The sequence below is a fragment of the Leopardus geoffroyi genome, chromosome C2 (genome assembly GCF_018350155.1).
Source record: "Leopardus geoffroyi isolate Oge1 chromosome C2, O.geoffroyi_Oge1_pat1.0, whole genome shotgun sequence".
NCBI classification, from domain to species: domain Eukaryota; kingdom Metazoa; phylum Chordata; class Mammalia; order Carnivora; family Felidae; genus Leopardus; species Leopardus geoffroyi.
In genome coordinates, this window is record NC_059333.1 from 74,443,059 (window position 1) to 74,513,984 (window position 70,926).

Below are 70,926 nucleotides of genomic sequence, written 5' to 3' on the forward strand. Positions count from 1 at the left end.
CAAGATACAGAATTATTCCATCACCCCAAAGATCTCTGTTGTGTTACCTCTTCATAATCACACCCGTCTCCCTCTCCTACCATCCTTGACCTCTGGACACAACCAACCAATTTTCTATCACTATAACCTTACATTTTAAGAATGTTCTATAAAAGGAGTTGACTTTGAGCTTGACTTTTTTCACTAAGCATATGCCCTTAAGATCAATCCAAATGGTTGCATGTATCAATAGTTACAATTTTTTTTTATTGCTAAGCAATATTCTATAGTATGAATATACCACTGTTTGCTTCACCTTTCACTTACTGAGAGACATTTTGTTTGTTTTCAATTTTTAGATGTTACAAATAAAGAGGCTAAGAACAGTCATGTATAGTTTTTTGTGTTGACATACATTTTTATTTCTCTGGGATAAATGCCCCAAAATGCAAATGCTGTGAGATATGGTTAAGTGTGTGTTTAGTTTTTTAAAATTTTTATTAAAAATTTTGTTGTTTTCATTGTTGTTTGTGTGCTTAGTTTTAAAAGAAACTGCCAAGCTGTTTTTTCAGAGTGACTGTATACCGTTTTACATTCCCACCAGCGATGAAGGAGAGATCTGGTTTCTTTGCATCCTTGTAGGTTTTTGGTATTGTGACTATTTTTAAAATTTTAGTTGTTCTAATAGAGGTGTAGTGATTATCTCATTATGGTTTTAATTTGCTTTTCTCTAATAGCCGGTGATGTTTACCATCTTTTCATATGCTTATTTACCATCTGTATCCCCTCTGTGGTGAAATGTCTTCAAGCCTTTTTTCCCATTTCCTAACTGAATTGTTGGTGTTTTTTTTTGTTTTTTTTTACTCTTGAGTTTCCAGAGTTCTTTATATCCTAAATATGAGTTCTTTGTAAAATATGTGGTTTGCAAATATCTTCCCCATTCTGTAACTTGTCTTTTCAACCTCTTAAGAGTCTGTTTTGCAGAGCAAATTTTTTAATGTTCATGAAGTCCAGTTTATCAGTTTTTTTAATTTATGGATGATGATGCTTTTTTGTCTAAGAACTCTTCACCGAGCTCTGGATCCTGAGGATTTTCTCCTATGTTATCTCCTAAAAGTTTTACAATTTTATGTTTTACATTTAAATCCATGATTTGTTTTGAATTAATTTTTTTGTAAAAAATAGGAAGTTTAGGTTCTTTTTTTTCTTTTGTTTTTGGATATCCATTTGCTCCAGCACCATTTATTAAAAAGACTAGCCTTCCTCCTTTGAATTGCTCTGTACCTTAATTAAAAAATCAGTTGGCCCTACTTGTGTGGGCCTATTTCTGGGCTCTGCATTCTGTTCCATTCATCTACATATCTACCTCTCTTGATTACTGTAGTTATGTTGTCTTAAAAATCAGGTACAATGATTTCTCCCAGTTTATTCGTTTTCAAAGTTGTTTGCCTTTCCATGAAAATGTTAGAATAAGCTTGTCCATATCTATAAAAAATTTACTGGGTTTTGGTAGAAATTTTGTGACACCTGTACATCAACTTCAGGAGAATTAACACATTTTCTGTCGCATCTTCCCATCCGTGAGTATCCTTGTCTCTCCATGTACTTAGATTTGCTTTGACCTTTTCTCATCAGCATTTTGAAGTTTTCAGCATATAAGTGTTGTACATGTGTCGTTAGATTTACCCCCAAGTATTTATTTCTTTTGGGTGGTAAGTGGTCATATTTTTAATTTCAGTGTCCTTGTCTTTATTGTTAGTATATAGAAATACAGTTGATTTTTGTATGTTTATCTTGTATCCTACAATTTTGCTGAACTCACCTATTACTTCTAAAGAATGCGTTTTGTAGTGTGTTTTGGATTTTCTAATAGATAGCCATGTGATTTGCAAAAGGGAGACTTTTTTTTTTAATCTGTATATCCTCTTTGATGAAGTGTCTGTGCAGATACTTTGCCAATTTTTAAAAAATGTTTATATTTGAGAGAGAGAGAGAGTGAGCAGGGGAGGGGCAGAGAGAGGCCGGGACAGGATCTGAAGCAGGCTCTGTGCTGATAGCAGAGAGCCTAATACGGGGCTGGAACTCAAGAACCGGTGAGATCATGACCTGAGCCGAAGTAAAACGCTTAACGGACGGAGCCACCCAGGTGCCCCAACAAGAGAGAGACTTTTATTTCTCCTTTTTCAGCTTGTATGTCTTTTATTTCCTTTTCTTACCTTATTACCCTGACGAGACCTTCTAGTATTATGTTGAATAGCACTAATGAGACTTCTAAGATAATTCTTGCATTGTTTCTGATCTTAGGGGGAAAGTGTTCAGTCTCTCACCATTAAGTATGATGTTAGCTGCAGGTTGAAAAAAATATGTTTTTTAGGGTTGCGTGGGTGGCTTAGTCAAGTGTTTGATTCTTGGTTTTGGCTTAGGTCATGATCTCACAGTTCGTGAGTTTGAGCCCCATATTGGGCTCTGTGCTGACAGTGTGGAGCCTGCTTGGAATTCTCTCTCATCTCCTCTCTCTCTCTGCCCCTTCCTTGTTCCCTCACTCTCTCTCTCTCTCTCTCAAAAATAAATAAACTTAAAAATATTTTTTTAATGAAGGTGAGGAAGTTCACTTTTTGGAGAGTTTTTAAAATCATGAATTGATGCTGAATTTTGCACAATACTTTTTCTGTATTTATTGACACATTCAAATGTTTTTCTCGTTTATGCTATTAATATGGTAAATTACATTGATTGACTTTTGAATTTATTTTTAAAATTTTCTTAGATGTTTATTTGTTTATTTTTGAGAGAGAGAGAGATAGAGCAAACATAAGTGGGGGACGGGCAGAGAGAGAGGGAGACACAGAATCTGAAGCAGGCTCCAGGCTCTGAGCTGTCGGTACAGAGCCCGACATGGGGCTCGAACTCATGAACTGTGAGATCATCACCTGAGCCCAAGTCAGATGCTTAACCGAGTGAGCCACCCAGGTGCCTGACTTTTGAATTTAAACCAATCTTGAATTCCTGTGTTAAACCTACCAGCATGATATGTTATCTTTTTTCATAAATTGTTAGATTTTATTATTTAAAATTTTGATTTGGGGGCCTGCTTATGTTCATGAGGGATATTGGTCTGTAGTTTTCTTTTCTTTTGATCTCTTTGTCTGGTTTTGGTGTCAGGGTAATATTGGCCTTCTAAAATAGGCTGAGATGTGGTCCCTCCTCCTTCACTTTTTGAAGTGGCATTATTTTTTCTTTAAATACTCGGTAGCATACACCAGTGAAACCTTTGGGTCTGAAATTTTCTAATAAGCAAGTTTTTAATTTCAAGTTCAATTTCTTTAGTTGATACGAGGTTATTGGTTTTTTTTTACTTCTTGGATCAGTTCAGGCAAATTGTGTCTTACAATGGATTTATCCACTCTATCTAAGTTGTCAAGTACATCGATGTAACATTATTAATAGTGAAAATTATTAGCCTTTTGATGTCTAATGTTATCTTTTACTTTCGATATTGATAACCTGTATCTTCTCTGTTTCTTGATCAGCTTAGCTAGAAATTAATTTTATTGAGGTCTTTAGAAAACCAGTTTTTGTTTCATTGATTTTGTATTTCATTGTGTTTCATTGTGATTTTTTGTGTTTCATTGTATATGTATATGTATGAATATATATATGTATATATGTGTATATATATAAATATATGTATATATGTATATATATAAATATATATATATCAAGTCTTTTGTTGAATTGATCCTTTTTTCATTATAAACTGTTTTTATTTCTTTAATTAAAAATTTTTTTAAATCTTTATTTATTTTTGAGAGAAAGAGAGAGACAGAGTGAAAGTGGGGAGGAGCAGAGAGAAAGGGAGACACAGAATCTGAAGCAGGCTCCGGGCTCTGAGCTATCAATACAGAGTCTGGTGCGGGGCTCGAACTCACAAACTGCGAGATCATGACCTGAGCCGACGTCAGACACTTAACTGACTGAGCCACCCAGGTGCCCCTATTTCTTTAATTTTTTTGTCTTGAAATCTATTTTATCTATATTAATATAACTTCTCATACTTTCTCTTTTTTTCTAAAGACTTTATTTTTCAGTAATCTCCACACCCAGTGTAGGGCTTGAACTCACAACCTCAATATTGAGAGGTGCATACTTTACTGACTGAGCCAGCCAGGTGCCCCTCAAACTTTCTAATGGTTATTGTTTGCAGGGCAAATATATTTTTTTACCATCCATTTACCTTAAGCCTATCTTTGTCTTTATATTTAAACTGTGTGTGTGTGTGTGTGTGTATATGTATGTGTGTGTGTGTGTGTGTGTGTGTGTGTGTATATATATAAACATATACTGGATTGGTTGTTTTTTCCTTTGATTCCTCGTTGCCTGCCTTTTGTTGGATTATTTGGATAGCTTTTAGAATTCCATTTTAACTTACATATTAACTTTTAGAAAACATTTAAAAATTTTTTCAGGGTTTCTCTAAGGACTGCATTTGATGTATCCTTAACTTTTCAGTCTACCTCATGGCTAATATTTCACACAAAATGGAGAAAATTTGCAACCTTATAATTTCGTACCCCTCCATTCCTTATGCCCAAGTTATTATATATGTTGCAATTATATGTGTTATAAACCACTCAAGGCAGTAATATAGTTTTTGTTTTAAACAGTTGTATATATTATAAAGACATTAAAAGGAGATACAGGTTTTGTCTTGTTTTGTATTATAAAGAAATTAAGAGGAAAAAAATAGAGTTTTGTATTTATACAGATATATATATATATTTTAATGTTTATTTATTTTTGAGAAACAGAGAGAGAGAGAGAGAAAGAGAGAATGAGCAGGGGAGGGACAGAGAGAGAGGGAGACAGAATCTGAAGCAGGCTCCAGGCTATGAGCTGTCAGTAAGGAGTCCAATGCAGGGCTGGAGCTCACGAACCACAAGATCATGACCTGAGCCGAAGTCAGATGCTCAACCAACTAAGCCACCCAGGCACCCCCAGATATTTTTTATTTCTAATTGTTCTTTTCTTTCTGAGGATCTGAGTTCCCATTTGGTATCATTTCCTTTCAGTTTGGAAAACCTTTTTTGCATTCTCTGCAGTGCAAGTCTATTGGTGACAGATTTGTTTAGTTTTTCTTTATTTGATAATTTATTTTTCTTTTATTATTGAATATTTTCACTGAATCTAGTGTTCTGGGTTGACAAGATTTTTTTTTTTTTTAATTTGGGAACTTAAAATGTTGTTCTACTCTCTTCTGGCTTTCATAATACCTGATGAGATATCAGCTCTTAATTGGATTATTATTCTCCTGCATATAATGTGTCGTTTCCTCTTTCTTCTTGCAAGATTTTCTCTTTATCGTCGGCTTTCAACATTTGACTATGGTGTTAATGAGATTTTCTTTATGTTTACACTGCTTGCTGTTCATTGAACATCTTGAATCTGTAAATTTATATCTTCATATTTGAGAAAAATTAAAAAAATTTTTTATGTTTATTTATTTTTGAGAGGGGGGAGGGGAGCATAAGCAGGGGAGGGGCAGAGAGAGAGGGAGAATCCAAAGCAGGCTCCAGTCTCCGAGCTGTCAGCACAGAGCCCAAGGCAGGGCTCGAACTCAGGAATCCTGAGATCATGACCTGAGCTGAAGTTGGACACTTAACCGATTGAGCCACCCAGGCACCCTGAGAAAATTTTGCTTTGACTTTCTTCAGGTTTTTTTTCCTGCTTCTTTTTCCTCTCCTCTTCTTTAGAGACTACATGGATGTCTACTTTATACCTTTACTCTTTTTTCTTTAAATTCAATAATTTCTATTGTTGCATGTTCAAGTTCACTTTCGCTTTTCTTCTTTAATTTTCCATCTAGTGATTTAAAGTAAAAATTTGATGTTATGGTTTTCAATTCTAGAATTTCCTTTTTCTTTTTATTTCTGCGATTTCCTTTTCCTGAGATTTCATTGTGAGCACACTTTCATTTGTTTCACTGAAGATAGTTCTAGTGCATACTAGACATTCCTTGTTTGCTAATTGAAACATCTGGGTCATCTGTGATCGTCTCAGGTGGTACTCTTTTATCCTGGGAATGTGTCTTTTTTTCCCAGTTCTATGTATTTCAAATAATTTTGGATTATTTTCTGGACATTATGTTAAATGGTATGGATTCTGGATTTTAGTATTTTTTCCTTGACTGGATATTATTTCTTTTGTTTTATCAGGCAGTTATCTTGCTTGGCTTCCAACTGTGGACTCTGTTTCTTAGGCAACAATGACATTATCAGTTCTCTTTCTTCATTAGTTTAGCTGTCTTCTCTTTGTATGTGTGGTTCAGGGTTCAGACAGAGATGTAGACAGAGAGAATTCTGGGAGCTTCTTTCTTCCTTTTTCCCATTAAGGATCTACCCTCTTTTTCTTCACTATCATAGTTTCTCTGGTTGCCAGACTAGAAAAGATTATTATTAAAAATGAAAAAATATATGTTTGTTTTATTTTTGAGAGAGAGACAGAGTGTAAGTGGGGGGAGGGGCAGAGAGAGGGAGACATAGAATCTGAAGCAGACTCCAGGCTCTGAGCTGTCAGCACAGAGCCCAACATGGGCTCCCAACTCACGAACTCTGAGATCAAGACCTGAGCTGAACTCGGACACTGAACCGACTGAGCCGCCCAGGTGCCCCCAGAAAAGATTATTTTTACCGCCAGTGCCCACCCAGCTCCTCATCACATATTGTACCAATTGATCTGGTGTCACCTAAAAGCTGCAAGTGTGGAAATTTGCTCTTTCCATCGTATTCTACCTGCTTTTTGTTCACTGAGTGTGATATTACCCAACCATTACCAGCAGCGGAAGTGGACTGCATTTAACTTAGAAAATGAACGATCTATTTCTTAATAAGTGCAAAGAATGGAGGAATTTCAGGACTTTCAGAATTACAAAGAGCTTGCTGGGTGTGACAGCCCTAAATTCATGCTCAGGGATAAAGCTTCTTCCCGAATCCCACTCTGCTGGATTGCTCTCGGTGACAGAGGGCTCACTCCCCCACGAAGCAGCTCACACCATTTTAGGCAATCTGACCATTTGAGGCATTTTCTTTCCATGTACTCAAAACGTTGTCACTTCAGCGTTTTCTCTTCAGTTCCAGTCCCAATCCTCAGGGCCACATAGAGGGACCCCAATCCCCTTTTCCCACACAATCACTGCGCCCTCAAGTGCGGGATGCAGCTTTAGCTCCGACAACCAGTGTTTGTGGTGTGGGTTTCTAGACCTTTCTAGATTCGAATCTCCTTCTCCCGAGCTTAGGTTACCCACCGATGTACTTCCAGCCATGTTGCAATTGCTCCTATGAAGCTGGGGGCAGGTAAGCACCCCTGGGTCCTTCTGCTGCCGTCTAAGGAGGGCAAAATCAAGCTTCAGAGGATTTGCCATTGTCAAACGCTGTCTTGCCCGGAGACTTCCCCTCGCCCTCTGAGCACCAGGCCTGGCCAGAGCTTGGAATTGAATGCCTCAGGGCCCTTGAATCTGTTTGCATTTCTGCTCTGTAGTTTTCAGAAGGATCCGTCTGCTCTGCAGCGTGTGATGGTTTACATTCAGGTCAGCATCCGCACAGTCACCACCGGACAAGATACTGTATAGAAACTTATAGTTTGTAAAACAGTTTCTATATCACCTCTTTGGATGCGTGGAATAAGCAGAATGACTGAATGATGTGTGCAGACGTGGGTGTAATATTCTCATTGGACAGATGAAGAAACTGAGGCTGCAAGTAGGCTCCAGGCTGCTGGGAATAGGGAGAAAGGACATCAAAACCGATGGAATGCTCTATTTATCACAAAACCCTTTTCTCAATGTCTCAGAGGCTTCAGGCTTCCATTCAGATGCATCTCTGGGCCATCCTCCGCCTAGAAATTATTTTCTTAAGGACATTTTTGGATTCAGAGGATCTAAACGAGTCCCCTGTCCCCGCACTCCCAGCCCCAAGGGCTGTGGTACAGTTGTGCAAAGTCACAAGAGAGAAGGGAGGCTCTAGGCCGCTTTCCAAGGAATTGCTTCTAGAATCATTTGCTTCCAGCCCCAAACAAAAGCTCAGGTATGGAAGCATGGCGTGCCCCTGACCTTTCACATCCCCAGAGCCAAGCTGTGTGGAGGAGGGAGCTGCAGCACAAAAGGGTCTGAGGAGTGACCCGGCCTGCCTCAGCTACCTGCTGTTCCCCACAATGGGGCCCGAGGCCCCGGTTGCCTCTGGAGGCAAGAGAAAAGGGCCCAGATAATGACAGGCTCAGCTACCGCTGCTCTCTTCAGAGAGAGGAGAAGAGGGAGGTGGCCAAACCTCCCGGATAATAAAGAAGTAACAAATGAGGAATAAAAGCTTATGGAAGACATCTTAACCCAGGGATGAAAAAAATGTCAACATCTGTGAGGCTTTCTGCACCAGCAGACCCAGGGCCTAATGAAAACCCTGGAAAAGCCATTCATTCACGGGCGCAGAGGCAAAAAGGCTACATTTTTCTATGGGGGCGTCGAGGGTTCCATGAGGCCGCCTTTCCCACTGCGCTGCTGCTGAAGCGGGCCCTAATGTTCATCTCCAGCTTTGTTAAGGAACCAGGGGCAGGAGGAGAACGGAGTTCCCGGACCCTCTTTATTGCGCGGGCTGTGGCTGTGGCGAGGGGGGTGGATTTGAGCATGGGGCGAGGTGTCTGCCCGTGAGGCAAGGGAGAAGGCCCGGGGGGAATTAGAAAAAACGCTGTTTAACAAGAGTCCCTTTTGACTGGGGCCTTTAGGAAGGATGCGGCCCCAGGAAAAGTAATCCTCTTAGCACTACTTATGTGTGTGTACAAAACAGGGAAATCGAATCTGAATGCCCTCATTGCATTTGCTAAAATACCTAATGAAAACACAAAGATTTCTCATTCTGATCTTCACCTTTCATTCAGAAGATGGAGAGCGGCAGATGTTTGCTTATAAGACTGATGTAAAAAATTCAAACTGGGAATTTGGGGTGGGGGAGGAGCTGACCCTCCTCTCTCCTTTCAAGGGGTGTGGGTTACAGAACCCTGAGCCTTTGTATCTTCCCCCGGGGAGTTTTCCACACCCTCCTGCCTGGTGCCTTCCAGGTGCTGGTGTGATTTTATTTGGGGGGGGGGGGGTTGTGCTCTATGTTCACCATTGGAATGGCTCTCCAGAGGCCTCAACGGGAGCGATCTCAAATTCTGGCCAACGGATGCAGCGCCGGTTGGCGCGAAAAGAAACGTGCTCCCAGATTTGCGATTGTTTTGCCCTTGTACCCTGGCAAGAGTGCTCTGAGATGGTCCTCACCGCACTCACACGCATACCCCCCCTTCCCCTCGCCCTACACGCAGGAACGCATTCCCCTCCGCACACACATACACTCGCCTACGCTCATATAACAACTCATTCCACGTTCTCCCGCGTAGGGGCATCCTTGCAGTTATAAATACACACACAACATCACCGCCCTGAGCCCCCACAGTCACCCACCCTCTCCCAGTCTGGACTGTTTTAGTTTAGCCTATGGGCAAACGTCTTCCTTACCCATCTCCTTAGCACACAGTTGTTGTTGTTTTTTTTAACCAAATGTTTCAGTTACGATTTGGCTCTAGAATGAAACAAGATGCAAGTGAAGATAAGTAAAATGTTTTGGAGACCGCCAAGGAGACTTTTAGCTAAAGGAGGAGAGTGCACTTTTATTTCTCCCTTGGTAGGTAAGGGGGCTCTTCGAAGTTCAAAACCATCGCTTGCTGTTGGGTTACCGAAAGAATGGAAGTGAAGGGGGCAGATGCAGGAAGGCCGATTATGGCTCCAGGTCTGGTTCAAGCTGTCCATCCGTGGGTCGGTACTATGGTCCTGGGCTGCCAGGGCAGATAGTGAGCTCCCAGGCTCTCAAAGTGTTCAACAAGCAATGGGCTCTGAACCCTCTGTCATGTATCATCGTAAATTGGTTGGGAGTCCCATGCTAGATGTGCAGTAGCACTGAGTGAACTCGACGTCTTTTGTCATCATGATATTAATAATAATATCATTATTTATGAGTACTAACTATGTACTAGGCACTCTTCTAAGGGCCTTAATGGATTACTTCATTTAATTTTCACGGCTGCATTCCATAGAACTCTCTTACGCCTATTTTGTAGCTCAGGAAACAAGACCAGAGAAGCTGGGATCGACAGAGCCAGTATTCAAACCCAGACCCCTCTAACACCAAGCTTTGGCACCTGACCTCGAGTTTCAAGACCTCTTGAGAGAACTGGACTCTGAAACATTTTCTGTTCTTTTCTTTTCTTGGTCAGTAGGAAGGGATTGACCTTGTCCTACCTGGTTGATCCCGTATTGGGGCAGTGTCTCTTCTCGTCATTCTTTTGGAGGAATGAGGGATACCTGGGGGAGCTGGAGGCTGCTGTGGGCTGGGGAGGGTTCCACACCAGCTGCCAGGCCCCAGACATTGAGGTGATTGGACATTGTTCCTCCCCCGAACCAGGAGGGCACCCAAGTCAGGTATTTCGTCCACTGGCCAACAGAACTCTTTCCAGCAGTCGCTTACTCTAAGGCACTGGCCTCACTGATTGGCACACACCTTCTGAGAAGCATACTTTCTCATTCTTCAGGTCCCCTCTAGTGAGTGGAGAATGCCGCCCACTTAGAAAAAGTCAGCAGACACCTGTGATTCTTTTACATCCACCACACCTGACGTTCCAAGGGGTCAGGGAGCCATAGTCACAGACCTGGAACCTGTAGGGATCATTGGATCTAACTTCCTGTGGTGCTTCTAATTTTTTTTTTTTTTACATGTGTTTATTTTAGAGAGACAGAGAGAGAGCACAAGTGGGGGAGGGGCAGAGAGAGAAGGAGACACAGAATCTGAAGCGGGCTCCAGGCTCTGAGCTGTCCACACAGAGCCTGACGTGGGGCTCGAAGTCACAAACCACGACGTCATGACCTGAGGCCAAGTCAGACCCTTAACCCACCGAGCCACCCAGGTGCCCCACCCCATGGTGCTTCTAAAGATGTGTCCATAAATTCTTTGACACTGCTCCCCTCAAGAGGCAGATCTCAGTTACCCTCTTCTTGAGTGTGGACTGGACTTAGTGACTAGCCCACTAGGGAACAGAGCAGACCTGATGGGATATCACTTCCAAGATTGGGTTATAAAAAGACAGTAGTTTCTGTCTTGGATTCTGTCTCTCTCTCTCTCTCCCTCTTTCTCTCTCAATCACTTGCTCTGGAGAAAGCCAGCTGCCATGCTGTGAAGCAGCCTATGGAGAAACCTGCCAGCCACTGCATGAACAAGCCTGGAAATGGTCTTCTGAGCCTGCCGACAACCACGTGAGCGACCTGGAAGCAGATCCCAGCTTCCCCGTGGCCCTGGTGGATTTACTTACTGCAACGTCAGGAGACCCCTTGAACTGAGAAGCAGTCAGGCTGTGGCCAGGTTCCAGGCCCTTGGAAACCTTGAGACCGTAAGGGCTGTTGCCGAAACTGCTACATTTGGGGGGAAGTTGTTTCCAAGCGGTTCCTCATTGATTGCTTGGGAGAATGGAGGCACCGTGGGGGTGGGGAAGTGACTTACCCATTTTCACAAATGACAAGTCAGTTCTTGAAATGAATTCAGATATTTTGACGTCTCGTCGCGTGCTCTTTGCACCATATCAGACCCCCTTTCACCCCCACTTGCCGCTAAGGGAGGAGAAGGATTTAATCCCACAAGCCTCTGCCTGCCTGTGAGCTCAGGTGTTTGGATACGGCAGGGGATGCAGCCATGACACAGGGTCTTGGGGGGAGAGAGGGGATCACGCATGGGGCTGAGAGGGTAACGGCGCCCACATCGCCACCCCCCTCCCCCTTCCCAGGGCTCATGTTTTGGCCCAAGTAGGAAGTTCAACCCACACATATGAATTCTGAATTTAATACAGAACTTACCACCCAGAAATGACCGTGTGAAGTAAGTGTAATTTGCCTGTGTTTATTTTTTTATGATGAACTTAAGCAAAGTTTATGGAAAAAAAAGGAACCTGATGATCATGAAACAGAGCTATTTACATCTCTCCAAATTCTCCCTGGGAGTGCTCTTTGCACAGCTGTAATGGCCTGTGTAGACTGTAAGAGTTTCGCCTTCCTCACTGGGCAAGTGTCTGTTGTCCCCCAGGTCCCACGCGGTTGGGAACTCAGAGCCTGCTGTGTCTGGCACTCTCCCAGACCACCCTCCCGTTGGCCCAGCTCACCCACTTTCCGCTCGTTGTGGGGTGGCCCCAGCTCCCTGACCCGAGGCCTCTCGGCCTGGTGCAGTCGTTGGAACGCACTGTGTGGCATGGCCCGGGGTCTTGGCACTCTCTCTGCCTCCGCTGAGGGCTGGTCTCCTGGCTCCTCATACGGGGGAAGTGGGGACACGGTGCGCACAGCCTGCCTGCCGCTGAGGGGCCCGGCTTGTTGCTGCTAAGGACACCCGCATTTCCCCAGCTCACCAGGCCCGCGTTCTCAGCGCGTAATACCCCTCCACCCGTATCCGAATCACTGGTTGGTGTGGGTTGCTGGGCCCTCACCCACTGTTTTGGTGTCTGGGGAAGGGGCCTAGGAATCTGCATTTTGCAGGGCCCCTACACTCAGCACAATTTGAGACTATGGTTTTGCTCCCTCTTTTTATTTATAATACAGAGCTTTAAAAAAAAAAAAGTTTATTTATTTTTGAAAGAGAAAGAGAGAGAGCAAGTGGGGGAGGGGGAAGGAGGGGGGGCGGACAGAGGATCCGAAGCAGGCTCCTGAACTCATGACCCGTGAGACCATGACCCGAGCTGAGCCAGAAGCTTAACCCACTGAGCCACCTAGGTGGCCCTATAATACAGAGCTTTTAAAACTGCTGGTTGGCCTGGCCAACTTTGGAGAGATAGTCAAAAGCAACCCTCGATTCTCTGACCTGAGCCCTTGGCTGCACTGGGTCTTCCTCCCACCTCAGTTTTCTCTTGCCGTCTATTTTTATCTCCTGCCATGACCCGTTCTCACCTAAGGCAACAGGAGGTCAGAAGAAGCCAGGATGTCATTCTCATTGGTCTGCTGGTTTCCTGTTGGAAGCCTAGGGAATGGCGTCCAAGGAAGGAACTGGCAATTATCGGCACCCCCCCCCCAAAATAAGGGCTAATGCTTCACTCTTGGTCTCTGTGAGTTGGCTTTGTATGCACACTACGTTGGGGGTGGGTCTACAGTGGGAGCCAGCAAGCAGCAGGGACCACGGAGGACTTTGAGGCTGTGCTAGAGGACTGAGCTCCTACCGAATCCTCTCATTGCCCCTCCCACAGTCTCCGGGGGGCCAGTTCCCCAGCACTTCTGTTCACTGCTTCCCCCAAGCTGAGGAAGCTTGGCGTTCACGCAATGTCCCACATTCCTCTGTGAGGGTGACAGCTCCCTGCCCTGGGCTTCAGTGGCCCCAGCTGTGATCTGAGACATTCTGAGTAGACGGTCCGGGAGGCCCTTTCTAGTTCAAGTTCTGTGGTTATCTGCTGTGGACAGGGGTCACTCAGTACCTCCTAGATCTTGCCCCAGACGTGCCTGAACTCTTCCCCTCCCTGAGGAGGCCTGCAGCTTGGTCCATTATTCTGTTGGTGGAGGAAAAAAAGCAAGGGTCCAGACCCCAAATCCTGTGAAATCCAAGCCGACTAACATGTCGGTCCACCTGAGCGAGGTGCAGGCTCAAGGGGTTAGAAGGTGCTGAGGCCTGCAAACACGCCCGCGACCCTTTACTTCCAGCTGCCCTCCGACTGTGGAGGGGGGCAGGGCTCAGTGAGCGGCTGCTGGCTTTGGAGCTCTGCTTGGAGGCCTGGAGTCTGAATTCCCCCCAAGACATTTCTCCAAACTGCCTGCCCTCCTGAGGAAGAGCCCCACCGGTGACGGAAGCCGGGCGGATGCACAGTGGGAGATGCGATTGGAATCTAAACAAAGGCAGCAGAGAGGACCGGAAGTGTGACACAGGCACAGGCACGAACTCACAGCCCCAACAGCTGTTCTCCCCTGCATGTGGACAGACTCGTCTGCAGCCTGGGAACACCAGCCAGGGGGTCGTGTGTATTGCCTGCCACCCTCCTCTCCACCCTTGCTTCCCCGCGCCCTCAGGCTTCCACCGCTGACATCTCAGGTCTTGCGAGATGTAACTCAGGCCAGCAATTATTAACTCCCCACGGTGATCTGTCCTTGGTGTCCCCCATCGCGTGTCCATTCCCTATCTTGCCTGTTGCCAAGACTCCTTGGCTGCCCTCGGCAAGCTGTTGTCTGTCCAGTCCTCCCCACAGGCCCTAGGAAGGAAGTCACTTGGGAATAGGAGCTGCCCACCTTCTGCCCTGGGCCCACACCGAGGACAGATAGGAGGACAGATAGGACCTGTTCCGTTAACTGGATACTGAGTTCCACAGCCGGGGGCTGTCTTGTAAATCCTGACTCAGACACACGGCAGTAGTCAACACGGGAACAGGGTGGTCGCAAGAGGCTGCTGTGAATGGGAGAGAAACACGAGGGCCTGATCTGACCCTGAGGACCAGGGTGGGGGATGGGCTGGGCAAGGTTGACCCTCTTCCCCTCAAAAAAAGAAGACGATCCTAAGATGTGACTATCACAAACATGTGATCAAGGCTGTGATTAATAAGGAGCTTCTAGTCCTGGCTGGGCGACATTGGGGAAGTCACACAGCATTGCTGGGACTCCATTTCCCTATTTGTAAAACATCAGGATACACCGACTGACAGCTAAGAGCCGCCCCAGCATTCGTGTGCTTTGTTTCGTTTCTGTTGTGTAAGTGTGCAGTTCCCAGAAGAATGTGTTTGGGCCAAGGTGTGGCTGAGGAGACCGGAAGAGGGGTCTTGATGGTGGGTGTGCACAGGCAGGCGTTTCCAGGGGCAGAAGACAGTTTCCTCCATTCCGTAGGTGAGGAAGAGATAGCCTCAGAGAAGCTGGGCCAGTCCACCAGCTGGAGTGTGGCTGGGCCACAGCTCGGGCCACGTTTTGCTTTGTTCTTTCTAGAAAACCATCCCTGCCCTTTTCCTTCCAACTCCCCTTGTCAAAACCCCAGCTGCCACGGCAGAGTGGAGCCTTCCCTGAGGTGAGCAGAGCCTATGGCTCCTCCCACCAGAACCCCTGTAACACTTTGTCTACCCTTCTCTTGCCCCCTTCACTTCTCCTTAGACCAGAGACAGACTTCTTGCCCCAGGGGACTGGGAGCCCCTGGAAGGCTGGGGTTTCCTCCTGTTGTCTTTCTCTCCCAGCCCATTATAGCGGAGTGCACGGAAGGCTCCATCGAGTGTGTGAAGTTACTCAGAGGGTCCCCTGCCTCCATATGCGGGTTCCCCAATTCTGCCACATCCCCCCCAGCCTCCGCCAGGGCTCAGAGGTGAGACTGTAGAACCCCCATTCCAGCACGTGGGGTACACGTTCCTGTATGGCGAAGCACCTGCCGCAGAGGACAGGGGCTGAGAAGGATTCCGTGCTGTTAGCACTGCCTCAGAGGGGCCTTGCCTGCAGGCTCCGCCAGATCAGGCAGGGGAGTAGGGTATGGGATCCCCTGTACTTGCCTTTGGAAAGAAGCTTGCTGAGCACACAGAGGACGCCAGCCCTCTGAGTTGTCGAGACTGTATGCAACCCCTCCCTCTTTTCACATCTTGCTTCCACCTTCAACACCGGGGAGCCAGAGGACGCCAGTGGGTCATTCTCACCGTCCACGGTCCATTCACTTCCTGTTAGAAGCCCAGTGAGGACGAGGACTGAGTATGGTTTAAGCCTGTCCTGGCACCTCGCTCTGTGTGAGGGCACATGGAAGGGACTCAGTGAAGGATGTTTGGAGTCGATGGAATCTATTCTTCCAGTTTGTCTCAGGACTGTTGACTTCAAGGATTTCACTGCTGTGATGGGTCCAGCCCCATTTCGGGCTGCCTGACCATCCACGAAGAGATTTGCTCAGAACCACCTGCCCACATTCTTTCGTTAGACTCTGGCTTCTCCCTGCATGGGGTGGGGGGGGGGGTGGGTAGCTCCACAGGGGCATGCAGGAGGTGGGGCACAGGGGCGGTAAGAGAGCATGGGCTTTGGAGTCAACAAGGCCTGGGTTCAGGAGCGCCTGGGTGGCTCAGTTGGTTAAGCGTCTGACTTCGGCTCAGGTCATGATCTCACAGTCCATGGGTTTGAGCCCTGTGTCCAGGTCTGTGCTGACAGCTCAGAGCCTGGAGCCTGCTTCGGATTCTGTGTTTACCTCCCTCTCCCTCTGCCCCTCCCCTGCTCACTCTCTCTCTCTCTCTCAAAAATAAACGATGGGGCACCTGGGTGGCTCGGTCGGTTGAGCGTCTGACTTCAGCTCAGGTCATGATCTCACGGCTCGTGAGTTCAAGCCCTGCGTCAGGCTCTGTGCTGACAGCTCAGAGCCTGAAGCCTGCTTCGGATTCTGTGTTTCCCTCTCTCGCTGCCCTTCTCCTGCTTGCACTCTGTCTCTCTCTTTTTCAAAAATAATAAGTAAACATTAAAAAATAAAATAAATAAAATAAATGTTAAAATTAAAAAAAAAAAAAAAGACCCGAGTTCGAATTCTGACTCCACCTCTCCCTGTGTGTTGCCCTGGAAAGAACTTCACATTTCTGGGCTTTGCTTTTCTTACTTATGGGAGGGCGATAATACCCACCTCACAAGGTTGCTGTCGTGTTTCAAACGAGATAGTGTTGGCAGACGCTGGGCACACAGTAGGTGCTCAAGAAACGTAGCGCCAGTCGCTACCCTTCCCTCTCGGGCGGAGGAAGGAGGTAAGATTCGTCCCTGTGGGGACTGGCGAGCCACTTCCTCAGATCTGATTATATCTGTATGCCACCCCGTTGTCTGGTTGGAGGTTGCCCTGGGCAGAAAGTTCGAGGGAAACGCATCTTGTGGGGAGCTGGGCTTCCTTCCACATTCGTGCTGCGGTGGCCTAGAGAGGCACCAAGGAAACTTGCCCCGGGGTCTTCTCTGGCAGAATCCGGGTACCCTGTGTCCTTACCTGACCAGCCATGGGACCCGGGGCAACGCCTTCTGCCCTGGGCGTGGGTAGGATAGCAGCTGCCTCTACTGTAGCTCAGGGCCGTCCAAGAGTCCTGTAAGTAGCTTATACCCTGTGAAGTAATGCGCAAACACCGGGGTCATCACGTTTTCACTGTGAGCACCATCGGTTTCTTAAAGAAAGTTTAAGAAGCAAAAGACTTGGCACTAGGTCTTGGTTCAAAATTTTTTGTAAGCAGCAGAAAAAAGGAGGGAGCGAGGTTAAAAAGAAAAAAAAAAAAAAAAGGATTCAAGCCAACAGCTCCGACTGCGTTTTCAGCCAAAGAGAGGAAAGAAGTGAGTAGCAAAGATTTGTTTCCAAGGGAGTCTGTCTGAGCCAAGCAGACCGCTGCCAGCTCAGCCGGGGGCTGGGGCCCGTCCCTCCTCAGGGGGGTCCGTGCCCTGCCTGCTCTCCCAGGCCCCATTTCTCCCGCTGAGTGTTAGACGGGGCTCTTTGGTGCTGGGGCAGGATGCCAGGAGCCCTTGGGGCCTGGCTCTCTGGGCTGGGTCTGTTCCTACTCTCCTGGGAAGCTTGAGGGAGGGTAGGAGGAAGACAAACCCAACCCTCGTGCTGGGTGTATGACTCTAAAGCTTAACTAAACACTGTCTGGTGACCGCCCAGCTCTCCTTCGGACTGTGGCGGGGGGTGGGGGGGGGTGGGGGGGTGGGGGGGTGGCGGAGAGGGGTTGCTGGGGGAGGGGCTGCTGGGAGGTTGTGGAAGATGGTGGGAATGGGTCTGGGGGAGAATAGGGACGATGGGGGTGGAGGCAGGAGGGGACCCTTCTCTTGCTTTCCCTGCCTGCCACCAAGCTGGCTCAGTCTCTTTCACTTTAACCTTCTTTTTATCTCTGACCAGGTGACTTGTCTCTCCACAACTCTCTCCTGCCTTTCTCAGCTGTCTTGCAGCTCAGGTCCCACAGCTGTCCCTGGAAACACAGGCAAAGCCCTTGAGGCCGCCTCTGACCTCGCCTTTCCATCTCTAGTGGCTAAGGCTGTGGTCCCGAAGCTGCCCGTGGGCGGCAGACGCTGGCCTCCCCGGCACAGGTCTTCGGCATTTTACTCGGGGGCAGGTTGGGTGGGGGTCTTGGCATGACAGGTTGGGAGGTCCTGAGAGCTGTCAGAGGCCCAGTTAGAAAGGGCTGAGGGAGTGGAATAGGCCAGATCTGTCTGGGAGAGGTTGCTTCTAGCAGTCAGTGAAACCCTGCCTGGGCCCAGCCGGGCAAATCAAGATGCCCCGGAGCAAATCCAGGCGCCCTAATACACCGGTGGACCGAGGGGTTGTAAGTCAGCTGATCAGAGCTGAGGGTGCGCTTTCTCACAGAAAAAAAAGTGTTTCATGATCAACTGTGTCTCCCAGCGCCTAAGGGTCTCCCTTCCCAGGTATAAGTCAGGCCACGCTTTCTCAATGAGGATTTTTGCTCTTCTGGCTCACTTCTAGGTGCTGGAAATGCAGGTAAGTTGAGCGTCAGTGCACGTGCCTGGACACAGGAGGAGTGGGCCTCTTTCGGGTGGGAGAGGCCCTTCGTGGGTGTCTGCTTTCAGGATAGGCTGTGTCGCTTCTGGGCCCCATCTCTCCCCCCATGTCAGAATGTGCATAATCTCTAGGAGTGCTTCTTTTCCAATGCCCGATGCCATCTCCAGTGGGGAGCAGGGAGGCAGGGGAGGGGTGGAGCGAGCGAGGACCTTGGGATGGAGTCTGAGAAGGCACTGACATGGGGACTTCATGTGGTGGTGGGGGTGGAAAGACCACATTATTATTACTGTAGCCGCCGGTGCCCCCACTCCCTGATGCTTTGCCACGACCCTTGTCATCTGTTTCTCCCCTTGGCCATAGCCTCCAGACTGATCTCTCCGCTGCCGTCTCCCCACTTCCACCTTGAGCAATCCTTTCCTGAGCTCCCTATGGCTTCCCCAATAAAGCCTAAACTCCTTCACTGCCCCCTTATGCATTTTCTATCTTTTTGTTGCAATAGACCACTTGCCATTCTGCAAATCTTCTCCTAGGCTCTGTCCTCCATGATTTCCCTGTCTACCTCTGCAACCCCGGCCTCATGCTGTTGGCTGCCTCTGTCCCTCCCTCCGTCCTCCAGCCACAGGAGCCTCCTTTCAGCCTTGGACCCTGCAAGTACATGCCCACCTCTGCACCTGTTGTCCCTCTGCCTGAAGGCTTTCTGTCTAACTACTCCCCACAGCCTCCCCCCCCCCTTGTCAGGTGAACCCTGACCTCTCCTTTAGAGCTTAACTTCCCTGTCTGTTCCCTTAGCACCTGCCACCCTCTCCTCTCCCATCCTCTGCACTTCGTCCTCCACAGAACCTAGAGCAGAGTATTGAAATCATTAGGAATTTCTCCTTCTCTAACGTGCTGATGCAGGGCAGGCCTATCCTTCCTTCTCTGGAGGCTGTCCAGTGGTTAGCATTTAGTAAGCTCTTAGGAAAACATTTATTGAGTCAAAATAATCTCTTTCTTACTGGCCTGACAGTCCCTCAAAGGCAGGACCCGCCTCCACATCACCAGGATGTCCAGCGGGGTACTGGCCTCACAGATTGCCCACAAATGCTTAGTAAATTGAATTTCAGTGACGCTGCTATTGGGAGAGTAATCAATAGTATTTTCTGTCTCTAAACACCCCCTGCTTGCAAAAAACTTCCAGGCTGTTCTTGGTTAACAACCATTCTGGGTTTTCAAAGGTGAAAAGCAATTTGCCACAAGCAGAGAATGACAAATAGTCAGGATGGGAGAGGAAGAAGGGAGGGAAGCAATTATGGGGGGGAGGGGAGGGGAGAAGGGGCTCTCAACCCCATCTCCTGAGCCCTCGTTTTGCAAGTGAGAAGGAAAACTAAGAAGGCTTATTCTCAGAAAATCCCTTTTGCTCCTTAAGAGGCCAGGAAAGTGCCTTGTCCTTCTGTCCTGTTTAGGTATCAGAGTCTGTGAGCCTGAAGGACCCTGATCACATTGGAGGTGTTGGCCAAGGGTGCAAGGACCTTGGGAGTCACCCGAGGGACTCACACGTTATGCAACACGTGAGGTTTAACAACGTCTCCACAAATATTTAACATCTCCACCAACACGGGGCTATCGGCAGTTAAAAATGAAATTCTCTCTTTTGGTCATTCAACCGTATTTGCTCAGCGCCCACATGGTCCCTACTCTCCTGATATTTCCATTTTATTGGAAGAAGAGAGATTAAACACAGATACACATACATACGTGTCAGTAAACAAGAACACATCAGAGGGTTGTACGCTGAGCAGTGACGTATACAGCTCACTGCTGGAGGAGACAACTGTCGAGGGGAGCCCCGGCACGGAAGTCGGGGAAGGACACTCCAGGCTGAGGGTGCTACCAGTGTTGGCTTGCTGGATCCAAGGTCTGGAGGGGGAAGGAGGGAGGGAGAGCACTGCAGAGGCAGCGGGTGTCAGATGATCTTTCCTCCTTCACCCGGCAAATTACCAAATCACGTGGAGCAGGAGTTGGTGGAAAGAGAATGGTAACTCGGGAGATGGGGCTGTACTCGCTCCGTCTCTGACCGAACAGACCTTGGGCGGGATGCTTTTCCGTCTCTTGGACTGCAGCTGTGTTATTCTGCCTCCCTCCTTCTGGGTGATGTCTGGCCACCCCAGCCCCAGAAGGCCATTCCCGTACACGTCCTCTGGGGTGCAGATGAAAACAGGATAAGATGTCCTCTGCTCTGTTGGTTAATTGGCCCGGCAAGCTTCCATTAAGACTTGTACTTTCCGGAGGGTCTGTGCTTAAAAGGGCCTCCTTTTAAGATGATGACTGCTCCTCAACCACGTGACTCTCGGTCGCTGGTGTTGTGCACACCAACAGCTGCTCGACAGCTGGCCGGGCTTCTGGACTCACGGGGTGGCTGGCTGACAGGGAGCTCCATGACGGCCACAGGAGTTCCAGCTCAAGAATCACCAATAGTCTCCTTAGAAATGGGCCACCGCCCAGCACCTGCCTCCCGCCTGACTCAGGGTGACTGCAGTGTGGATTTTGGCCGGTGGATACCAAGCACCAAATTCATGTGTGGCGGCCAGGGGACCACCCAGCCCTGAACCGCTGGCCTGCTACGCTACAGGGTGGGTTATTTTCGTGCGCGGACTTGTTTTTCCTGGCAGGGGGACGGCCACATACTTCATGGCAGCAAGTCGTGGAGCCTCTGTGGGCTCTATTTACACAGCGGGGGGGAGAGAGATGCACTTTTTTGTGTGTGTAAACAGAACGGTTTATAACTGCCTGTCCTGATAGATGCGGGCCCCTCCTGCATGCGGATAATATGTACAATATGTGTAGTGCTTTGGAAGGTACCAGCAACACCTCTGGCCAAGCACTGCTGTTCTGAATAACCCTCCTCGGCAGTGCGGGCTAATGAATGCCAGGAAGAAGCCCACAGCGGTGGTGACCAGGGAATCCTGGGATCCTCAGGAAGTGGGGAAGATCCCTGATGCCCTTCGCTCATGATCTACCTTATACAATGGTCTCCCACCACCACGTCTGTCCAATCTGAGCACGGAATACCTCCAGCCGTCAGACGCTCACAGCCCAGGACCTTGGCTATTCCATGGGGGTTGGCTCAGCTTTTAGAAAGTTCTTTCTTAGTGTAGTCAAAATCTACCCTCTAAGTGTTCACCTTGGGGCTCTTTGGGGTCAGATAAGGTCCAATCCCCCCTTTCCTGGAACTGCTCTGCGCTTCGGGAGGTAGAGCTCTTGATCGGGGTTGAACTGCTTCGGCCTCTTCAGCTGGCTCTCCTACAACCTGGTTTTGACCCCTTTCACCAGCTCTCCAAGCCCCATTCCCTTTTCTAGAAGTGTGGCTCCCAGGTGTGAACTGAGTAGCTGGAGAGAGGGGGCTGACAGTCCCTCGCATCCTCTGAGAGGCAGGAGGCCCCTTCTACCAAATGAGAAGTGGGGTTCCCATCTCCTGGCCTCAGGCTGGCGAGCACCCCACTCTGTTAGCCACAAGGTCTGTGGAATGGGTGCTCCTGGGGCTCTGAGTAGATGGCTCCGTTGCTGGCTAAGAGCTTACGCTCTCCCTGTTCTGCATTTCCCCTCGTGTGGAAAACGGAAATACTAAACCAGGTTAATAACATTTTACTAACAACAAGAAGCCCTCGTTATGAGTGTAGTGCCTTGGGCGCTTTTACAAGCATCTTACACTCTCCAGAGTAGAGCAACCGAGGAGCTGGGTTCCTGCCCCATGGTACAGCTGAGGAAACTGAGGCTCAGGGGAGTGAGATGACGTGACCATGGCCCTGGGTAGATGGCAACACGACCCAGGAATAGAACCGGGGGTTTTTGAGGCCAAATCAAATGTTTTTCCCGTGTCCTCAAACAGCTCTCTTGCGTGCAGGGGAGATAAGACTTTCTCCTAATGAAACAACCAAAATTTGAATCCTGTGTTTGTTCTCTGGCACACCGGGGACAAATGTGAGGCCTCGGGTCATGCCCTTCGTCCCCTTCATGCAGCACTGTTGAGTCCATGAAGCAGAGGCCAAGGGAAAGGGCTGAGTCTAGTGGTCCCCTCTTTGCTGCAATGTCCTGGCCCGGAGACCAGAGCCAGACATGCCCGCCCAGCTGGGGCCTGGTTTGAGCCTCCCCAGGATGGTGGCAGGTGTCTGCTCTGTCACTCTCCTCAGTGCCTGGAAGTCCAAGGCCATGAGGACTGGCTGTCTTCCCGGAAAACACAGGTCACTGTCTGGTCGGCCTGTCCTTGAGCCCAGGCCTAGCTCTGTCCCATGGCAGGATATGGACGGGGAGCGGCGAACTGTCCTCCTCCTCTCTCCCGGGTAGGACAGCAGGCTCCCAGACCTGGGAAAACCTCCAGGTGAGAACCTCTGTTCTGTAGGAGAGGCGTCAGCTCTAAGCCAGGCCTCCGGGGCCGTCACAGGGACTGGGGATCCCAAGGGCCGTGTGTCCAGTGACGTTCCGGGTGGGAGGCCAGCCTCTGGAGAGCTCAAAGGAAGGACTATGTTTTTAGGGAGGCAGACAGGGCAAGAGTCACCTCCCTCTCCTTGATGAGCGAGTGGCTCCAAAATGGCCTCTCTCCAATCTGTCTCTGCCAGGACAGGACACACAGGGTCAACAGGGCTGACGTCAGTCCCTGTCGCCCCCACTCCCCACCATCTGAGCTGCCTGGTCTCAGCACAGCTTGTGTGTGGTTGAGATAGCACGGGGAGGAGACTTCCCGAATCCTAGATTTGACCACAGTGAGCAGAAAGCCTTTTTTTCTCCTGGAGAACGGTGGGGTCAGCCTGCTGGTGGACGGGAAGGCTGACCCTGAGATATGTGGGGTTTGAAGAAGCAGGATGATCTCGCAGGAGGGGGTTGGGTTTAATCAGGCTCCCACTGGGCCCTGAGGCCCTTGTGACAAAGAAAAGAGCCAGTCTTGTTCTCGAGATGGGGTCATGTTTGTGCGAGGCCCGGAGACGGAGGGGGTGGGCGGTGGGCAAGAAGGTGGCCGTTTCCCCCTATTTGCTGGCGTTGAATGTGGTGCACTGAAAAGAAAACCTGTGGGAGGTAGGCTGAAAAGACCTGGTGTCGAGTCCCAGCTCTGCCACAGACTGACCGCCAGAGGTGGACTCCGTGTTCTTATCTGTGAAAGGGGGTGTTGAAAAATGTGCCCCCTGAAAGGTTACCAAGCCATGAGCCCTGGATGTGAGAGGGCGTATTCAGTTGTGATGCGCTAGCGGCCAGGACCTATGTCACCAACAGGCTTGGTGGTGGTGGCTCACCCCTGGGGGGGCGGGGGGGGGGGGAGGGGGAGGAGGGGCAGCCCAGTGGGATTTTGCATCATTCCTTCCCCACTAGGAGGAGCACTTGGCACTTGCAGAGGCTGGATTTTCTGCGTGGCAGGATGAGAGGTTGGAGTGGAACCCGCTGCCCTGCTCCCATCTCCCCCACCCCACCACCTCCTCCCGCCCCTCTCCCCCCTCTCCCCCCTCTCCCAGGCTTCCCTCAGGGCAAACATCCCAGCAAGACCTTCCATCTCCCTCTGACCGCCCTCCCTCGGCCTTGGCAGCCTTTCAGAGACCGAGGAGGAGGCCAGGCTGCCAGGAAGGGTGGGGCTGCCTGGCAAGGCCCAGCCGCAGTGTGACCCCGCCAGTCCCGGAAACGCTCCAAACCTTGGACCTCAGCGGACATCCGGCGACTCAGCGGCAGGGCCTGTCAGGGGCATGGAGCGCGTGTGGGATTCCTCTGAGGTCAGGTTTGCTGGAGACTTCTAAGAGGAGAAAGGAAGAGCCGTATTTTAGCCAATTCTGGAGTCAGAGGGCTCTGGGATGTGTTCACAGTGCGAACAGAAATACTGGGACGGCCTCCAAAAAGGCTTCTCGCAGGGTTGTGCATGTATCCTAGATTTCTTTTTTTTTTATTAATTTTTTTTAATGTTTAGTTATTTATTTTGAGAGACAGAGACAGAGCATGAGCAGGGAAGGAGCAGAGAGAGAGACACAGAATCTGAAACAGGCTCCAGTCTCCGAGCTATCAGCACAGAGCCCGACGCGGGGCTCGAACTCACAAGCCGTGAGATCATGACCTGAGCAGACGCCCGACGCTCAACTGACTGAGCCACCCAGGCGCCCCCTAGATTTCTTAATTAAAAAAAAAAAAACATAAGTCAATAGTGCTTTCTGAAGAGTGCTCGCCACGTACTAGGCGCTTGCTAAACCTGTTACCCACATGAATCCTTCAACAACTCAATGAGACGAGAGTATTGTTATGCCCAATTTATAAATGAAGACACCAAGGGTCAGGGGCAAGTGTCATTTGCTCAAGGTCACAGAAATACTAATTGCTGGAGTCTGGATTGAAACCCAGGCGGGGCTGGCTGATTTCGGACCCCAGGTTCTTCACTTTCTTAGAAGGCAGAAACCACAGTCTCCTTGTCTCTATAGAATGCCTGGTACCTGGAAGACATCCAGGAAAGATAGGCTGATCAGGGCCTGATGTATTTTGGGGGGTCTGATTCTCTCCCATTATAGACTGATGAAATAACATCAGTAAAATATGGGAAAGTACTTAGCTCAGAGGCAGGTGTGCGTGTAGTAGGTCCACATAAATCCGAAGGTGAGGCCTGGCTTTCCTCCTTTCTACGTGATGTATCTGTGCTTGTGAATAGTATTTTCAGAGAACTCAGCACCGCCTGGGGTCCCTGCCCCGGCAAGGCTGTGAAATCACCCTGTTATATCCCCTTGGCCAGAGGGAGTAAAGGGCCATGCTGGTGGGGTGGGGGAGGGAAGGATGAGTCTGTGACTCTCTTCTGCGTCCCACATGCCGCAGGTTTGGGAGAAAAGACACCCGCTCTGTTTGCTGACGTCTCTAAGAGAGCCCTCCTCTTCCAGCTCCACAGAGACGGTGTGGACCCAGAAGCCTGGACCACTCAGAGCCCCGAGAGGCTGAGTCACACCCACATGTGTGAGAAACACCGACAGTGTCACAGCATCGAAGGATGTTGGAGTGGGTGTGGTCTTGTTGGAAGGAAAAGGGTCTGCGGTGGGACAGCTGGGCCAACCCCGGGGTCCCCTGGTTCCCATGCACACCCACGGGGCACTTGGCCTGCCTCCTTATTTCCAGGCAACTGCACACCTGCTTCTCCCTCTGGGAGCCTCCCGGCCCGCCTGCCTTCTTGGCTTTCGTTAAGGTGGTTGAGATAGAACTGTCCCATAATTCCGTGTGTTTAACCCTCTCTGGCCTGGGTCTCAACAGACCCGCACTGACATGAAATTGGTCACAGTCCAGGCAGAAAATGTAACCCATTCCAGAAATCTCCGCGGTTATGGTTATGAAGGCACTGGAGGAGACGAGAGGGCAGACAAGGGTGAAAGGCAGTCTTGAGAGTAGCAACCACTGGAAAATGCTACCATTCTTGGGTGGAAAGTCACAGAGAGGAGATGATGTTTCCAGAACCGGAGAGACTGGAATCCTGGTGAAGGTTTCCTGGCAGGAACTGGGACCGCAGAGGTGACCTGCCAGGGTAGAACGACTCTGGTTTCTACCCTCCTGGCTGTGGCTGTTGGGACCTTGGCAAATGTGGCCTGCAGGGATCAGCCTCCTATGGGAGGGAGCAGGGTGCAGGAGGGGAGGACCCGGATCTGAGGGCAAACAAGCAAACGACCTGCCTAATCTCCAGCTAGTCAGACCTTTGAAAGAGACTGCATCCCTCCAAGGGGCGATCGAGAGGGTTGGCCCTAAACTTGCCTCTGGAAATTGTCCCAGATCCTCTACTGGTTATTGCAATTAGTGGTAATGCCTAAGCATTATCCCTGCTGGGACTGAGGCAGAGAAAGAACCATTTTTTCAAGCAGATCTGCTTCTTGTGTATTTTTCGAAGGCTATCGGAACCTCTGGTTCTTGACCAAGCACCAGGTTTGACGATAAAATCAGTCTCGAGGGACGGAAAGATCTATGGCAGACACTCGGGCAGACTTACATGCGTGTTAGGAGGGACACTGGACTCAGGGTCAGGAGACCTGAGGATATGTCTTGGCTCAGACAAGTTACTTACCATCTTTGAGCCTCAGGCTACACATCTTTCAAATGGGGACTCTGTGTTTGCCAGGGTTTTGTAGAAGTGAGCAACAGAATGCACGCAAGGGGGGTTGTAGACGATAGAATGTTCAGACAGAGAGGCTTGTGCCTGGGAATGCACACGATCACAGGATTGTTGCTCAGCTCTGTTTCGGGGTCGATGTATCCCTTTGGAGTGGACACCTATAACCCTTGTCTTGTAACCACAGAATCGAAGACAGCTGGATTCCAGGCTGCTTGTCCAAACCTTCTCCTGAAGGAGGAACCTGTTCTCCAAAGTTCTCAAAGATGATCCTTCCCACCCTCCCTTCCACAAATATTTGGAGCACCCACACTTTGTCAGGCACTGCGCTGGTCCTGGGGCAGTAATGGAGACAGATATGGGCCTCGTCCTCACCGAGCTGACAGTCTAGCACTTGAAAGTCTCTGCAATTTCTGTTGAATACCTCCAGTAACAGGATGCTCGCCACCTTACAGGACAGCCTCTTTTTTTTTTTTTTTTTTTTTTTCCGGTCAGTTTTTCCTTATTTAAACTGTAATGCTTGTTCTGACCTCTGGGGCTATACAAAACAAGTCTAACCCCATTTCCTATGTCAGTGCCCTTAGAACGTGGAAAAATAAACATGGTACGCTCAGAAAACATTCTCACTCTCCAGTTTCCACTCGTGAAAGGGAAGCTGATTCTCTGTGATGTTAAATTCCCCCAGGCCATGAGGTCAGAGCCAGGGTGGTCTGTCTATACTCTGGGTGCTCGGGCCCTGTCCCCAGGCCACCGGGGGCAGAGGGAAACTGTGTGGCGGAGACCCATGAAGGGATGCGGGGCAGAGGTTTGCAGGTGGCCGGGGAGGCGGGCCCGAGTGAATCGCGGGGGTCTGTCACTCTGGTGTGCGGGGGGGGGGGGGGGGGGGGGGGGGGGGGGGGCGGTATGGGAGGCACTCTCTGGCCGTCTGCCCAGGACAAGCCACAAGCCTGAGCTCCCGGGTTTCTGCTCTGATTCACAGCTTCCTCTCTTCCCAGAGGAATCCCCTTTATAGCTCTCGAGGCCTGACCCCAGCGTCCCCGCGAATGTCGTCTGACTGCTGCACGGAGTGCAGCCGCAGCTCCTGTGCCGGGTGCCAGCTGGACGTGCTTGGCGGCTGGGGCCCTGGGAGCCACCTCTCGGGATGTCAGAGGGGAGCTGCAGCCGCCCTTCCGTCAGCAGGAAGCCCAGCCACAAACACTTGGACAGGAAGCGCAGGCGCTGGCCAGCTGAGCGAGCTCTGGTTTCTCCCGTGTCTGAGGGCCTGGCCCAGTGTAGAGGAAGACCAGCCAGGTGCTGCGGCCTGCACTGACAGGGCTGGGATGTGGGCTCTGGGCGTGAGCGGAAAAGCACCGCTGAGGCTGGACCAGAGGAGGCGCTTCCTGGAGGAGGGTGAGGGAGCAGGGAACACGGCGTCTAGCAGACCTCGGCCAGCTGGCTGGGGACACGCAAAGACCCCTTTGTGATGGTTCCAGACAAAATGTGTTCGCTTGGGCCCAGACCTCCGGCATAAGCCCAGGCCGGCTCCAACCTCCAGGCGGCCTCCGCCTCTATGAAAACACACTGTAGTCCCCTGGGGTGGGATGTCCACACGTTTCCAGCTTGAAGAATGACTCCTCTCAGGGGAAGCCTCTTTCGTAACCTACCGGGTTGTATTGTGAGTGAATTAATACAAAATAGAGCGTGCTGAGCTGGGGACAAAGGCAATTTTGCATTCCGGTTGACGTTGTTGCTTCTAAGTGCTACGCGTGATTATCCTCAGGGCAGTCTGTGTGTGCAGACCATGTGTGTGCCCCAAGGACCCCCAGGATTTACAGAGCGCTTCAAATTTTCACAAGTCGCTCAGGTATTTTTTTCCCCCACTTTTGCTTCTCACGACCTGATACGTCAGTAAGAGATGCCCGGTATCTGGGGACCAGGAGGTAGGCAGATTGGCTCAAGGTCACACGGCTCAGTCATGGCAGATCCAGGGCCACCGCCATGACTTGTCTTGCTCTAAAAAGATAACTTAGATGATTATTACTTTCCAAGTGCCCGAACCTCTCCTACCTTATCCTGGACTGCGTGCTTTCAAGCTCCCGCCCTCGGAGTCTGTAGCTAATAGCCCGTTGTTTGAAGCACATTTTGAAAACCTTCTGGGTGAATCCTGCCTGTGGCTTTATTCCCTCCCCCTGCCATGCCCACGGGTTTTTATTAGTGGCATTTCAATAATCTAGATTTTATCATAGTCTATGACTTCTATGGTTCTGACTCTAGACCAAGGGTTAGCAACTTTTTCTGTAAAGGGATAGACAGTAAATATTTTAAGTTACGGGCCACTTGGTCTCTGTAGCAATTGCCCAACTCTGCCATTGTGGTGCAAAAGCAGCCATAGACAGTGTGTAAACAAATGGCGTGGCTGTGTTCCAATAAAGCTTTATTCACAAAAACCGGCAGTGAGCTAGGTTTTGCACCCAGGCTGTAGTTCACGGATCTCTGCTTTTGAACTCCCTGAAGACAGAGACTCTTGTTCTTACACAACTACAAGCACTCTCCCTACTCCTGGCATCAGTGTTGGGTTGACTGTGTTTATACCTTGTGCTTAACGGAGTTCATTGTTAGTTAATTCAATGAGTGGAATGTCCGAAGGAGTTTGCAAATGAAGCCATTATAGAACCGGTTAGGTTTCGATTCTGATCCTCAGCTGGAAGCTATACAATATGGTTGAGTATAATCTCATTGAGGAGAATTGGTAGGCCTGATTTGAACACCAATTCCGCTACTTCTTAGCCCTGAAAGCTTGGGCACGTAACTTGTGCTGAAGAAATGGTGGCCATTGCTACCTGGAGGGACATGGTGTTCCTGCTGAACGCTCTCTGTGCTCGGGGTCAGGTTCCAGATGGGGCCTCAGTATTGTCTCCTGTCTGACACACAGAGAGGATATCGTGAGAATAAATGGAAAGATATCCTTTAGCCAGGAAAAGGTAGGGTTATGTAAACCCAGGCAGTTTTGCAGAGGTGTCCCTTATGTGGCATCCCAAAGTCACTATCAACAACAGAACTCGTCTCCACCATCCACCTCCCAAGCTGCGCTTTCCTCTCCGTCTCCACAGATGCCAAGGTGGACACCTGAAGGTCATCTGCATCTGGCTGGCTCCCTCCTACCCCAAGACCAGTGTGCACCAAAGCAGTCACCTTCCCCTCTTCTGCATGCCCTTGCCTGTTCAGGGTCTATCACCTGTGTTATAGCTGCTTCCGGTGGCTCCCTACCTCGTCTGTGTAACCACTTTGCTGTTAGATTTACGTTTCAAAATACAAATCTGGCTTCTGAAATCTTCAATGGTCCCCCACTGCTGGTAGGCCAAAGTCCATTGATCTCCTTTGGTCTTTCCAGCCTCATCTCCCAGCATTCTTTGCCACGTGTTCTAGCCTCTTGGGTGGACCTCACTATGGGCAGTCTCATCTGTTGCATTTTTTTTTTTTTTTTTTTTATGTTGTTACCCGCTCCATTCTGCTCACACCCCAGCACTCCGATTCTGTCCAGGATATCACAAATCAATCACTAAATAGTATCCTGTGGCCTCAGAGTTTTTAAACACATTTTTTAAAGGCTTGTCACTCAGTTCTAGTTTGGAACTTAGCTCTGGGCAAATCTGTACCATTGGCATATTTAATTTTTTTTTTTCAGCTGAAATCAGGGAACTTACATATCAGACAATTTCTGTCTAGAAATATCCAGACATTGTGTTTATGGGTCAACTCGGTAACAGCAAACATGAGGCTTCCAGTCCTGGAGAATAGTGTTGTGGGCAGTAAGGATGCCATTTGATTAAATTCTCCTTCCAGAATTCCTCTAGTGTTACAGAACAGAAGGCTCCTTCCAGCAGCTGGAACCTCCAGCAAAACCTGTCCCCGAGTGACCACTCATGAATCCGACATGACCGGCAGCTGATACATGGCCTCCTGACAACTTCAAAGCCTGGTGAGTCTGGAATGAAGAATGGGGCTTCCAGGCGAGGGAATTGGAAGGGCGAAAAAAAATCACATGGGTGTTGTGCTTGCCATCCTGCTGATGGGTAACTGTAACTCATCCTTGTCCTTGGGAAGGGTCCAAGTGCAAACACCAGGCCCAGTCTGTGTTGGTTTTCTTCCCACTCTACTCGCCCCTCTCCTCTCCACCCTAGTCTAACCTGCTACCCACTCAGGGCTTATTGAAATCCTTTCTTCTGAGCATAGGGAACTAGGACATGGGGCCCCATACAGTGTTGATGGAACCTTCGTCCTCACCGGTTTGCATACCAGAATTAAGTACTCTGCTGTCTTGTCCAAAGCTACAGAGACTGTTTTGTTTTGTTTTGTTTTCTTTTCTTTTCTTTTCTTTTGCAGAGCATTGTATAAAGGCTCAGTTCTTCTCAGACATCAGTAGGGCTGAAAACTTGGGCACATGCAAAGAAATGATTTTTTTTCAAAAATAAGAAAGCCATTTGTTTTTGCTTCAAATCTGCTATTACTAACCTCTCTGATGTAAAATTCCTGTTGGGTTTAGAAACAGTGAAGTATAAGGGACAGAGAACGAGATGGAAGATTTTCCCTTAATCTGGAAAGGAAATTAGCTCCTCGTTATCTTACAAAATGCTTCTTTTTGATGCTAACTCACCTGTACTCTAGGGCCGTTAGGAAAAACTATTGCTGTGTTGGATTTCTACAATGCTTTGAATTGTAAGTAAGAAAGAACTGTGAGAGGCATAGCTTAATTTTAGAAACTTGAAATATTGAAACCTCAACTTATTACACAAACAAAAGAATGCATTTTGGCAGTGTAGACTAATCTGCAACACTGAAAAGAAGAACATCACGCAGCATTGAGAATGTGATTCGATTTACTGAGGTTTAGCCTAGCATTTCACGTAAACCTTCCATGGCATAAATCAGTTAAGGATTTTTTCATATTGTATTGATTAGGATTAGGTTTGGGTTTAAACACGGTATAAGTTTGGTTCTCTCGTGTAAAAGTCCAGGTGGGTGGTATGGGGCTGAATCACCTCCCTAGTATATCGGACACCCAAACTTGTCCCTTCATTCATTTCTTTAATCAGTCAGTCAGCAAATATTTATTCAGCATCAATTAGGCACTGGCATTACAGCAGCGGGGGAAATATGGGGAGACACAAAAATCTCTGCCATCATGAAGTTTGCATTTTGATCCACTGTGCATGGCCTTGAACTCAGGGCCCGAGATGGCAATATCTCTGCATTCTGGGCAGCAGGATGGAAGAAGGAATAAAGGAGAAGGAGGAAAGAATGCACCTATGTAATTTCTTTTTAAGTTAATTTATTTATTTTGAGAGAGGGAGCACAAGTGGGGAAGGGGCAGACAGAGAGGGAGAGAGAGAGAGAATCCCAAGCAGGCTCCACCAGCGCTGAGCCCAATGTGGGGCTTGAACTCACAAACCGCGAGATCCTGACCTAAGCCAAAGTTAGACGCTAAACAGATTGAGCCACCCAAGCACCCTGCACCTAGGTAATTTCTTAAGAAAGCTCTTGGAAGCCAGATGATTCTTTCCCATTCATTCTATGTGGTGATTGGTCATGTGGCCCCACCTAGCTGCAAGGGAAACTGGGGAATGTAGTTTTCTTCTTCCTCTCCTCCTCTTCCTCCTCCCCCCCCCCCCCTTCCTTCTTCTTCTTCCTCTTCTTCCTCTCCTTCTTCTTCAGGTGGGAATGTAGTCTTTGTTTCCAGTGACCCCCATGAGCCAGCTGAAAATCTATTATTAAGGAAGAAGAGAAAATGAATAATGGTGGGGGGCAGGGGACTACTGGTATCATCCACAAATAAAACTTGTAATTAAAAAATAATAATACATTTTATTTAATATAGAAAATCCAAAACATTATTTCAACAAACAACCAATAGAAAAATTATTTCACATTCTTTCGTTACTCAGTCTATAAAATCCAGTGTCTATTTCCCACTTACATCACTTCCATTCCATACGCACACCGTATCTGAGTTCCGATCAGTCATAAGGCAAGTGACCCACAGCCACACCAGACTGTGCGACCTCGGAGCCTGGCAACTTGAAGTGTGCCTCACAGGCCAGCAGCACGGGCAGCACTGGGGAGCTGGTTAGAAATGGTGACTCTGGGCCCCACCCCAGACCTACTAAATTAGAATTTGTATTTTATTTTATTAAAAAAAATTTTTTTAATGTTTATTTTTAAGAGAGAGAGAGATAGAGCACGGGCTGGGGAGGGGCAGAGAGAGGGAGACACAGAATCCGAAGCAGGCTCCAGGCTCCGAGCTGTCAGCACAGAGCCCAACGCAGGGCTCAAACTCACAAACTGTGAGATCATGACCTGAGCCGAAGTCGGATGCTTAACCGACTGAGCCACCCAGGTGCCCCTAGAATTTGTATTTTAATAAGATCCCTAGGTGATTGGTGTGCACATTCAAGTATGGTGGGCACTTTTCTGTATTTCTTTTAAAAAAAACATTTTTTTTAATGTTTTTATTTATTTTTGAGACAGAGAGAGCATGAGCAGGGGAGGGCCAGAGAGAGAGGGAGACACAGAATCCAAACCAGGCTCCAGGTTCTGGGCTGTCAGCACAGAGCCCTATGTGGGGCTCGAACCCACAGACCGTGAGGTCATGACCTGAGTTGAAGTCGGACGCCCAACCAACTGAGCCACCCAGGTGCCCCTGTATTTCTTCTTCAGATGAGGATGTGTCAGAGTCTGATAAAAAGTCCGGAGACAAGAGAAGCTACTCCCAGCAAACTCTCTGCACTCAAGTGCAGGAATTTGTCAGACCCCATCCTTCCTTTTTCGGATCCTTTTAGCCTGCTAATTTGACCTTTCGAGAAGGGGCAGCTTTAAAGACGTTACATTCAAACAGACCTATTAATTTTGGCTAATTGACCAAAGGAGAAACCGGAAAAACCAAACAACATAGAATTGTTGGATTATAAATATATTTCATTTTAAATTCAAGATACTGTGTAAGTTTGGAGCGTGGTGCAACCATCACCCTCGTCCGTTTTAGAACATTTTCATCACCCTAAGAAGAAATCCTGTGTCTCTTGTCAGTGAGCACCCCTTCGCTGCTAGCTCTAGGCAACCACTAGTCTACTTCAGGTCCCTGTAAATGTGCCTATTCTGAAAAGCATGCCTTATGTGGTTTTCGGTGATTGGCTCCTTTCTTTTAGCCTAATGTTTTCAAGGTTTGTCTTTACTGGAGCCTGTATCAACTTTATTCTTTTTTACGGCCGAATGATACTCCACGGTATGGATATATCGTATTTTGTTTATCCCTTCAGAAACTTGTAAAGTTTTAGTATCGAAGACAGAAAGAAGTGGAAAAAACAGTAAGGCATTCAGGGTCACAGAGGATCAGAATTGAGAGGAACCTCAAAAATCACTCTCTGCCTTGTTTTCCATGTGGAAAACCTGAGACCCAGCAAAGGGGAGCCATTGGCCCGGGGTCCCTCAACATCAGTGGTCTCGAGCTGTGGTGAGGACCCAGGTTGTCCTGACTCCAAGACCTGTGCTGTTCTCTGCCGCCATACGTCCAGAGCCTCGGGGCTCTCCTCCAAGGTGGCCATGGGAGCAGTCATCCCTGGTGATAGCAGAGAAAGGCACGAGAATTCTCATCTCAAACTTGGCTTCGATTTGGAAAACGGTTTGGAGTTCAGAGCCCCAGGTGGATTTGGAGTGGGGAAATACAGGGAGACACAAAAAGCCCTGCCATGGTGAGGTTTGCATTTTCATCCAGTGTGCATGGCCTTGGACTCAGGCCATGAACTCAGTTACTTCTGGAGAACTGTTTCGAAGAACTGGGAGCGAGGGCTCTGTCTGATATTCTGGACCTCCCTCCATTTCACTTTCGGCCACATCTCTCAACCATCAGGAAGAATGTGCGAAACACTCAGGAATGAAGGGTGCGGCTCAGATGGACCCACTCAAACAGAGGCTGAGGAGGGAAGACGACTTGCCCGAGGCGCAGCCTGTGTTCACAGAGCACCGTCTGTCTGTGGTTCTTTTGCCAATCGGGGCCTTGTTTGCAGGCAACAGAAGTAGGTTCTTGCCCATGATGCCACCATCTCAGGACACTTGTTGCCTCTTCTCGGGACTCTTGACTGCCACCACCATCATAAATAAATCTCAGAAACCTCTGTTTTCAGGCTTCGCTGTCGGATTCAAAAGCTCAGGCATGAACCCGTGATAGACTGGATGCCTTGAAGTGTGGAGGGTGAATGTCTGTTCCCCTTCGGCCTCCGCCACAGCGGGTGGGGCTGTGCCTCTCCCCTATTTTGGGATTCTTCTAAATTAGGCAGATTGGATAGTGGGTAGTCAAAAAACAACAGGTGCCCATGGCAGATATAAATATAGTGTTCTCCAGTGAGGAAAAACCAGAAGCTGTGTCCCACCAAGCAATACCGATGTTGGGCAGTGACTCAGGGAGGCAGGAGCCGGGAAAGAGGGATCTGGGTACTTGAAAGAGGCTGAGGAACTTTCTGGGGGAATGTGACCCATTCTGACTTTCAGAGAGACAGACGTGAGTTCAGTGGCAGACGGGGGTCCAATAGAGGATGAGCCCGTGAGGAGCCAAGAAACGAAGTCGTGTGAGGAAGAACTAAAGTAACAGGGGCCATTTAACCCTGATAAGAGCCAGACGCTGGGGACCAAGGAGGGTGGGTCCACTGTCTTTAAACGCCAGAAGAGCCACCATGGGGGAAAGGTAGTCCAGAAGGCGTGGCTTGTACTGAGATGGGGAATTGTAGGGAGGCAGATTTCAGCATGATATGAAGAGGTTTCTGGCAACCAGAGGCAGCCACCAAGTAACTGGAGTGATTCAGAAGGTGGGGACCTCTCTGCCCCCGGAAATGTTCAAGCCGGAGTCCGGGAGGTGGGTGGGTCAGCCTCTAAGGTTGCACTGGCCAGGACAGTGGCCAGTAGCCACATGTGACGCTTGAGCACATGTTGAAATGATACTTTTTGGATATACTGGCCCAGCCCAGCCCCGGTCTGAGAGGCCGAGGAGTAGGATCCGGCAGGCGTGGGTTCTCCCTGACTTACCAGTCAGGCATATCACCCTCCCCTGGGGAGACGGAAGGTCAGGAGTAACTGTTTCTCCCAGTGCTGCCAGTGGAAGGGGGTGTGAGGCAGAAGGACCCTTACGTGTGCCTCGCCTTAACCTCCAGAAAGAGTCCAGTGTCCAGTGTGGTGGGATGGACAGAGACTGGGGTTGGGGGTTGAACACCCCAGGGGTTGCTTGGGGGGGCTACTGTGCCTTGGGTGTGTTCTGTCTTCTCGTGGGTGCTAGTCATGCCCACATGGGCCGAGTACATGCTAAGTGTTCATCACAGAAAGCCATTGTTGGAGTCCTTGACCACGACACTTGGCGTATTACCCATGACATCGAGCAACCTGGGAGTCGGGGCTGAGCTTTTTCCGATGACATACAACTGGTTTTGAATCTGAGTTACAGAACTGTGGCATTTCAGAGCCGTTAGAGGTCCCAGATACCATCTCCGTGTGGTGCAGATTAGGTAACTGGTCTGTAGGAGGGGAAGCGCGGCGGCAGCTAGGAGGAAGGCTGGGAGGGGGTTTTAGGTGACACGTGTGACTTCTCCCCCGTCTCCCCCCACCCTTGTCAACACCGCTTCCTAGACCTAGTAATTCAGGAAGGCAGCCTGTCCGACCAAAAGGCAGGAAGTCCACCGGTCCCACTCCCATCCCGGTGGCGGCCACCGGCTGGTGGCGGCTGCTTCTATTCTCGGCCAGGCAGGGACCACACACCCTTCGGGCATGCAGCACAGGCCCGACTGCTCACTTCATTCTAGGAGGGGCCACATTTGGTCTATTTCTTAGTTGTTTATATTTTTCTCATATTTTATATCTCTGTGACAACTTCATCATCTCAGGTTCCAGGGGAGATATTCCTGACCTGGCATCTGGGAAGAGAGATTTTTTGTGATTCGTTTTTTCCCATGCTTTTCCCACTGCTTTCACTGTTCAGGAACTGAAAAAATATTAAGTTTCCTATTTTAATACGAATCTATTGCAAACTCCAAGTATTTGATAAGAGAATCTATTTTTCCTCATTTTGAAAAACAAATATTCTGTGTGATGTATTCATTAGAGTATATTTTACAGTATCAGGTTTTATCTTAGAATAAATTCGAGCCAATGTTTCACTATCTGGGAACCAGAAGTATGGTATATTTATTTGATTGAACCCCTGCCTCTGTATATTGGCATTTCTCTAATACCTTTTTTGTTTACACAGCATACATATAATTTACTCTAGAGAAGCCTGCTCCTCAGACAGTGACAGGCATGACAAGAAACAAGATATTTTTCTATTTGAAGAGAAATACAGATGGGGCGCCTGGGTGGCTCAGTCGCTTAAGCGTCCGACTTCGGCTCAGGTCATGATCTCACAGTTTGTGGGTTCGGGCCCCGCGTCGGGCTCTGTGCTGATGGTTCCGATTCTGTGTCTCCCTCTCTGCCCCGCTCCCCAACTCACGTGTGCTCTCTGTCTCAAAAACAAATAAACATTGAAACAATTAAAAATAAATAAAATGTTTCAAAAGAGAAATTAGGCAGATGGGGTGGCGTTCGCTCACAGTTTGCATCCACAGCACAGATGAGGGACAACTTCAGAGGTGGAGTCGGACTCAGCTTTGCCCACGGAGCTGGAGATCTTGGCTCCGAGGCCCTCCCTCTCAGCTGCCTCTTCTGCAGCCCTAGGGGTCCACTGAGCCACGTCACTAAGGGTGGCGCTGGGATTAAAGGAAATGCACTGGCCCTGTGCCCGGGACACTAGTGAATTGCAGGAGCAGCTAGCTGGAAGCTTCGGAGAGGTCACCGCCATGGAGGAGGGGATGCTTTTGAACAGGGCCCTGCTGGCACTGATGATCCGTACCTCAGTCTGGCAATTGCAGTTGGGTGAGGTGCCTCCCAAACTGTGAACGCCCAGCTGCTTTTTAGCTTTTTAGTAGGAAAAAAAAAAAAAATTAGGATCCTGTCACTCCAGGTTTCCACGTTGTCCTTTCTGCTGATTAAACAGTCATCCTTCGGTGCAAACGTTTGAAACTGACCTACTCAAACGAGGCCTGGTCCAAGGGAGGTGAGCTTTCGCACTGAAATGCTCTTCTGATGTCTTGGGTTGGCTGTTTCTTCTCCTTTATTCCAGGTCCTAAATCTCAGTTTGATTTGTGATGTCTGGGTATTTATTTTAAGCAAGCCAGCCTGGACTTCATCAAAGTGGCAGTATTTTAGGGAATCCGATTGCAGGGCTAACGTCTGAGGTTTCAAAGGGTGTCAGTGTCAAGCCTCTGACCTCCGCTCCAGAAGGGTAGAGGTAGGCACTAAAAGCTGCCATCTTTATGGAGGATGATAAGCAAATGGGGCTTTCTCCTAATGTGACCAAAAGACCCCGCAGGGAGGGGCCCGGATGAGGTCAGTGCTGCACTTGTCACTGTGAGACTCTTGCTTTCTGCTACGTGTCTACTTGCTCCTAGCAGAGTATTTATTGAGCACTTACTATCCGCCCAGCTCTGTGCTGAGTGCTGTGGGGAACAGACCTAACACATGAAAGACTGTCCCGTGTGGGTGCCGGCTCCTTCCCCAGCTTCCTAAGCCATGCTGATTGCATCCAGAGAGTTCCTCGACCGGAGGGGGCTGGGGCTTGTTTTGGTAGCACAATTCCAATAGCTGAAGACCTGGAATGAACTGACGTTTTGCCTTTAGCACTCTAGTTCAACTCTGGGACTAGAACACCGTCTGAAACCCTACCCTTCTGAGCTGGGCCCCAGACAACTGGCTAATCTCTTGCCACCTTCTCCAATGCTCCCCGTATGTTCAGCTGGGGCTTTACTCCCGTCTGGGTGGTGACCAGCCCGAGTTAGGTGCTGAGTATTGCCACTGTCTCATTGGCCCTGCAAACGGGCAAGACCAGTGCAGACGCATCATTTCCCCAGTTCCTCAGCTGCTTCCCTGTGTGTGTCCCCTTCCCCCTGCACAGAAGGGCACCTCCCACTCAGCACCGAGCTAGGAACCTGAGAATCACCTTAAATCATTCCTCCTCCCTCTCTGCCACTATCCAAGTAAAGTTGATGGTCAATTTCTCAAAGCTATAGATTCCTCTCCAACCACACTGCTACAACCTCAGCTCAGCCCTCCTGTGCCAGTCTAGCTCCCTATCACAGTCTCGGCACCCAGCATAGGGCCTGACACATGGCTGCTGATAATACTTGTTGAATCAGTGAATGAGAGAGTGAGTGAGCTGCTTAGACCTTCCACGATGATCTCTCTAGTCTCACTCTGCGCTCGCTCCAGCTGGCACCCATCTGAACTCCTTCTGGCCCCCTGTGTGCCCACCCCTCTGGGAGCCTTTTCTCGTCCTCCTGTCTGAATGAGATGGCTCCTCCGTGCCCCAGAGCCCCACACGCCCAGCCCGTTCCTCTAGAGCACATATCCCCCTGCACTGGCATTGCTTGTTTGTGCACTAAGTGTTCTCTTTCTGGACACTGAGCTCCTCGAATCAGGGTCTGTGTCTTACTTATCATTGCGTCCCCAGCAGTTCACGAGTAGGAGGCGCTCCTTAAATATTTATTGACTAAATGAAGGTCTAGAAAAGCCTGCTGCTGTGCCTAACACCTTGCCACCCTTATGTCTCTAGTCCCTCCCCTATCACCACCGCCCAATCCGTCTGGATTTTGGCACTGGGGAAATCTGATGTGCAGTGGGGTCTATGAGTCTTGGGACCAGCTCCTTAAAGAAGTTTGTTTTCAGGAACTGGTGTCACCCATTCTGGTTCTTGCCCTACGTTGGGTCACTTGGTATAGAGTGTCCTGTCCCACACAGTAGGGTGTGCTTTGGTGTTTTTTGATCTCCCAGGGTCTATCTAGTGCCGTGCCCTCTTCTGACATTTGCTGACTGGGTCTCTATTGTGTTCTGTGCTGGGCTGTGAACCCTGTGGGGCAGGGGTGACATCTAATTCATGTCTTACCACCCTCTCCCAGCCCCGCAGCACCCAGAACGGAGACTTGTTGGTACATAGTAGGTTTCTAGGAAAAGGCAGGTGAGGTTGATCAGAACCTGGAGGGACTCAAGGTGGGTGGGGCTCTGGGAATGAGGGTGGCTGGAGAGGAGAACCCCAAGGGTAAGGACGGAGAGGAGAGAAGGGAAGATCTTCCTCACCAAGGGTGTGGATGCAGGACGAGCTGATGTGAAGGACCTTGGTGGGAACAGTAGGCACACGGAGGGAGGGAGATGGGAGAGCAGAGAATTCTGATCCACGAGCCCATGGCCAGGCCTCCCGGGCAGCGGAGAGCCACAGAGAGGTGCATGCCGGGCGCGGGGCATGGTGCATCCTGCCCTCCTCCGGCCACAGGGGCTCTTGGTCTTTCTTTGCCCCATTCCCCACATGATGCAAAGCTCTTCTCACTCTTTTATAACAATGTAAGCATCAAGTCAGTGAGCTCTTTATGCTCCCTCTAGAGAGGATGTGGACCAAGGGCTTGTTCTCTTCATCACTGTCACCACCACCCCGGTCCTCACCATGTTTCACACCTGAATGCCACTGCATGGTTTACCTGGGTGTTCACCTTTATGATCTCACTCCAACGGTCACGGCTGCCTTCTTTCACTTTATAGTCAAAGATACAGAAGCTCAGAGAGGTTGAAGGGCTAAGCCAACGTCACACAGACATTCTGGGGAGGGGCAAGGGGGCGTGGATTAATAAACCTGCTCTGGGATTCCTCTTAGGAGGTGTCGGCAGGGGCACAGCCCAAGTCTGTTCGCACACACGTCAGTGTGTGTGTCTGTCCTGATTCTCTTCGCGTGCACCTGCATCTGTCTGTCGTGTCGGGAGTGCGTGGACAACTCAGCGTGAACCTTTGTAGGTGTGCGTGTGTGGGACTGTGCTGGGAGTGTCCTCGGGGCCGTGCGTGTGTGTGTGTGTGTGAGAGTGTGGCCTGGGCGCGTACACACGTGTGCACACAGGCACTCCGCCTCCTTCTCAGATGTCTTGGCTGTGGATTTGACAACTGAAACCCAGCTGCGCTCTGGCCGGGACACATCCGCTGTGGAAACCTAGGAGGAGCTGACAGTCCCTAAAGAGGGGTTACACATGCTGCCAGCAAGCACTCCTGGCCCACTGCCTAATTCCCTGCAAATGCTCTTTAAATCTGTTTCTAATTTGGACTCTGCCTGTCCCTGCCCCCTCCCAGCCCTCCCCACTCCCCCAACTTGCCTCCAACCAGTCAAATTATGCTGAATAATGGCTGCGGAGGGGGGAGTGTGCTAAAGGTCACCAGTGGGCTGTTGGAGGGTGTAATAATGTCACATTTTAATTTACACAGGGAACCGGGCGGGCATCAAAGCCAATAAATTTGGACTGTACTTGCGACGGCGGCCAACGGCAACTCCTGGAGGTCATGCCACTTGCAAGGAAGAAATCACTGTCACACCCCACGGTCCACTGGGCTTGAGCAAACCCATGTTCTTGCGAACAGATGCAAAATCCAGCATTTTCTGCCTGCAAGGGAACTTGCACTTGGAGACTTGCAGCATCAGCAAGAATCTCTCCAGTTGTCTGAGCATCATCACCCAGATGTTCTGGGTATTAAGAGTCTCAAGCAAAATACGTCGTCCATATTTTTTTGCAGCCCTGTGAGATACTCAACACCACGATGACCCAGATCCATGGGAAAGTGTATACAAAGCAGAGCGGGAAGAGCCGAAAGCAGAGTTGTGTGTATATACGGATGGCAGCTTGAGAAGCTTATTTACATTCGAGAAAGGTGGGGAGGGGCTGTGGGGGACATCTGTTGGAACCGCGTTCATGTTGAGGGGTTGGGGACATGATGTGAGGTACAGCTTAATAATCAATGCGGACTTAAAATGAAAAGGTGCATTCTTTGAGGCACCTTGAGGACCAATGGAGTCCGGAGGGCGGGAGGTCTGGAGATGGTCACTTCTCATCTGTGCTGTGTGGCCAGGTAGCGGGGGAAGCCGGGAGCGGGACAAAGCGCCGGCTGTGGGTGTCTGGAGTCCTTTGCAAGTGAGGCCGTGGCTACGGTGATCTGGTGAGAGCCCGTTCCCTCCCTCCAGCATCCTGAGAGTCTGCAACTGGCGTGTGCTCCAGGGGCTGCCGCGGGGGCCTGGCGTGCTGCCCACCCCTCAGCTGGCTCCGCAAAGACAGGAAGGTGGGGTTTGCAGTTCTGGGGGCCACCGCCAGGAAGCCTTGAGGCTGTCAAGACTCTGGAGCACAGGCTTCTCCATCTGGTGGGAAAGGAAACGGGGGGGGGGGGAGGGGGGAGCTGCTCGGGGCTGAATGACACCCCGAGGGCCTCTGCTCCCCTTTCCCTGCCACACACCGGCCAGCAGCCCCGGGATGCCTTGGGAAGAGCAGCGAGGAGGGTCCCACACTTCTGTCGCGTCCCAGGGCCGGTCTCTTATTCCATCTCTCAAGGGGCTTCCTCTTCGTCTCCTTTTCATTTTTAAACTGTTGCCATTTGTTTAGTTGTGTGTGATGCTAAGGACTTTGCATATGTCAAAAGCGGCACTTAATCCTCAGAATGCACCTGTGAGGTAAGGGTGGCAGAGATGGCTCATTTTCAGCCAGAAGTTCCTCCTGCCGTTTCTTCAGGGCTGAGGTCCTGCTGGGAAATAACCCGCTCCTCCAGGAACCCCGTTCTCCACCCCCGTCTACAGTTAGTGGCAGTCACAGCACTGGGTTCTGACCAGTGGCACACGAACAGAAGTGAGCTGCTCCATACAGAGCCCGGCCCGTGAAAAGCTCCCCAGCAGCACTCTCCAAGCCCTCTACCTTGCCCTCAAGGGGGGGTGGGGGGAAGGGACGGGGACCATCCCCAGATGCCCTTGGAAGCCACAGATGTAAAATGGTTCCAGAATGCCTGTGTGGAGAAAGACTACCCGGCCAGCGTGTTCCTTGCTTAGTCCCGAGCAAGAAAGAAACATATCCTATTGTTTCCAAGCCATTATACTTTTTGGGGTCTGTTGGTGATACTGGTCAACCTACCGTAAGTAACCAATTAGGAATTTTCACTCCCATTTTACTGATGAGCACACTGAAGGCCAGACAGGAAAATAAATTGCCCAAGGTCACACATTCAAGAAATTGCAGGGTCACAATACGAGACTAGGCCTCCGTGGTCTTAGGGTCACGTGAGGTGTGTGAATTTCCCTAAGGATCACCGCAGGGGAATCTACAGGCAGGGTGTGGCTTTTCCACATTTGTGAGACCACAGGAACCTTTTCTCTATAGAGCTTCTCGTGCGACTAGCATGGTCCGGAGACACTTTAGGAGGGGTAACCTCCAGTGTGGTGCCTGTTGCGGGCTGAATTGTGTCCCCTCAGCCCCAACAAAAGAGATACATTGAAATCTTAACCCTCAGTACCTGGGAATGTGACCTGATTTGGAAATAGGGTCTTTGCAGATTTAACCAAGTTAAGGTGAAGACTATAGGCAGGCCCTCATTCAACCCAACTGGTATCCTTGTAAGAAGGGAAATGGGGACACACAGACGGATGGGCACAGAGGGAAGACGCTGTGGAGACACAGAGGCACACAAGGAGAATGCCATGTGAAGACAGAGGATTGGAAGGACGCATCTATAAGCCAAAGAACGCCGAGGATTCTGGGCACATGCGAGAAGCTAGCAGAAGCAAGGAAAGATTCTCTCCTAGAGCCATCGGAGGGCGCGTGCCTCGGCCAACACCTTGGTTTCAGACTTCCAGGCTCCAGAATCGTGAAGGAATATATTTCTGTTGTTTTAAGCCACCCAGTTTTGGGCACTTCAATACGGCAGCCATGGGAAATGAATACACCTGCCTCTGGCTTCTTTCAAGACCGAAATTTCGTGGCAATGTTATTTTACCGATAATCATCCAAATGACTGACTGGGGTGGCTTCAGTTTACCAGAACACAGATAGAGAGAGGAGCTGGGAGGGACACGTAGTGGCTAAGAGCGTCAGCTCTGGTGCCCAGCTCTGTATCCCACTTTGGCTGCTTGACCTCTCTGTGCACAGCTTGCTTTCCTTTCTATGGGGTGTCGGGTGGCGATAACAAAGCCACAGTGGCTTCATAGGTTACAGGGAGGGTTCAATGAGTTAGCACATCTAAAATACCTAGACTGGTACCTGGCGTGTAGCTAGTACTTGCTCCTTTAAAGTTATCCATCCAGGCAGGATTGCACGGTCGCTTTAGAGATGGACAGACATGACTTTGAATCCAAATTCTGCTATTTACCAACAGTGTTACCTTGAGCATTGGCTTATTTTACTAAACGTCAATTCCCCCATCTCTACAATAAAAGTAATGCCTGCTGTGGAAAGAGGATTTCCAAAGGATGTAAAATTACAGCTCTCAAACAGATAACAAATGAACACCCGTGAAAGATTTTCACTTACCATTGAATGAACTAGAGAGATGTTACAGTTGGTTCAAAGGAGAACCCAAAAAACAGACACGTGTAGGTGAGAAAACTTGAAATGCATTTTCCAATGGACACACTGAACTGGCCTTGCTTGCACAGGGGAAGGTTGCCTGGCTCATTTGTGTGTCCACAGTCAAGAACTGCTGTGTGTCCCCTGTCCCCTACCACTTACAGAGCTGTAGAATGAACTCAGAGGTTCAAAGAGTGTGCTCTCAACAATACGTACTTTTCTCTTAGAGACATCCAGTAACCTTTCTTGCTTATTCCAGGTTTCCTTCTGGTCTCTCACATGTTTATATGCACAGGGTTGGAAACAAGATAGATGAATATATGAAAAAAGTTGCTGAACAAGGTATGATCCTATTTTCATAAAAACAACGAGCTGTGGGGTTTTATGTATGTATATATATATATATATATATATATGCCAAACGCATGAGTAGGTGTGCATGTATATGGTGGGTTAAATATAGGGGCGCCTGGGTGGCTCAGTCGATTAGGTGTCCCGCTTCGACTCAGGTCACGATCTCACGGTCCGTGGGTTCGAGCCCCGTGTCGGGCTCTGTGCTGACAGCTCGGAGCCTGGAGCCTGCTTCGGATTCTGTGTCTCCCTCTCTCTCTCTGCCTCTCCCCCACACGCACTCTCTCTCTCTCTCTCTCTCTCTCTCTCTCAAAAATAAATAAAGATTAAAAAAAAAATTAAACTTCTGCCTTGTTTGAATAAAAACAAATACCTGCTCCACAGTGTATTGTAAATGAGGAATGTCTGAATGAGAAATATGTCTGTGGTGCTTGGCACGATGCCAGCGTTCAATAAATGGTAGGCTTCATTATTATTATTAATGTATATTCAAAGAGCCCAGAGCCTCCAGGCCTGTTCTTGCAAGAAATCACTAACAGGATCAACCATACGGCTGCCCGAGGATTTCTCCCTTTGAGAGAAGCTAGTTTTGAAACCTTGGACTAGTGTTTTGGGACCCACTTGCCTGCCCCTTACCCCCTCGAGATCAGAGGAAGTCTCCTTCCTGAGTTACGGCCTCGGGGTGGCTCCTGTCTGCTATATTTCCTTAGCCCTGTTGGCAGACCCATGCTTAGACCCAGCCGGTGACAAGCTCCTTGACCACAGGACGGAGGCCTGGCTGGCCAAACTCTACCTGGAGGGGCTGCCTAAGGTCCGTGGCCTCCTCCAGCCCAGGCTGGGGCTATGAGTCATCCGTCCGCTCCAAATGAGTGTGATCAGCCTTCCCCAGCCAGGGAAAGGGGACGACAACAACATGCAGAGACATGCAGAGACCAATGTCTCGCAACATGCGGAGACAACATCGAGCTTTTGATTACGTAAAACTGAGTATCTAATCTTATCCTCTGACTCATCCCCAAGGGGCAGCCTTGTAACATTGGAGAGGCCGTGGGATGGAGTCAGCACACCTGACCCTCGTGCAGGTTTGGCCATCACCTGGCTTTCATCACCATGAACCGAGCCTTAGTTTTCCCATCTGCCCAATGGGAATGAGACCAGTGTTTCTCTCCAGGGGCAGTTGTGAAGCTCAAAAAAGGTGGTGTCTGTGAAGGCACTTGGTGAGGTGTGGAGTTCTGTGGAGACTTAGTTCTGGTTGATGTGGTGAGGCACTGCAGGCTGGTTAATACGCTGTAATAAGAGCAAACGTCCTACAGTACTTACCTTGTTACTCAGGCCATGTCGTATACGCTTTACTTATATCTTAGTTATTCAATATTCATAGCAGCCCCATGAGGCATGTGTTATTATCCAATCCCCACTTTACAGATAACAAAACAGAAGAGGTGAGTAACTCCCCAAACCTTTCCATGGCAATAGTCTTACCCCGGGGAAGAATCTTTCCTCAGGGGACCACCACTTCGCCAAACCCACAGACTCAACTGGGTTTCCTTTTCCTTTTTATTGTAGAATGTTTCACCACATAGAAGAGTACCAAGAATACTGTAACAAAAACACATAAATAGCGGGTGCCCCGCTTTATTACTTACCAAACTCCTGGCCAATTTGCTTTATCTCGATCCCCTCCTCTCCCTGGATTCTTCTGAAGCAAATCCCAGACATCACGAGTATATGTATTTCATTTTGTATTTCCATAAAACAGAGATTCTTCCAAAAACATTAACCATGAAACCGTTAATCTTTGAACCACGAAACCTAACACTTTTCGACGCTAATTCAATAATCCTTAGTATAATCTACTATTTGGTCAGTGTTTATATTTCCCTGATTATCTTCTACATGACAAAAATTTATTTGAATTGGGATACAAATAAAGTTCATATATTGTAAATGGTTGATAGGTCTCTTACGGTTGTTTTAATCTAGAGGTATCTTCCTCTATTTTTTTTTTTCTAGCATTTTGTTTGTTATTGCTGCTTGAAGAAGCAAAGTTACTTGCCCTCTAGAGTTGGCCACAGTATGGATCTTACTGAATGCAGTCCTATAGTTTATATGGTTGTGGTAGCTCTGTCCCCTAGATTTTCTGTATATGGGCTGCCCAGAGTCCGTGTTTTGGATTTTTTTAGCAAGAACACTTCATAGGTGGTGTCCTGTTTCTCCCTCTAGCATTCCAGCTACTAGCCTCTTGGCTTCCCAGGATACAGGACGCCATCTTGAAAGAACATGTGTGAATATGAGGACACTGGGATCCAGTGGGGCAAAGCCGGAAAGGAAATGGCTCAAGAAAACTTGAGGTCTTGAACTGTACCCACTGTTTTAGTGGGGAGGGCTCCTCCTCCTCCTAATAACGAGCATCACTTCTTGAGTGTTACAATGTGCCAAGAAGTGTTCTCCCCGCTTTTACTGTAAAAACCAGTTTATTCCTTCTTAACCCTAGGCAGTCAGTGCTAATAGGTATTACAGTTTAGAAACGGGGAACCAGGGGGATTAAATCACTTGCTCCAAATCTCACCACAGTGTTTGTCAGAGGACACAGTCCTGTCTCTGGCAGTCCTTGACTCAGGGACTTTCCAGGCCTATATCATCAGCACACTTTGAAATGCTGCCTTCTCACTCTGACTGACCCTTCGTGATCTCAAAATAGTGTGGCAGCTACAAATTCCTCTTTTATCTTTTAGGGAGTTTGCCTCTGGGACAGCCACTCACTTCCAGATTCCTCGTCTCAAGGTCCCCTTGTAGACATAAGAATTATGCTTTCTTGTCAAGCAGTACGTTGCAAGCTAGATTCACAAATATGGCTGGCCCATAGGCCTGGAACCCTCAGCCTTCTGGAAAATGCTGCTTGCCTGTCTCTTGATGCTAGAGGACCACGATAATGCTTTGCTCTACAGACGGTCTGTAGGGACTGTTTAGTTCAACCGCTTTACAAAATACAGGCCCGAGGGTTGGAGGTCTTCCTACCTAGCTCTGGGGCTGTGGCTAAAGCCATACATCTCTCTCTGTTTCACCTGCAGAGCTAGGATGACGATCTTTGTATGTTACAGGGATGTCGCTGGCCTAAGACTCCTCTTTAGAAAAAAGGGAAATAATAAATATCATGTAAAAGCTTCAAGAACCAAACCTCAGTGTTCTACTGTGAACCAAACCTCTCTGCTCCAGAAACATGGAGCAGGTTGGAGTGGGGTTGGGGTGGGGAGGAGAGGGGGAGAGTAGAGTAGCAGGGAGTGTCAGGACCAGCTACATAATTTGCGGGATTATTGCAAAATGAAAATGTGCGGCTCCTGGCTCAAAAATTATCAAGAACTTCAAGGTAGTGACAACTGAGCATTACACAAAACATGGGGCCCTTCCGAGTTGGCTCTTGCTGGAACTTTTTGATGCACCCAAAGCACTTTTATAAATGGTGTGACGTTTATAAAATGAGACCAGCTAGGCTGGGCTGTATAGCATGCTACTTTTTTTTTTTTTTTTTTTAACGTTTATTCATTTTTGGGACAGAGAGAGACAGAGCATGAACGGGGGAGGGGCAGAGAGAGAGGGAGACACAGAATCGGAAACAGGCTCCAGGCTCTGAGCCACCAGCCCAGAGCCTGACGCGGGGCTCGAACTCACGGACCGCGAGATCGTGACCTGGCTGAAGTCGGACGCTCAACCGACTGCGCCACCCAGGCGCCCCTAGCATGCTACTTTTAATATTGGCTCAACTAACTCTGAACTGTGGGATATCCCAGATAGAGGTAGAGTCGGAATAAACAGTGAGTATCCCGGGGGAAAATCTTAGGGTATCTAAAGACCATACCGTGGTAGTAATTGCCCAGTACAGTGATTTCTGCCTCAGAATGAAGGGGCAGGGGCAAGTAGTGTGTGCAAAAAGCACTATTTACGACTTCTATATACAAACCCTAGAAAGAGCGGCCCCGCAAAAGCTTCCTGGTCTATTCAAGATGGAGAGGAGGTAGGGTAAGGAAGCATTGCCCATGGTTGGTTTCGAGGAGGCTGAGACACAGTGCCTGTGATTCTTTGTGGAAAACAGCAATATGAGGACAGACATTTGGCAGATGTTTATCAAAATAAAAGAAGTCTGGAAATGTGGAATGGCGGCCGCAGATGAGATTTCTCTGAGGAGAACCCTTGGCAGAATGGAACGTTCCCCTCTTTAGAGGAGAAGTTGACCCTTATAGAGACGGGTCATACCCAGAAGTTGGAGCAGGAATGTTTGGAGTTGGCATACCAGGCGTTTTTTCACCAGCTATCTCTACAGGATCTCAGAGACTTCCATCAGGAAGCCCAGGGATACGAATCCACATTGCCCAACCCAGGGCATCTAGTTCACAAACCATTCGCATCTAGTCTACTGGGAGATGTGCTCCGGGAAGTCTTACACGTGTGTTATCGTGGGGCCAGTATCCCCAGAGGTGTATGATGTCCTCAGCATTTTTCTCCTCCGAGGTTACTGGAGCATTCTATAAAACAGCAGCCCCCCAGTGGTCCGGGGGTCCTCCGAGGGAATGGCATGGACTTCTCTGCTATGGTGAGGCCTAGGCTGACAGGGACATTCCATGTCCTTTTTTCTCCTTCCCCATGCAGCATCCCAATGAGTTCCCTTTAGGGGATGAAATCAGCTTGGAGCAAAACCACTCCAACTCCAGAAAGCAAGACTTGGTCCTCCTGAAAAGTTACTTAATGCAGCTCTAATACTCATTTAATCTTTAAGTCTGGCCGTCCTTTTTCCTGGCCCGATGGTAATTCACTATGGTTGTAAATAAAAGGTAGAGGACAGCCGTGATTGAGGGCACAGGATTTGTAGCCAGACTGCCCGAGTTCAAATCCCACCTCTGCCAGGACTAGTTGTGTGAAACTCAGCAAGCTACCCAACTTCTCTGTGCCTCAATTTCCTCATCTGTAAAATGGGGATAATATTATGGATTGTTAAGACAGTTATGAGTTAATATAAGAGAAGTTCTGCTGTGTAATACGTGTCATTATTATTATTTAAAAATTTTTTTAAACGTTTATTTATTATTGAGAGGCAGAGAGACACAGAGCGTGAGCAGGGGAGGGGTAGAGAGAGGGGGAGACACAGAATCTGAAGTAGGCTCCAGGCTCTGAGCTGTCAGCACAGAGCCCGACGCGGGGCTCGAACTCACAAACGGCAAGATCATGACCTGAGCCGAAGTCGGTCGCTTAACCAACTGAGCCACCCAGGCGCCCCTATAAGTGCTGTTATTATTAAGTGAGAGCAAGGATCCATTAAATAATTAGGCATATTTATTATGAAATAAAAAAGATGAGCTCACTAGTTTCTCAATAGCCCTGGTACCTAAGCTGGGGTAATTTTTTGGTTTGTGACTAAAATGTTGAGTATTAACTACCTAAAAGCAGATTCCCAGTCGACTCTAAAGTCATTATCCCTCGTTTCCAGATGAGCAGATTCTTTCTTGCTTTGAAAGAAAAAATGAAAAGGAAAGAACTGATTTCTCTTGTGGAGTTGGATACTTTCCAGAACGTTACGGCCAAGCTTTAAATTGATGAATGACTGAACTGCCGGTGGAGACCCTGACTGGCGGGGACCACTGGGATGCTAAAATAAAACGATAGAAAATGAAGACAATTCAGCTTGAGTTTCCACAGGGGCATTCGATCCAACCAGACTTCTTTCCAGAGCAAATGAGACCGGAGGAAGCCAACACCTTTAACAACATCGCTGGTGTCGCCTCCTGAAGGGCCGCCACCCCCAGATGGAAAAGGACATAAATAGGGGAGAGCCAACAAAGGAAAGGTGCCGGCCTGCGGAGCGAATTGCTTCGTGCCACTTTTGAAATGACAACGGGTTAGAAGAAAATGAAGCACGATGTAAAACAGGAGAAGAAAATGTTCTCTGCGTGTAAAGAGGATGCCTCAGCCCTGGGTCAGCGAGGCCTGGACTCATCCAGGTTGGAGCCGCGTGTGGCCCCTCAGGTCCTTGGCCTCGTCTCCCTCGACACCGGCTGTGCTCTGCTCTCTGCACAGAAGCGAAAACGCTGACACTTTTAACTATCTACCCCAGTTAGGAAATTTAAAGAAATCAACTTTATTATAAAAATAATACACGCGGTTTGGAGAAAGCTTGGGATACAGAAAGGTAGGAAAAACAAGGAGAAATTCTTCAACTCTCACTACCTAGAGCAAACATTTGTGCAAAGTTTGGGGTGTTTTCCTCCAGACCTAAAAAAAAAAAAAAAAAAAAAAAAAATGGGGCGCCTGGGTGGCGCAGTCGGTTAAGCGTCCGACTTCAGCCAGGTCACGATCTCGCGGTCCGTGAGTTCGAGCCCCGCGTCGGGCTCTGGGCTGATGGCTCGGAGCCTGGAGCCTGTTTCCGATTCTGTGTCTCCCTCTCTCTCTGCCCCTCCCCCATTCATGCTCTGTCTCTCTCTGTCCCAAAAATAAATAAATGTTGAAAAATAAAATAAAAAAAAAATTCTTTCTAAAAAAAAAAAAAAAAAAAAAAGCCAGCCAGAGTGGTTAGGAGGGAACAAAATATCTGGTTGTGATTCTATCTCACTTAATATTATTTCATCCTGTATAGTATTACAAAAACTTCGTAGATGTAGTTAGATGGCTGCATAATATTCTATCACATAGAGTCATTATAAATCAACATTCTTTGTAAAGGACGCTTTGAGGATTGCCTTTTTCACTAATATAAGCGATGCTACCATGAACACTTTTTAAATAACTGCTTTATTCAGATACAGTTCATGTCCCATAAAATTCACTCTGCAGGGGCGCCCGGGTGGCTCAGTCGGTTAAGCGCCCGACTTCGGCTCAGGTCACGATCTCACGGTTCATGGGTTCCAGCCCCACGTCGGGCTCTGTGGTGTCAGCGCAGAGCCCGTTTCAGATCCTCTGTCTCCCCACTGACACTCTCCCTCTCTCTCTCTCAAAATATAAATAAACGTTAAAAAAAATTCACTTTGCAAAGCCTACAGTTTGGTAGCTTTTAGCCTATGCACAGTTGTACGACCGTCACCACTGTCGAATCCAGGACATTTTTATTACCTCAGAAAGAAATCCTGCACCCACCCCTCCTTCCCTCTAGCCTTTGGCAACCCCGCGTCTGTTTCTATTGCTCCGGATTCACCTACTCTGTACTTCATGTAAACGGAACCGTAGGGCATGTGGCCTTTGTGTCTGGCTGTACTTTGCATATTTTCAGGATTCATCCAGGCTGTCACGTGGATCAGTACTTCATTCCTTTTTATGGCCAGATCGTACTGCCCTGTTTAGACGCGCTACGCTTTGATTATTCAGTCATCGGTTGATTTAAAGACGTTTCTACTTTTTTTGGCCGCTGTGAATAATGTTGCTGTGCACATTCACGTAAAGCTTTTGGGTGCACACGCACTTTCAATAATCTCTAGGCTATGCCTAGGAGTGCAATCGCTGAATCATACGCTAACTCGATGTTCAACTTTTTGAGGAACTGCCAAGCTGTCTTGCAAAGCGGCGGCCCCGGTTTTACGTTCCCACCATCCGTGTGTGAAGTGTCAAGTTGCTTTACCTCTTTGTCAATACTTATTATTTTCTGTTTGTATTTTTTTTTTTTTTAAACGTTTCTATTTATTTTTGAGACAGGGAGAGACAGAGCATGAGCAGGGGAGGGGCAGAGTGAAAGGGAGATACAGAATCCAAAGCAGGCTCCGGGCTCTGAGGGGTCAGCGTGGAGCCCGACGCGGGGCTCAAACTCACGGACTGTGAGATCATGACCTGAGCTGAAGTCAGACACTTAACTGACTGAGCCAGCCAGGCCCCCCAGTTTGTGTGTGTGTGTGTGTGTGTGTGTGTGTGTGTGTTTAATTGGAAACTTCAATGTTTACATATTTTTGAGAGCGAGAGAGAGACAGAGTATGAGCCGGGAACAGGCAGAGAGAGAGGGAGACACAGAGTCTGAGCTCCAGGCTCTGAGCTGTCAGCACAGAGCCCGATGTGGGGCTCAAACCCACAGACCATGAGATCATGACCTGAGCCGAAGTCGGACGCTTAACCGACTGAGCCACCCAGGCACCCCAATGTGTGTTTTTTTAATAGCCATCCTACTAAGTGTGAAGCATCTTTTCGTGTGCTTTTCGGTCATCTGTATGTTTATCTTTTTTGAAGAAATACCTCTTCAAACTCATTCCCTATTTTAAAGTGGCGTTCTTTTTCTTTCTGTCGTTTGGTTGTAAGAATTCTTTTAGATTATGGATAAAAATTCTTTACCAGATACGTGCAGAAAAATTCAAATGTTTTCTCTCATTCTGTGAGTTGCCTTTTCACCTTCTCCATAGTGTCCTTTGATGCACAACAGTTTTCAGTTTTGATGAAATCCAATGTAGTTATTTTTACGTGTCCGTTTGGTAGCATATCAAAGACTCCGCCGCCTAGACAGCCGTTGCAAAGACCCACACCTTTGTTTTCGTCTGAGAGCGTCATAGTTTAGGTCTCAGAGTTTGTGGCTCACGGAAATGCCCAGGGTTGTTTTGTAGAGGAGAGTTTGCAGAGTTAAATGGTACGAAAATTTCGATGTGTCTGGATGCGTATTGCCAAATGGCTTTCCCAAGCGGCTGTACCGATGCACTTGCCCATTAACAAATAGGAGACAGCCCAGTGCCCTGCACCCTGTGAAGCTTTCTTTTTTTATTTTTAAAACTTTTTTTATAAAATTTTTTTTTAACACTTATTTATTTTTGAGACAGAGAGAGACACAGCATGAGCAGGGGAGGGTCAGAGAGAGAGGGAGACACAGAATCCGAAACAGGCTCCAGGCTCTGAGCTGTCAGCCCAGAGCCTGATGTGGGGCTTGAGCTCACAGACCGCGAGATCATGACCTGAGCCGAAGTCGGACGCCCAACCGACTGAGCCACCCAGAAGCTCCTGTGAAGCTTTCTTAAGGTTCCTACTGATCTTATTCAACGAGATGTAACCGCATTCCAGCTGTGCTTCCCCCAGCATTGACCCTTTTCTGACCAATGTTTTTTAGGTATCGAGATACTCAGCAACAAGCAGAGTTTGTAATGTGGTTGTCGTTAATGTCATTGACTAAACACTGAGATTGCCATGGAATGATTTAGCTAACTGTTGAAAATAAACACCACTGAGCATCTGCTCTATGCAAAGTGCTGTGGAGGGCGGGGGGGGGGGGGGAGGCGGTAAAAGGAGGGGAAGGGAGTACAAAGATGACCAATACATAATGCCATCATGGTCAAGGCTCATATCCCAGTATGAGGAAAACTTCCTACATTTATAATGAGCACTCTGACAACCATCTACCTAGGGCCCCTCCAAACAGCTCTGGGGGTTGGCCAACAAAATGTCATCCCTACTTCAATGATGCAGAAATCAGCTCACAGGCAAAATGACTTGCCCAAGGTCATGCGGCTAGTGAGGCAAAAAGCAAGTCAACTGATATGTATTGAGTGTTCACTGTGTGCCAGGCACTGGTCTGGAGATACACATCACTGATGAACGGGGAGCTTGCATTCTGGTTGAGGGGAGACAGATACAAAGAGGTCTACAAATAAATTTTAAAATCTTCATGGGGGTGGGGTGGAGGCATACAGCCTTACCTAGTGTGTGAGTCAGGGTTCTCCCAAGAAACAGAATCACAACTATATATATATATATACATATATATATATATACACACATATGTAATATCTATATATATACACACACAATATAATATATAAAATAATGTATTTGTTATAGGCAATTGGCTCACAAGAATATGGAGGCTGAAAAGTCCCCAAGATCTGCAGCTGGCAAGCTGGAGACCCCCAGTTATGATGGATGGCATAGTTCCAGTCTGAGTCCCAAGGCCTGAGAACAAGGAGAGTCGACTGTGTATCTTCCTGCCTGAAAGCTGGCAGGCTCAAAATCCAAACAGAGCCAATGTTTCCATTTGAGTCCAAAGGAGGGTCAAGTCTGCTACATCAGCTCAAGTAGCCAGGCAGGAGGAAATTCTGCCTTACCTGAGGAAGGGTCAGCCTTTCTGTTCTACTCAGACCTTCAACTGATTGGATGAGGCCCACCCACATGAGGGAGGGCACTCTGCTTTACTCAGTCACCCACTCCCAAGTGTTTATTTCATCCAAAGCACCTTCACAAACACACTCAGAATAGTGTTTGCCCAAATATCTGGGCATCCTGTAGCCTAGGCCAAGGTGACACATACAATAAACTGTATCACACATAGCATTGGTGAAAGCCTCACTGAGGTAGTGACATTTGCACTAAGAGTAACCAAGTAACCTTGGGGAGGAGCTTTCAAGGTAGAGGGACTAACAAGTTCTAGGGTGGAACAATCCTGAATATTCCAGGAAGAGCAAAAAGATCAGTGTGGCTGGAAGGAGAGGATTAGTAGGAGAGGACACTGGAAAGGGGGGGGGGGGGCGGGACTGGATTGTGTGAGGTTTGTAGACTGTCATGAGAAGTTTGGATTTTATTTTAAGTGGGAAGGCATTGGGGTGATAGAAAGACCATGGTGATAAAATGAAACGATAGGGGGCGCCTGGGTGGTGCAGTCGGTTAAGCGTCCGACTTCAGCCAGGTCACGATCTCGTGGTCCGTGAGTTCGAGCCCCGCGTCGGGCTCTGGGCTGATGGCTCAGAGCCTGGAGCCTGTTTCCGATTCTGTGTCTCCCTCTCTCTCTGCCCCTCCCCCGTTCATGCTCTGTCTCTCTCTGTCCCAAAAATAAATAAACGTTGAAAAAAAAAAAAATTAAAAAAAAAAAAAAAAAAAAAAGAAACGATAGGTAGTGTGTGTGTGTGTGTGTGTGTGTGTGTGTGTGTGTGTTGGGCAGGGAGACCGGTTGCAAGGGCAAGATGATAGCAGTTTGAACTAGGACGGTGGCTGTAAAGGTGATGGTTAGAGGTTGGGTACATTTTGGAAACAGAGCTTGTAGAACTTATTGGTGGATTGAATGCAAGACCCCAAAGATAATGGACGAATCAAATATTACTCCCAGATTTTGGTCCGAGCAACTGAGTGGATGGTGGGACCAAGATGCAGAATGTTTGCTGGGGCTTTGGGGTAATGGGTGGAGTTTTGGAGAAAAAAAGTTCTCTTTTGGCCTCATTAAGTTTTTTTGGTTTTTTTTAGAAAAAGAGACAGAGCGAGAGGGGGAGGGGCAGAGAGAGAGGGAGAGAGAGAATCCCAAGCAGGCTCCGTGCTGTCAGCACGGAGCCTGATGTGGGGCTTGAACTCACGAAGTGTGAGATCGTGACCTGAGCCGAAACCACTCAGACGCTTAACCGACCCTGGCCTCATTCAGTTTGAATGTGTTACCTCTAGAACTCAGGCCCTCTAACCAGACAGGTGTTTTCCCTACAGTGTCATAACTGTTCATCCATTCAAAATGTATTTATTGAGTACCTGCAAAGCTCTGTTCTAGATGCTGAGGAAACAGCACTAAACAAGCCAGACTCAGCAGGGATATTATTGCTAGCAGCGCCAAACCTTGGAACTAGCAACTCTCCATTGAGACTCTGCCCTGTGCTGGGCATTGTGTAGAATACAGAATGAATCAGACACATTCCCATCTCACCAAATACTTTCAACTTAATTGGATAACTTGCGCGGGAGACAAATAAACAACAATTGATGGCCATAAATCAGTTCAAAATATATTTATGGAGTGCCCGCTCTTTTCCAGGCACTGTGCTCATCATCCTACATGCTGGGAGTATAAAGATGAATGAAAATGCAGTCCTGTTCCCCCCAAAAGCTCACCTTCAAGTGGAGCTTGACACTTTCAAGCGGGGGAAAGGCTAAATGGTTTGAGTCCGCTGTGGTCAGTGCACGGCAATACGAAAGCACGACTATGCCTAGCGGAAGTTCTTGTCTTGCAAGGGGGGGCTACCTGGAAGAGGTAATAACTCAGCTGAGTCTTGAGGGTAAGTCAGACCAAGGAAGAAGGAAAGCATTCCCTAAGGGGAGAGCACAAGAACACAACAGGGAGCCGCCATACTTTTCAGCAGAGAAGTGAGTGGCTGAGCTTACATTTTATAGCTTCACATACATAGATAACTGGGGGTTTGAAATGGAGGTGATGGAGGGGGAAGGGGGGGGGGGGACTGGAGACAGCCATGCCTGTCAGGAGGATGTGGCAAGGATGAGGTCTAAGAGAGAGAAGGCGGGGGCCTGATACGAGTGACAGGAGGGGTCTGCGATCCTACAGACCTGGGTAGTCAGGGCAGTGTTCCCCAGGGAAGGGGCACTGAGAAGGGCTGAAGGGGGGACTTGGGGGACTTGGACATAGAGCAGATCAGGAGGCTGGCAGGGAGGGTTCAGGGGGGCGTGGTCTGTGACAACAACCAACGGGCACTTCCCTCTACCGTTTAGCGTTTCAGGACGGGTAATCTCCAGGGCATGTTAGGGGTTAGGCACACACCCCTTTCCAAAGACAAGGAGATGACAGGTCAAGGAGACTGAGTGATGTGCCTACGGTCAGACACTTGCACGGTGGTGTGGGTCTTCGTTCTGTCCCGTATCTCCCCTGGTGTCATGAGTTAGAACTGAGACAGCAGCCATCGGGGGAGGGACCCTGGCTCCCTACCTGCCAAGGAACAAAGCTGGGGTGGGGGGGAGCAGGGCAGGGCCCCACTCCACCTCTTCCCGCAGCAGCCCCTCCCAGACGCGGGGGTGCCCCCCACTCCCCTGAGCCTCGCCTCCTGCCTCCCCTGACCCCGCAGGCCTGACAGCCGTCAAGCTCATCACCTCTGAGATCAGAGAGACTGGGAAGTAGACACTAGCGCTGGTGAGCGGAGGAAACACACAGAAGAGCAATTAAAGCGGCGCGGGGCGGCGGGCTTGCCTTTAATGGCTTGCAGCTGCACGAAGCGGGGCCCCCCTCCTCCTTCGGGCCCTGCCCTGCTGCTGGGGCTGCCTGTCTGTATTTCGCATCCCCACCAATTAGATCCCCATGTGTGCTGCAGGCGTGAAAAAATAGAAAGTGAATAATCCTTCATTCTCTGTATGGCGAGCAGCTTTGATCCTCTCGGTGTGGTGGCCCCGTTCGGTCCGAAAGTGCATCCCTTCTCAGTGTTCCTTTTTTTTTTTTTTTTTTTTTAACCCAGTTTCCTTGTCTCAAAATGACATTAACCTCCTCCCAGAGACCTGTGAAATGACCACAATTCATCTTCAGACCCTTCTGATCAAAGCTGGGTTGGGTTTTTTCTTCGTCTCTCTTTCAAACTTTTGCTACACACAAGGCCCTCTTCTCTCACACTGGTTTGCTGCCAGTGTTTCCAGGCTGAAATCAAAAGGCAGAGTCTATTAATATCAGGCTTCTGCAACAAGGCCACCATTGTCTGCTTCGTTTCAGAGTACCTACGGTCTTCTGGTGAGAGAGAGAGATGGTAGGTAAGTGCTTTGAAACATGACCAGGAAGAGAAGGAGTTAATCCCGGTTTATTTCAAAGCCATGATAAGTCTCTGCGACCCCGGCTATAGGTTCAAAATACTGATCACTTGTCTTGTTTTGAAAGCATTAGGGTCTTGAGTCATCTTTGGCGCGGAGACCTATTTTCAGGCTATAAAAAAGGTGGCCGCGAAGCTGCCGGTGGTGGCGGTGGCGTAGGCGAAGGGGCAACGAAGGAGGCGGTGGTGGAGGAGGAAGGGGCGTTGGGGGCAGAGGTGCAGAGGAGACAGAGGTAGAGTGGGTGGAGGCGGTGGGGGGTAGTGATGGCAGTGATGGAGGAAGCAGAAGAGGAAGTAAAGGAGGGGATGGGGAGAGATGGTGGCAGCGGGGTCAACGAAGTGTGAACGGAGTTCCCGAAAACAAGAGCAAGCTACTGTCCTCGCTTCCTTTACCATGTCCCGGTGGATCCCACAAGCTGGGGAGAATGCAAAGTTTATCCCAGGAATCTCTGGTTTCCCGAGGGTGGGGCGGGGGGGAATATGTGAATCCTTTTCTCCTGGGTCACTGGGCAGGTTTAGGGTGGCGACTGCTCACAGCTGAAGTCTGCTTGGGGGAGGGGGCTTGCTGGAAACAGCTGTCCCTGGATGAGCATCTCATAGACATAGATCCGTGTCACCCAAGCCCATGACAAACATCCACTGCAGTATAACCTTTCTGGGAGGGTGAGTGGGGTGTGGGAAGTGGTAGGGTAGAGATCACCTGGATCTTCCAAAAAGAACATGCTTAGGGCTCTGGAGTGAACCGTATCGTTCAGTAAGAAAAGTGAACCGGGGTTCTGGGGCCTGGGTTCTAGCCCTGCCTTTGCTAGCTGTGTGGCCGTGGATAAGCCACTTTCTGTTCGCCAGTCCGTCATTGTGTGAAATGAGGTTATCGGATCCGAAGATCTCTGTCAACTCTGACGCTTTGTTTCTATTTTGGAGAAATTGATGCACACATCGGAGCTTTGCTTGAGTTCCATCCTGACTTTGTTGAGGATGGAATACTATTTTCCATTTCTTTTGGCTGGTTCTTTGTTTTTGAAGAGCAGAGTGGTTCTTAATTTACCTTTGTCAGCCTTGGGTAAATGGGTGGGCCACATCACCCAGTGCCTGTAACCCTTGAGCCATGGCCGGAACCAGACTCCGACCAGAGTCAGGCTGATTTTTCCCATACGTGCCTTAGAAAAAAGTCACAGATTCTGGGGCTCTGGGTGGCTCAGTTGGTTAAACGTCCGACTTCGGCTCAGGTCACGATCTCGTGGGTTGTGAGTCCGAGCCCCGCGTTGGGCTCTGTGCTGACAGCTCAGAGCCTGGAGCCTGCTTCAAAGTCTGTGTCTCCCCCTCTCTCTGCCCCTCCCATGCTCATGCTCTCTGTCTCTCAATAATAAATAAATGTTAAAAAAAATTTGTTTTTAAAAAGAAAAGAAAAAAGTCACAGGTTTTGGTGAAAGCGTTCCAAAGCAGCCTGCTACCACCTGTGAAAGCACATTGACAGCAGTAAGAAATGCTAGGCAAGCCCCAGAATAGGGTCAGACTATCCTGAGGCCAGAGTAAGCAACTGACATCGGTCTAGAAAAGCTAGCAGAACAAGGAGCAAGGAAGGGCATGGAGTAGGAAGGGCAATTCAGGAGTGAATTCCCTGCTGCTGATGAGTCAGGACAGTTGCTGGTGGTGAACTTTTCCAGTGAAGGACGAAATTGCCCTTGTCAGGATGCGGTGGTGTGGCAGGAGCACTGGATTTCCAATCAACTTACTTCTGAGGCTTTAAATACATGACTTCCCATCTCTAGACCTCAATTTCCCCAATCCTGTTGTAATGAGATGGTAATAATGCTGGCTCCGTGTTGCTCCGAGCCTAGGAGCTCTTTGCAAATAGCTCAATAGTCTGTATGTGTTAAAGGGTTTTTATTCCCATAGTCTCCCTTGGCTTTTGACTTGGCTTTGATGAGGCAGGCAGGAGGGAAGGTGAGCTGGGTGGGAGCTCTCCTGCCACACCTGAGCAGCCTGCAGCCATTGCTGATTTAAATTACGGATTCCAAATGAGAGAGTACCACTTAGGGCACCTGTAATTGAAATATTCTCTGAGGCACACCAGCTATAACCACATTTGAGCGCCTCAGAAGATATAATTAGGCAATTGAGAGCCAGGCCTTGAAAGGAGAGGACCCAATATTTCCTGAGTATTTAAAAAAAAAAGTTTATTTGTTTATTTTTGAGAGAGAGAGAGAGAGAGGGAGCAAGGGACGGGCAGAGAGAGAGAAGGAGAGAGAGAATTCCAAGCAGGTGGGGTTCCATCTCACAAACCGTGAGATCATGACCTGAGCCAAAATTAAGAGTCAGAAGAAGCTTAACCGACTGATCCACCCAGGCGCCCTTTCCTGAGTATTTTTTTTAAAAGTTTTAATGTATTTATTTTGAGAGAGAGAGAAAAAAAAATGCACGTGCATGAGAACGGGGGAGGAAAAGAGGCAGGGGAGAGAGAGAATCCCAAGCAGGCTCCAGCTGACAGCGTAGAGCCCCATGCGGGGCTCGATCTCATGAACAAAACCGTGAGACTGTGAGATCATGACCTGGGCTGAAATCAGGAGTCGGTGTTTTACTGACTGAGCCACCCAGGTGCCACGTCCGGAGTATTGACTACATGTCAGGTGGGTGCTTGAAACGGATGATCACAGTTAATTCTTGTAAGGTAGAAATTACTATCCATATTTTACAGGTGAGGAAACGGAGGCTTGGAGAGATTAGGTAACACCCCCAAGGTCACAGAACTGAATCTAAATTCCAGTACAGGTCTGTCTGTCAGTGTGGGTTCCCATTATTGCATGTTGACATCTTACCGAAACAAATTGAAATCTTTCTCCTGATTTTTAAACATGGCGAAATGGCCTTCCTGACTCTGGATCCTTGGGGTTGACACCCCTGTTGCAAAGCCAGCTCTCTTGGCCAGAATCAACCATCAGGGAGGATAGTAGAAACTGTGTGAGGGAAACCTTGAGTACCATTGACCAGCATTAATTCTCGTTCCCCCAAAAAAGGGAATCTAAAGGTGCCTCAAAGAAAAAGAAAAAAAAAAAAAACATTCCGTTAGAGACTCACAGGGGAAGGAATTTTATTATTCTTGGTTTTGTTTGTTTGAAGGCAGGGACAGGATTGCTCAAAAGCTTTGTCAATGACACACAAGTGGGGGAAAAAAAAAAGTTACAGGGAGGGAGGGAGGCAAACCGTAAGAGACTCTTAAAAACTGAGAATAAACTGAGGGTTGATGGGGGGTGGGAGGGAGGGGAAAGGGGGTGATGGGCATTGAGGAGGGCACCTGTTGGGATGAGCACTGGGTGTTGTATGGAAACCAATTTGATGAAAAATTGTATTTAATATAAAAAAAATGACACACAAGTGATAGCACAGGTTGGTGCTGGTGTAGACACTCCGGATTTAGCAACCTTGGGATGCTTAGTGAAGGGGCAAAACATCCCTCTCTTAGATGATTCAGATTCAGAGTGACAACACTATGTGGTATTGAAAAAGGTATGTGATGTTCAAGAGCTTCTGCTTAGAGATGGGGCTGGAAGAACATGTCAGTTTGGGTATTCCCGCTTGTTGGAGTACTCTTCTGCCCTCTCTTCCCCATTTGGATCCTTCTCATCTTCCAGGTCCTAGTTTACATATTTGTTGTTATTTATTTTTTAAAGTAAGCTCTACACTCAACATGGGGCTCAAACTCACGACCCAGAGATCAAGAGCCGCACGCTCTCCCCAGTGACCTGCCCAGTTCCCCCATCATCTTTTAGGTCTCAGTTTAAACATCACCTCCTCAGCGACACCTCCTCAGAGGATGAGATCCGGAGGCTGTGTCTCATAGCACACCGTCCTTCCCCTTCCTAGGTGTGCAATTGGGAATGATCCGTTTCATCATTTACCTGTGTGCCGTCTGTGTCCCCGCCGGACTGTCAGATCCACGGGGACGGGCACCACCAGGCCGAGTGGTTTCTTCACCACATTTTCCTGAGTGCCTCACACGTGGCGGAACGAACGGCTATGTGACAGCGGTTAGAAACAAGCAGTTGGAGGGGGTGAGCTCCGTGGCGCATCTAAGTGTACGGAGGGAAGAGAAAGACCCCATTCGAAGCAGCTTTAAATGTAGGGACATTGATTATAGCACCTAAGGAGCCTCACAGCTGGCACTTCCAGGACTGACACAATGGCTCCCTAGTGTCACCAGCGAGCTTCACTCCCACGCGGGAAAGTGGGGGTGGGGTGAGGACAAGCACGGGCATGGGCAACAGCTGTGTCCACTGCTCTCCCTACATGTAGGCCCCGGGGGCCCCACCGTTGGAGGCTGGCCTCGTAGACAGCAAGATTAAGAAAGAACGTCTATCTTTTTATGAATTATGGAAAAACTCTAACTGCGATTGTTCCCTGATTCGTTGACCTAGCGGTAGACCTTCACCGTTTAGAAATTCAAGGTGATTCATTAGCTGCCCGCTGTGAAATTAGCTCCACCTCCCCGCAGCTGAGAGATTAGACCAGGCCCTTTGCTTGGAAGGTTGAGTGAAAAGGCTCCGGTGCCGAAGGCACGAGGGAGTGTCACCTGTCCGGTGGTTGGGTGATGAGACTCGCCAAGCCCTAGGAGTCCTCTCCTTTCCCATCCCTGCTTCCAACCTTGGCCCAAGGCTGCCTGTTAGACTTCAGAAATGTCTTGACTACTGTATATTCCTTGGGTTGTATATCTGGGTGCTTCCTTGGCATCTCCACTGGGCTGTCTAATAGACCTCCTGGATTTAACGCATCCCAAACCAACTCTTGGTTACCCTCGCCCTACGGGTTTGCTTCTTTCCTAATCTTGTGCATGTCGGTGCCGCCATCCCGTGGTGCTCGAGCCAGACTCCAGGAGTCACATTTGATGCGTCACTTTCCCTCCCAACCCACATCCAATCTATCAGCAGCTCGTGCCCAAAACACACCACGGTCCAGCCACTTCTCGTGGTTCCGGCCTCTGCAGCCTAATCCGGGAACGCCCCTCTCTTGGCCGGGCCTCTGGTTTGTCTCTGCTGCTGCTCTACTTGGCAGCCAAACCTTCCTGGTCATTTTTAAATGCGACGGATCCTATCACTCCCAGCTTAAAAACCTCCAGTGGTTTCCTGGTGCCTATGGAATAAAATTCAGTCTTCCTCCATGGCCTACAAGACTCTGGGATCTGTCCTTTATGCACCTCCCTGACTTTTTGAAGTTTCCATCATTACATTCCAGCCACCGGCCAGGTCTTCAGGGCTCTCGCAGTAGTAACGTCTGCCTGAAATACCAGAACTCTGCGGGCTGGGTTTTTCTCAGAATTCAGGCTTAACTTAAATATGTCGTTCTCGGGGAAATCTCTTTGAACTCCAGCCTCGAACCCCTTACCGTGTTTTCTTTTCTTCACTGCACTTGCCACTATCTGCTTTTTTAAAAACTTTACTTTTTGAGAGAGAGAGAGAAGAGAGAGAGTGAGCGGGGGAAGGGCAGAGAGAGAGAGAGAGAGAGAGCAGAGGAGGGGCAGAAAGAGAGAGAGAGAGAATCCCAGGCAGGCCCTGCACTGTCAGCACAAAGCCAGATGCGGGGCTGGAACTCACAAACCGTGAGATCATGACCTGAGCGCAAGTCAAGAGTCGGGCTCTTAACCACTGCGCCACCCAGGCATCCCACCACTATCTAATTTTTATTCATTGGTTTGCATTTATTATCTGTCTTCCTCAGCAGAACATATGCTCCATGAGGACTTATACTGCTTATGGCTCCAGCCCTTAGTACTAGAACAGTGTCCGTATTTCTAGGTTCTCCGTGAACATCTGTTGAAAAAGGACACGTTTCAAAGCCTTTGACTCTCATATTAAAATATAAAACTCTCCGTACGAAGAAGGAGAGCAAGGACTCTTTTGGGAAGACTGAGACACCGCAGGAGACAGGGAGCACCACAGATATAGGTAGGAGAGGCCTCAGACAGTATCGTGGGGAGTGAGCTTAACGGCATAAAGGGAGCGCAAGCGTGCATGCAGGGACAGGTGGTCCAGAATTTGAACTTGGTCCATTCCTGGCACGTTTACAGACTGAAGATGCCAGGGTCGAGGAAGGTCACTCTAGGGTCTGCCTGGAGTCCCGGAACCTTTTTTTAAACCAAGTTTGGAGCCTCGGGCAAGTCGTCTAGCCTCTCTAGGTCTTACTCTGTCATGGCATTGGGCCAGATGATTGCTAAGTTTTGGGCTGCCTATGACTGCTCCATGTTCCTTCCACGGTGCATTCAGGAAGTACTTTTTTGTTTTTTTCATTAAGCGTGGATCGAGCCCCTACTGTGTTTGCCAACTGTGCTACAGGCTATAGGCACACAGCAGAGGACAAGGCACAGTCCCTCTCCTGACGGAACTAACAGAGAAGACAGAAATTAAACCAATGGCAAATAAACACGTCATCACCAATTGTGTGGGGAAGGGGAGAGAAAAGGTGCAACGAGAGTTTCTAAAAAAGAACACCTTGGGGCGCCTGGGTGGCTCAGTCGGTTAAGCGGCCGACTTCGGCTCAGGTCATGATCTCGCGGTCCGTGAGTTCGAGCCCCGCGTCGGGCTCTGTGCTGACAGCTCAGAGCCTGGAGCCTGTTTCAGATTCTGTGTCTCCCTCTTTCTGACCCTCCCTCGTTCATGCTCTGTCTCTCTCTGTCTCAAAAATAAATAAACGTTAAAAAAAATTAAAAAAAAAAAAAAGAATACCTTGTGGGGATGGTAAGGTCAGATAAACCTACTCCAAAAAAAAAAAAAAATGGTAATAGTTCCTTAGTTTAAAAAGTGTTCAAGCTTCGGGGGAAGGTGATGATGAGGTGGCTTTGGGGAGAGTTTCTGGCTGGGTCTCTGACAGTGGGGTGTGCGTTTGGACAGATGGTTTCTGCCATCTCAGCAATGGATTCCTCTGTTCCCTATACGTGACAAGTTGGGACTTCCCGGAGCCAGCAGTGTGAGCTCAGGGGGTTATCTCTGGGCCGAGGGGCAGGATGGGAAGGAGAAGGTGAGGAACAGTTTTCTTCTGTGTAGCAGATGAAGGTGAAACTTGGCATTTTCAGCTTTTCTTGCCAATCCCCTGACCCCATGTGGCCCAACTCCTGCCAATAGGCATCAAAGAGATGTTCGAGGCCGAGGCTCTCCCCCACCCCCCTTACTCAGTGTATGATGTTGTGGTGGGTATGAACCTTGGTACATAAACTCATCTGTTCAAGAAATACAGCTTTCGTTTGTTTAAAATTATCTTAAAACCCTTCTCCACTATGACAGAGGAAATCAATCCCAGGCATTACCGGGGATCTCTCCTCTGCTCTCCCCCACAGGTCCCGGGGAAAGGCAGAATCCGCTGAACACTCCCTGGCTTGGCTCTCCATATGCACCACGGAGCCATCCTGAGGAGGCCCTGGCATCTCCCTGAAGGGGGAAAACCGCACAGGATGCCGGGAACCACTCTCCAGGTCTGAGAGAAATTTCTCACCACTCTCTTCTCCTGGGTCAGCATCTCTCTGTACTTTGGCTTCTGCAAGAGACAGCAGGAGACTTGATTTTCAGGTGACTTTTTTTTTTTTTTTTTTGCTTATTGTTTTACAGAAACCCTTGAGGCAGGAATCTCTACCTGCTTGGAAGGCTTGTGAAAATTCAGGAGAAAGGCGTGCAAATTAACACTTTAAAAATTGTCTTGCCATAGAATGGGGACTTTGCAATCTGGGACAATCTGGGGAGCTCTGCGTTTGTCGGAGTCCTAGATTTACCTGGGCCAGTCACCTCTTTAAGCCTCATTTTTGTCACCCGTAAGCTAGGGAAAATCATAGGAGAGACTCCTCCATGGAATTGCCATGAGGTTCAAATCTGGATTGCATGCAAAATTCTTAGTACAGCGTCTCATACAGGGCAAGTACTCAATAAATGTTAGCTATGATTTTAATAACATATGGTGTTAGCTACGGTTATAAAATTTACACTTAACTTTTATCTCCTAGCTTCGGGATCACATGTATAAAGTTTGGTGGAGGGTGGTTTCCCTTGTGCTGCTAAACCCTTCCCACCTTCCCTGGACTGTGAACAGGCCTGGTGAGGCCAGCAGTGTTTTTCATATTCCTTGAAGAGCGGGTGCAAGTCTGGTCACGACTTCCCATCAACCTCCTTGTCAAACCCAGAGAGAGTGATGATCTATCCTCCTCGGAGGTTCCTACTTACTGTGTGGCAGCTTTTGAATTATAACCTCTCTTGTTCAGACAGATTTTTTTTTCTTCCCTCTCCTCCTCCTTCCCCTCCAAAATACTACAAGTGAATATCATTTATATTGATTTTTTTTTTAAAGCCTACCCTCCGGGCAGCTCATTCGTACCCCCAGAAAGTCTGGGAGGCCCGCCTCTGATTATATTTCTCCTAAGGCTAAGTCAAATTTTCGTTTGTTATGGAAATATTCAATCTCAAAAAACAGCCTCCAGTCCTTGGGACAAACATTGACTTGAGCTGTTCGCATGCGCTGATGACAGGAGTGGGGAGGAAGCTGGAAAGACGGCCAGGCTCTTAATGATAAGCACAGGCAGCAGGATGAAGCCTCAGACAGAAAGAAAGAAGGGAAGACAAGAGGGTTTCTGGGCCTGAGGGGGAGGAAGAGAGATGAGGAGAGACAGAGATCCATGGCGTAGGGATCTAGAGAAAAAAAGAAAACAAGGGCAGGCTGCCTGTGTAGTTTTCTGAGTTTTCAAACTAAGAAAAGATCTGAAATGAGACAAGAAAAAAAATGCATGCAAAGAAAATGGCTTTAAAGGACAAGTTAACAGCGTCTTTCCACATTGAAAACCGGCCCCAGAAAATTTCATTCAGGAATTGAACACATAGGTAAGTCTCATAGACTGGGTAAAAGTGCTCACTGCTTTCTGACTGTGAGTCATTCTGTAGATCTGAATAGGTCATCTCTGCATGCATTTTCGACACTTCCAAGAAATGAGAAAAAAATCTTGACCTTACAGGTTTCGCTGATAATGTGCTTGAGGACTAGCTTTTATTTAGTGCCTGATATGTGTTAAGTATTTAGTGGACGTTTTATAAATGTGTCTAAATCCACCCTGAAAACAATCGCGTGTGGGAGATATTATTTTTCTTGTTAACAGATATAGGAAGCGAGGCTCCATGAGGTTGAATAGCTTGCCTAAAGTCCTGTGACTGGTAAGTACTGGAGCTGGGATTTAAACCTCGGCTGCCTTGGGCTCTGTGGACATCACATGGGGTGCCTTATCAGATGGGGCCTGAGCATTATGTTCCTGGTGTTCTATCACCTTCTCCTGCTTCCAGACTTCCAGGTAACCAAATTCCTCAGGGCTCCTTCCCTGTCCCAGCTGCATCACTCTAGATACTGGCCTGCCACGCCGCCCTCCCCTGCAAGCTTCCTGCGCCCCTCCCTCTGAACAGCCCAGCGGGGCCAGCATTCCAGGTACCTTTTGAATATTTCTTTATCTGATAGTCTCCCAGTGATGTTGTTAATCCCTTGACAACATTATTTTTATTTTACTTTATCTTATTTTGTTTTTTTTTTTTTTTTTCAACGTTTATTTATTTTTGGGACAGAGAGAGACAGAGCATGAACGGGGGAGGGGCAGAGAGAGAGGGAGACACAGAATCGGAAACAGGCTCCAGGCTCTGAGCCATCAGCCCAGAGCCCGACGCGGGGCTCGAACTCACGGACCGCGAGATCGTGACCTGGCTGAAGTCGGACGCTTAACCGACTGCGCCACCCAGGCGCCCCTTATTTTGTTTTTTAAGTTTATTTATTTATTTGAGAGAGGCAGAGACAGCGCAAGGGGTGGGAAGGGGCAGAGAGAGATGGAGAAAGAATCCCAAGCAGGCTCCCTGCTGACAGCACGAAGCCTGATATGGGGCTCGAACTCACGAAACCGTGAGATCATGACCTGAGCTGAAACCAAGAGTCGGATGCTTAACCGACTGAGCCACCCAGGTGCCCCACAGTGTCTTATTTTAAAAGTTACGTTGGGGGCGCCTGGGTGGCTTAGTCGGTTGAGCATCTGACTTTGGCTCAGGTCATGATTTCATGGTTCAGCTCATGAGTTCGAGCCCCATGTCAGGCTCCATGCTGACAGCTCAGAGCCTGGAGCCTGTTTCGGATTCTGTGGCTCCCTCTCTCTCTCTGCCCCTTCCCTGCTTGTGCTCTGTCTCTCAAAAATAAATAAACGTTGAGAAAAAAAATGTTTAAGTCACATAGGTCAGTGACTTTTAAATTTTAGTTTTTTTTTTTTATTTATCAAAATTAAACATGCATGTAATTTGGAGAGTCAAATAATTCTACAAGGGCTGACTCTCACATGCTTGTGTTTCTGTTTTGTCAGTTTTCAGCATTCACTCTTGAATTCCCACTATGAAAAGTCAGTTTAGCTCTTCCCTCCCCTGCCTCACCCTGCTTATACACACTCTCTTTTTTCATTCCACTTCTTCTTAATATTGTTGCAAGTTAATGTAGTTTATTCAAAATTCAGTATTTACATTATGAAAATATAGATTATATTTCTAACAATAAGCTGTGATTAGTTTTCCTTTCCTGGAATTGGTAACTGTCTTATTTTTTCATTTGCTTTGTTTACTTTGTATTAAACAATCATTAAAGTTCAGACTCTTTGCCAAAGATCTAAATGCCCTCCACAGGTCTCCTAGCAAATTAATCTCTGTGCAGAAAACTCTCTGGAGCTCTGTGCTACAGCGGTGGCCAGCGGTGGCCCTCCCTGTGTGGTGTTCAGCTGTCGTGGGGTGGGGTGGGAGGGGAGGACCTGCAGCATCCTGGGGTTCCCTTCACTGCCCTTCTGGGGTGGATTTCTTTTTTCCGACATCCTCGATTTATTCTCTTGTGAGGAGCTCATTTTCCAGGAACTAGATGAGAAATGGGGCCTGTAGCCATGTGTTTTATTTTTTTTTATTTAAAAAAAAAATTTTTTTTAACATTTATTTATTTTTGAGACAGAGAGAGACAGAGCATGAATGGGGGAGGGGCAGAGAGAGAGGGAGACACAGAATCCGAAACAGGCTGCAGGCTCTGAGCTGTCAGCACAGAGCCCGACGCGGGGCTCGAACTCACGGGCCGTGAGATCATGACCTGAGCCGAAGTCGGACGCTTAACCGACCGCGCCACCCAGGCGCCCCTGTAGCCATGTGTTTTAAATCTCGGTATTTCCAGCACCCGGCATCATAGGTGCTCAATAGATGTGAAGTAATGAAAGGGTAAGAGAAGAAAGGAGGACAAGAAAGCATCCGCAGAAAAACAGTTATCACAGATCTGAGAGATAAAAGGGAAACAATAATCCTGATAATTTGATAAGTGACTGACCTAAACCTTTTTTTTTTTTTTTTTTTTTGGAGAGAGACTGACAGCTTGAGCAGGGGAGGGGCAGAGAGAGAGAGAGAGAGAGAGAGAGAGAGAGAGAGATTCCCAAGCAGGCTCCACACTGTCAGGGCAGAGCCTGACACGGGGCTCGATCCCACAACCCTGGGACTACGACCTGAGCAGAAATCAAGAAAAAGTCTGCTGCTCAACTAACTGAACCACACAGGTGCCCCATGACCTAAACTTTTAACTTATGATTTACATAAGTAATAACGAAAGCTCATAAGAACTGCTGAATTTAGGGAACTCTTCTCATCCTTTCAAAAAGCTGTCCCAGGAAAAGTACCTCATGTCATTGCATTAAAATGACATTTAAATTCATTAAATCATTTGTATGCAAAATACCTACCTCAGTGCCTAGCCTTTGTAGTACAGTTGACCCTGGAGCAAGGCTGCTTTAAGGTCCCAACCTCTTACCCAGTCAGAAATCCTTGTGTGACTTTTGACTCCCCCTAAATTTAACATCTAATAGCCTACTGTTGACTGGAAGCCTTACCCATAATATTAACAGTTGATGAACACTTTTGTATATGTATTAAATACTGTATTATTATGGTAAGTTAAGCTAGAGAAAAAAAAAAAAAACGTTACTAAGAAAATCATGGGGCGCCTGGGTGGCTCCCTTGGTTAAGCACCCAACTCTTGATTTCAGGTCAGGTCATGATCTCATGCCCCGCGTCGGGCTCTGTGCTGACAGCTCGGAGCCTGGAGCCTGCTTCGGATTCTGTGTCTCCCTCTCTCTCTGCCCCTCCCCCACTCCTGCTCTGTCTTTCTCTCCTTCTCAAAAATAAATAAACATTTAAAAAATTTAAAAAAAAAAGGGTGCCTGGGTGGCTCAGTTGGTTAAGCGTCCGACTTCGGCTCAGATCATGATCTCGCGGTTTGTGAGTTCGAGCCCACGTCGGGCTTGTGCTGACAGCTCGGAGCCTGGAGCCCGCTTTGGATTCTGTGTCTCCCTCTCCCTCTGCCCCTCCTCTGCTCATGCTCTGACTCTCTGTCTTTCAATAATAAATAAACGTTAAAAAAAAAGTTTAAAAATAAAATTAAAAATTAAAAATTAAAAAAAAAGAAAATCATAAGGAAGAGAAAATACATTGCCAGCACTCTACCGTATTTGTGGAACAGATTGCATATAAGTGCACCTTCACACTTCGAACCCATGTTGTTCCAGGTTCAACTAATGGTACTCGGTAACTGCCAATGACTTCCTTTCCTTCTCCTTTTAAGAACTCCGGGCCCTCTGACTTGACAAATACTAGAGTATCGATCATGCTGAAAATAGTTATAAAAGCTTAGACGTGGGTTCAGATGCAGTGAGGGTGACAAGCAGTGACATACCATTCTAACCGATGAGGAAGGTCCCCCACCCCACCCCAAGTCTGTCATGCTCTAATCTTGTTCTAGGAAATGCCCTTCCCAGAACCAACTCCACCCAGCTGCTGTTAGCACAATTTGCCTGCAAGACAGATGCTATCTCTGACGCTGGCACCGGCCTCCTCCAGGACTGGAGCCCGTGATAGATGTCCTCTGAGGTTGACTGAGGAGAAGAAGCCGTTACATTCTTCTGCAATGTAATGCAAAACAGATCCGGCTTTGGCTCCGGCCAACACCAGGGAAGTGGACTTCATTGTAAAAGCCACCTTGTCAGCGTCAGCCCCGGGTGATTA

The 70,926-nt window shown here is 48.5% G+C and overlaps 3 long non-coding RNA genes across 4 annotated transcripts in view; all 3 read left to right on the top strand.

The window, feature by feature from the left end:
• The first annotated feature begins 20,655 nt into the window (after positions 1–20,655).
• Positions 20,656–27,202, top strand: LOC123611068. Of its 2 annotated transcripts, XR_006718404.1 has the most exons (4): positions 20,656–22,842; positions 23,826–23,878; positions 25,358–25,472; positions 26,753–27,202. It is a non-coding gene; the product is annotated as an uncharacterized LOC123611068 (long non-coding RNA). The 2 variants fall into 2 exon arrangements; XR_006718406.1 differs by lacking the exon at positions 23,826–23,878.
• Positions 27,203–30,288: 3,086 nt separating this feature from the next.
• Positions 30,289–41,318, top strand: LOC123576114. The gene is made up of 2 exons (XR_006701171.1): positions 30,289–30,523; positions 40,912–41,318. It is a non-coding gene; the product is annotated as an uncharacterized LOC123576114 (long non-coding RNA).
• Positions 41,319–66,394: 25,076 nt separating this feature from the next.
• Positions 66,395–70,926, top strand: part of LOC123576115 — a 6,904-nt gene continuing 2,372 nt past the window's right edge. The window contains exons 1-4 of the long non-coding RNA XR_006701172.1: positions 66,395–66,711; positions 66,984–67,038; positions 67,165–67,303; positions 70,664–70,926. The exon at positions 70,664–70,926 is cut by the window's right edge and continues 2,372 nt beyond it. This is a non-coding gene — a long non-coding RNA (uncharacterized LOC123576115). The remainder of the gene's footprint in view (positions 66,712–66,983; positions 67,039–67,164; positions 67,304–70,663) is intronic.